We start from the raw sequence: 55427 nt of genomic DNA, 5'->3' as shown, positions 1-55427 counted from the left end.
GAATCGGATGGTTTTTTTTCTTTTTGTCCCGTGACATGAATGGTCTAGCACCTGATTATCTATCTATTAAATTTACTGCTTGTGCTGATCTTTATAATTATTGTCTGAGGTCGACAACATCAGGACTTCTTAATGTACCAAGACCTAATTCTGGTTATTTTAAAAGAACATTTAAATATTCTGGTCTTATTACCTGGAATAATTTACCAAATAATATTAAAGAAATGGATAATTTTGATACATTTAAGGCCAATTACTGTTCAAACTATTTTCTAACTGAACAGAATAAAGATGCACGAAACTAATGTATTTTTTCTTCTTCTATTGAATGCATATGTACTTATTCAATATTTAAGCTGCTATATTTAACTGTATTATGTATTTTATTTTGTATGTATTTTTTTTCTCCGTTTTATTTGTATTAATAGTTTTATAAATATAATAAAAAAAGAGGATGTGGTATGAACTCTCATAAGAGACCATGCAAATGACACAGAAATTAACATATATGGGTCACCGCACAATCTACTATATAACACATGTAAAACAATTCAAACGAGAAATTTACGGCCTAATTTATGTACAAAAAATGAACGAAAAAAAACCCAAAATGTTACGAATCAACACACGACAACTACTGAATTATAGGCTTATGAAAAGCCAATTTATAAACAAGCACTGTATTTTACCTAGTAAATATTTGTCAGATAAAGACTTAGGACTCGTATACATATACGGACTTAACAGTTCACTATTAAAGTTTGTTGTAAATCAATACGCCATTTTTATTATCATTAAATTATATTTATGATAAAATAATTATATCAGTAACTTCTTCAATATTTAAATAATATCTGAAGTATCATATCCAACAATATGTATACCCGAATCAACGAAAACAAATGTCAATTATAAACTACGTTTGCAATTGTGTTTCCTTGTTGATTCATTGTATGTCTTTTAGATGACCAATAGCAAGTATTTCAAGGATATTAAATACAACTTAATTATAGAGCAAATTCAAACGTTTTATTTTTGTTTAAATGACCACAATAACTTCCAAACTTCCAAACTCCCGTTAGCGCCATGTGTCGCATAGGACGCGAATAGAAGCCTTCCATCTGAGTCTGTCTGCTGCTGCTTGTTGTGCTTCTCCCCATGTTCTCCATCCAAACTCTGTTCTTTCCTTATCTATCATTCGTCTGCAAGTTTCTTTTGGTCTTCCTACATTTTTCTTTCCTGGTGGTGTCCATGTCAAGGCGATTCTACAATCATTCCATGGGTCCATCCTCAGAATGTGACCTATCCAACTCCATCTCCTGATCTTAATGGTGTTGGTTATGCTGCACATGTTGGCTTTTTGTAGCAGTTCTGCGTTGGATATCGTAGTTGGCCAAAATATCTTAAAGATTCTACGCAAGTTCCTGGTGTTGAAGGTGTTAAGTCTATCTCCATCTCTCTTGCTTATCTTCCAACATTCTGCCCCATATAGCAACACTGATATTACATTGCTTTTATAAATTTTACTTTTGGTGTTTCTACTGTATTGGTTTGATGTCCATATTTTTCTTAGCTTATAGTATGCTGCTCTTGATTTTTTAATTCTATTCCTTATGTCGGCTGTTGCATTGTCGTTGGTATCTATGACCGATCCAAGGTATGTGAAGCTGTCTACTATCTCTATTTCTTCGTTGTTCAATGTAATAGGCTGGATGTTGTTTGCCTTTACACACATTATTTTACTCTTTTTCTTGTTTATTTCTAAGCCAGTTGATTTAGCTATCTTTTGTATATCATCTGTTTTAGCTTGCAGCTGTGTTCTTGTTGCTGATAGGAGAGCAATATCATCTGCAAAATCAAGATCTTCTAATACCTGTAGTCTTCCCCAGTTGATACCACGCTTTTTCTGTGTTGTTTGCTTCATTGTCCAATCTATAACCAGTTAGAAAAGGAATCCAGACATTACACACCCTTATCTGACTCCTGATTTAATGTGGAACCATTCCGAATGTTTACCCTCATGTTCTACTACACAACTGAAGTGATCATAAAATGCTTGTACCATCCTGATTATTTTACCTGGGATTCCATAGTTTGCCATGATCTTTTTAAGGTTTCTCGATGGATAGTGTCAAATGCTCTTCTGAAGTCGATGAAGTTGATAAATAGGGGGCTGTTCCATTCAATGCATTGTTCTATAATATTTCTAAGGATGAATATTTGGTTGATACAGCCTCGACCTCTTCGGAACCCAGCTTGTTCTTTACGTAGTATGTTGTCAATAGCATCTTTAATTTTGTTGATGATGATTCTGCAGAGGACCTTCCCAGGTACAGATAGTAAGGTTATTCCTCTCCAGATTTCACACTCTTCTTAATTTCCTTTTTTGAGAGTTTGATTATAATTCCCTTTTGCCAGTCTGTTGGTATTTCTTCCCTGTTCCAAATGTTTGTACATAAATGGCAAAAGACGTTTGCTATTGTGCCTACATCAGTTTTCAATAGTTCGGCTTGTATGTTGTCAATACCTGGAGCCTTACCATTATTGAGTACCTTTATACTCTTTATTATCTCTTTTATAGTTGGTGGTTCAATATTCATATCGACACCATCTGAAGGCTGAATATCGGCTAGTACTGGTGGATCTTTCGCATTTAAAATCTCTTCAAAGTGTTCTTTCCATCTCTCTAACTGTTCCTTCTCGTTCGTTATTACATGTCCCTCTTTTGACTTTACAGGTCTGTTCCCTTTCATGCTGCTGTTGGAAATTTTCTTACTCAGCATATATAGCTTGTTCTGCTCTCCTCTATTTGCTGCCTCTTCTGTACTTTTTGCAATATTATCAATATATTTTCTCTTATCCTCTCTGGTACTAAATTTTACCTCCTTGTTCTTATCCTTATAATCTTTCTCAAGCTATTCTTTCTGTCTTTGTGATCTTGTAGCATTGATTTTTTGTTTTATCTGTTTACGTTCTTGTATTTTGTGGATACTGTTGGTAGTAATCCATTCTGGTTGTTTTCTGTCTTTAAATCCCAATGTTTGCTCACCAACCTCACATATTGCTTGTTTAATATCTATCCACTGTTCTTCTATGCCATCTGTTTCTCCCAATACCTGGAATCTGTTCCTTAACTCAAGTTTGAACTCTTGTGCAACTTTTGGTATCTTTAGCTTATCTGTGTCATATCTTTTCTTCTGTCCCTGATTTACTCTCTGTCTACAAAGTTTAAGCTTAACTCTTGATATAAGTAGTTCATGGTCACTACCAACATCAGCACCTCTATATGACCGTACATCTTCCATAGATCCTCTAAACCTTTTGTCAATCGTGATGTGATCAATCTGATTCTTGATGTTTCCGTCTGGTGACGTCCATGTATATTTATGAATATCTTTATGTTTGAATATGCTGGAGCAAATTACAATGTTGTTAGTCTGACAATAATCCCTAAATAGTTCTCCGTTCTCATTGATAACACCATACCCATTCTTCCCCATTATATCTTCATATCCAACATTATCTGATCCTATCTTTGCATTCATGTCACCCATTACAATTATCATATCATGTTTATGAACTTTTGCTGTTACATCGTTCAAGGTTTGGTAGAATTCCTCTTTTACTTCATCAGAAGCGTCATTCGTTGGTGCATAACACTGTATTATGGTCAACTTTATATGTCTAGAAAAAAATCGAGCTGTTATTATTCTTTCATTAATAGGTTGCCATTCCATGAGTGTTTTTTTGTTTGCTTTTGATATAATAAGTGCTACTCCATACTCATGTCTTTCTGTTTGTCCAGAGTATAGCATAGTCTCACCACCTCTGAGGTTGATCTTTCCTGTTCCGGTCCAACGACATTCACTAATACCCAATACATCAATTCCATAGTTGTTCATTTCATTTACTACCTGGTATGTCTTTCCAGGTGCATACATTGTTCTAACATTCCAGCATCCGACCTTGATCTGTTTTCTAGGGTGAACCAAAGGTTCTCTCCTGATGTTTGCTTCCAATTGATTCTGGGTTTGGCCAACATCATTCATTAAACCTTCTAACTGATTTCTGTTTTCTGGTCTCACCTCGGTATTTCCCATCAGAAAAGTCGTTCTTCCATTTCGCGTTTCTGTTACTTTAAAGACCACAATAACGCTTTGTTGTAATAGTATTAGACAAGTAATCAATTTTCCATTTTGTTCAATTCTAACCTACAAAGAGTGTATTTGCATATATATAGAACATGTTCAAAACAACTTTTTAAAAATAAACGACCAAAGTAATTATTTGATTGAACACAATAACACTTGTCCATATCGCGCATTAAGAAGTATTGCAAACAAGTAAACGAGTTTATCCTCGCCACATTCTGTATGTGCGTGTCCAAAGTCAGTAGACTGTAATACAGTGGTTGTCACTTGTTACTGTGTAACATATTTGTTTTTTGTTCATTGTTCTGTTCATAAATTAAGCCGTTTGTTTTTATTTTTTGAATTGTTTTACGCTTGTCAATACAGGGCCCTGAATATAAGTATTATGTTTTCATTAGAAAATTATGTTTCTACATCTCTGTCATTCATGTATACATACTGTATACACACTGTACTAGTATACATATTTTTTAAGGGGCCAGCTGAAGGACACCTACGGGTGCGGGAGTTTCCCACTACATTAAAGACCCATTGGTAGCCTTCGGCTGTTGTCTGCTTTATGGTCGGGTTGTTGTCGCTTTGACACATTCCCCATTTTATTTCTCAATTTTATAGAACGATTAACATGATTTAGACTAGTCCACATAATTTTGCCGTCTGGCAAAGCTATTTAAATTTTTTCTGGGACGCTTTCCTACGACGTCGTAGGAAGGCGTCCCAGACGAAACAAAAAAGCCTTGCCAGACGTCAACATTATTTTGACTAGATTTAGACATGAAAATAAATTATAGTAAACGTAAAATCTATCTGTAAATTCCTATCTAAAACCCAATAAGAAAGATCTTTGAAAGCATAATAAACCAACTGAAATTCTTAGTTTTAGTTTCAGACTGCGCTACAACAAAACGACCGTTCAAATACCCAACGTTAAATACGGTTCACAATCATAACAATTGCTTTTTTTCTTTTTATAAGATAGCAACGTGTGTGCTTTGGGAAGCTTTTTTTTTTTGGCCGCGTGACACACAAGGCATCCAAACAAAAAAAAACAATGTTTAAAAAAAACCAAAACGTCTTATTTTTTGGAACTTACACTAAACTAATTGTTGCGATTGCTCTCCATATGTCTGATTGTGTTCTATATGATCATATAATATTTTTAGAAAGACACAAAACAAGCACCAAAATGATACAGTCACTTACTGGAGTAATCGTGTAGCATGTAGGCTCATCTAGGTACACAGTAAGTGTATTATTAATCTTTTTATAATAGCGTGATTGGTTCTGGCTAGCAAATGTAGAAGGAAGTATGAAGGTATTTATAAAGCGATCTACAATCTTCGTTTAGATGTATACATGAACTGTAATGTAATATTATACGACTGTAACATTATATGTGTGTCATACTCACCTATATAGTATATCGTTTAACTGATGTCCATTGAGTAAAAGGTTTATGTATATATTCAAGTCATGTCTATAGATATATTAACTAAAATTGAGAAAGGAAATGGGGAACGTGTCAAAGCGACAACAACCCGACCATAGAGCAGACAACAGCTGAAGGCCACCAATGGGTCTTCAATGTAGCGAGAATTCCCACATCCGTAGGTGTCCTTCAGCTGGCCCCTACAAATATGTATACTAGTACAGTGATAATGGACGTCATACTAAACTCCGAATTATGTACAAGAAACTACAATTAAAAACCATACAAGACTAACAAAGGCCAGAGGCTCCTGACTTGGGACACGCGCAAAATTGCGGCGGGGTTTAACATGTTTGTGAGATCTCAACCCTCCCCCTATACCTCTAGCCAATGTAGAAAAGTAAACGCATAACAATACGCACATTAAAATTCAGTTCAAGAGAAGTCCGAGTCCGATGTCAAAAGATGTAACAAAAGAAATTAAATAAAATGACAATAATACCTAAATAACAACAGACTACTAGCAGTTGACTGACATGCCAGCTCCAGACCTCAATTAAACTGATTGAAAGATTATGTCTTCATCATATGAGTATCAGGCACAATCCCTCCCGTTAGGGGTTTAGTATCATACTATCATAAGATATATGAGAAGAACATAACCCGTGTCATGCCAATAACTGTTTTTTTTTTAAATAAATGTGTGTAGTTCCGATGCAAAGACCCTATAAGTTAATCAATATTAAAGCCAAAATAAGCAATCTTTAATGACCTGACAACAGTATCGTAACTATATCCCTTCTTAATAAGTCTGTTTAAAGGTTTTGTAAGCTTTTGAGGTGAATACTGACATTTTTGTGCTTTGTAAAGAATATTACCATAAAAGATTAGATATGAAATACCTGAACGTATAAGATGTCTGCATGTTGAGTTATATTTACGAATTATTTCCTTATACCGGTGATAAAATTTAGTAAATGTTTTGACCAGTTTGTGATATCAAAAACCCTGGTGTAATAATTTTTCAGTAATACATAAAATTCTCTCGCTAAAATTTAATACGTTGTTACATACACTAAAAATGGATAATTAACGATAGGAAATGAAAAATCATCTCTTTTATCTTAAATTTTTGTATTAAGCTTCCCGTTAATGATATAGATATCAAGATCGAGGAAAGGGCAGTGGTCATTGTTAGTATAAGCTTTATTTAAAGTAAGTTCAACAGGATACATTTCTTTAGTATACATACTGAAGACGTCATTATTGAGAGCCAATATATCATTGAAATATCTAAAAGTATTGTTAAATTTTTGTATCAAATGTTGTTTCGATGGGTCTTTGTTTATTTTAGTCATAAATTGTAACTCATAACAATACAAAAACAGGTCCGCAATAAGTGGTGCACAGTAAGTCCCCATTGGTAACTCATAACAATAAAAAAAGAGTCTGTATATTATTAAATGTTCACTGACCCATATCAAGAAAATTGAAATCATTTGGATTACGTCCCTTCAAATATTAATATAAAATATACTATGGTACGCCAATACTGACAATATGGCGAATAGTGTTTTTCTTATATCGGCATTATATTGTTTGCGTTATCATTTACTTATAGAATAAATTATTGGTAACATTGAACGCGATCTTATCATAAAATGCAATAAGACAAAAAAAAACAAACTATGTCATATGTACTCTCTGTTATCTTTTCAATTTTGATTGTGTTTTTTTTTTTTGCATTTCAATTCATACATGTCTGTGTCAAACGTTATCATTTAAACATGCTTACAAATGTGTACCTGTTGTACTTTCTACTTTCTGCTAAAACAATAGATTAAAACAATTAAACGATAGTAAATAGACAACAACCACTGGGATAGGCACAAAACAAAAATTGACTGGGTTAAGCATACTTCAGAGTGTTCAACCAACACATACTCTTGTCGAACAGAATGCATTCACTGTAAAAATCAATGCAAAGCAGGGTTTATTCAATAATGTGTTCTACTTCTTCGCCAAATGATCAGATAAGCATATGAAAAGGGGGAGGGCCGTTGATTTTTATAGTATGTCTTTATGTTGTGTTGTTACACTACTGTGCCGAGTTAGGGGACGGTTGAGCGCTCACAACCATATTTAACCCCGCCACACTATGTGTGTGCTTGTCTCAAATCAGGAGCCTGTAGTCAGTGGTAGTTGTTAGTTTATGTCCGTCATATATTTGTTTTTCGTAAACTTTGAATTTGTTATAAATTAAAAGCCGTTAGTTTTCTCAATCGAATTGATTCATAACGAGGACTTTAACAATGACTATGCGGTTTAGATTTTTCTCATTGCGGAGGCCGAACGGTAGCCTGTAGCATTCTTCTACTTAATTTTAACTTGGATGCATAGTTAGTTGTCTCATTGGCAATCAAACCACATTTCCTTATAAATTATAAACATTACTAAATTGCTGAAATATGTGTTTGCATAGAAAAATAAACAATTTATTATCATAGTAATGATAAAACTAGATGATAATTAGATGTGTGTGTAGTTTTAAGGACCACCTTGTCGTCATGTAATTACCAGTAGTAGTTGAGGTGGGCTACGTCTTCTATGAATCATCACTTAACAGTAGTATTTTACAGACATGCATTTCCCCCTGATTCTTAACTAAACAAACATTCTTCGAAAAATGATAGGCTTTCTTTCGCTGAAGTCTTTTTTAGAATTTGCGATCTGTTCACGATGACAGTCACACAGTGCTTGATTTAAATATCAACCATTAATATGATATAAATGTCTAATGCAAAATATCTTATGATGACTTACTTATATATTTGTTTCTTCTAAAGAAAAGACAAAAACATTCTAATCCCAAATTTGATCGAAAGCTATATTCTGGTCATTCTGAATGCAAATTCCCCCCATACCTTATAGAGTTGAATTTTGAACAAAATAATGTGATTGCCGTATTTGCCACAACTTTTTGGAATTTTGGATCCTCAATGCTCTTCCATTTTGTACTTGTTTGGCTTTATAAATATTTTGATATGAGCGTCACTGATGAGTCTTGTGTAGACGAAACGCGTGTCCGGCGTACTAAATAATCCTGGTACCCTTGATAACTATTTTTCATTTGATTAATGTGTTTGAGCTTTCATTTTGTCATTAAATGAAGGTATTTCCGTCCTGAATATTCCCTAGAGTTAGTTTTTTTTTTTGGTATATGAGATTTTCATATATCGTTAACCGATTAAGATATGAAACAAGGTTAAAAATAAAAATAAAAACAGAGAGAATGAAATACACATCAAAAAGTCGGGAGACCAGTTTGTTTGATTGGTTCCTTCTATACACGAATCATCCACCATACGAATCTTCATTCAGTCCACATTGCACAATCTGGAAAACTGGAAAAAGATTCAACTAGTAAAATAGTAAAATGTCAGACATCTATACGGATAAACATATCGTTTGTGAGTTGAGATGTCGACATATTGCATCGGTCACTTTTTTGTGGTGGTGACTGTAAAACGTATTTATTGATGATTTATTATTGTTTCCATTAAAAACGACGTTTCGTCAACTAGCCTTCTTCAGCTTCTTTATTTTCTTCTGAATAAAATGGTAGCCATTTTCCCTGTCACAACCATTAAGATACTACAGGTTTAATTCCTTGGAAACTTTATGACGACACCGTACTTAAACATTGATGTCAAAAATACAAAACTCTGAGGAAAAATCATAACGTAGAGTTCTTATCAAATGACAAAATTAAGGAGCTCAAACACATAAAAAGGAATGGCTACTAAGTGTAATATTCCTGACTTGCGGAATGATTTTTCACAAACATAACATGTATTGTAATCGTTATTCGTTAGAATCAGTAGATGATACTAGTGAAGGCGGCATCAGTATTAGTCGGTTCGTAAACCTACTAATTCTCAGTCAGTGTTAAAACATCCAACTAGTATGGTTCATTATACGTGTCAAAATAAATTAGCTTAAATATGTATTTTTCTTTGTACAATTACAACTTAACATCTAAAGAGTGCATGTATTGTTTCGTTGTGCACTTCATCTCTATAAAACACAAATATTCAACAACCAGGGATAGAAATAATTGTTTCAGTACTGAAAATCTGAGTCATTGAAGAAAACATTTACAATAAGCCATACAATCATTCTTTAGTTTGTAAAAAAAATGGTCTGTCTAAATATCTATTTCTATACATTATAAAACCTGTTTCAATTTGCAATGTAATTTTTACATCACACGTCACAAACTCAACATATTGCGGAATCGATTTATTAAACCCGTTGAATGTGTTCTGAACCAGAATATGCATGAAATATTTGACACTCACCGTACGTTAGCAAACAAACAAACCGTTTGAATGGTTTTATACTAGTTATATTTTGGGACCCTTTATATCTTGGGTTCGGTGTGAGTCAAGGCTCCGTGTTGACGGCGGTACTTTGACTTGTAATGGTTTAATTTTGTAACTTGTGACTTGGATGGTAGTTGTCTCATTGGCACTCATACCTCATCTTCTTATATCTATAAACAAGAATATTACTTTTACATTTTTTTTTAACTTTCTTCAGCATTTTCCCAAGGACACATATCACACACAAAAAAAATAATATAGAGTCAATACTGCAGCCTTAAATCCTGATTCTTCTGAGTAATGACCGCTTTATATATTCGTGAAGTTCAATGTAAAAAATTGAATAATGCATTACAAAAGCAAGTGGTGATACCTTTGTATCTTCGTTTTACACAGTGTACTATATCAAAAGACAATACCATGTTGACATGTATAACAGTGTTACGTAATCTGACATCGGACTCGGACGTCTTTAAAACTGACTTTTACTGTACGTATTGCAGTGTGTGTTTTTTTTGGGGCATTATTCTACATTAACTATATGTATAGGGGGAGTTGATATCTCACAAAGAATGTTTCAAACCCGCCAGATGTTTGCGTTTGACCCAAATCAGGAGCATCTGGCCTTTGTTATTTTTGTTAGTCTTGTATGTTTTTTTCCATTTTGTTAATTTATATTTTTTTATTTAATAGTTAGTGTGACGTTCATTTTCTAGTACGCATTTTTGTAAAGAGGTCAACTGCATGAAACCCGACTCCGGTGCGGGAATGTCTCGCTGTGTTGAAGACCCATTGGTGGCAGCTTTCTGCGCTCTTTGGTTGGGTTGTTGTCTCTTAAACACATTCCAATTTCTATTCTTAATTGTGCTAGACACCATTTATATTTTGTTGAGAAGGTGGTTTAAAAGGCAATAAAACTACACGGTTAAAACTACCAGTGATAATCAAGTCAATTATTTATGTTCAATAAAAAACGTAATATATAATACGTAAGCAGTAGATTGGTCGTAAATATTAATAAGACATGAAATCATAAGCAAAGCCCATACCGCATAATCTGCTATAGAAGGCCCTGAAATGACACATGTAAATTCAGACGAGAAATTAACGGCCTAATATATGTACAATAAAACGAAAAAAAAAATGTTACGAATCAACAAACGACAACCACTGAAATACTGTACAGGTGTCTGAAAAGCCAATTTATAAACAAGCACTGTATTTTAAAGTTTGTGGTAAATCAATACACCATTTTTAATATCATCGTATTACACTCATGATAAAATATGCATGTCAGTAACTTATTCGTATTTACAATTTAAACAATATCTGAAGTATCATATCCAAAAATTTGTATACCCGAATCAATTAAAATAAAGGTCAATTATAATAAACTACGTTCGCGATATTTTTGCTTGTTGATTCATTGGTTGTCTTTTAAATGATCAGTAGCAAGTATTTCAAGGATATTAAATACAACTAAATTATAGAACAAGTTAACATGTTTTATTTTTATTTAAATGTACACAATAACGTTTGGCCGTTTTGAGTGTTGCAAGCAAGTAAACGATTTTCCATTTTGTCGTAGAATATGGCTCTAGGATCTTCAATACCGTTAGACGCGTTCAGTATTTGTTTATATTGTCTTCAATCAGCTGAAATCACAAGAAGGTTGTTTGATTTTGTACATGTTACGTATGCATTTCCGTACCGGTCTGTCGTGATACCATTAGGAGACTTCATTAATTCATTTTTAAAAGACCATATTTCTTCTCCGTTTATGTAAAAACAGTTAACTGTGTTACTAGTTGTGTCAGCATAGTAAAGTTTATCTTCCTTGACAGAGAGATGGAAAACAGTATCTACGTTTAATTCCACTGTTGATATGCGCAAACGATCATCTAACAAATCAACACAAAATATTACTGTTCTCCCAACTGTGTATAAGATATGTGTACTACTATCATCTGACACTCCATAACAAGTTTCATTGAAGGTGATTTTCTTTTCAGTTTGTAGTGTATGCATGTTAAATATACTGACGTCTCTGCTTGTTTCACGGGAGAAGGCAACTCTTTCTGAGTCAATAACTGTCATATATTTGACGTTGTCAGCTTGAGACTGATACCTAACAAAAATTCCGTCTGTGGTGTATATGTCAAATATATCACAATCAGCCCGTTTAAAAATTAACTGTTTATTTGACAAGACAAGCGCGCTTACAAGTTTCGAGCTTTTTGAAACATTAATCTTTACAATATTCTGTATTTTCATATCTTCTATTCGGTTTGAAACCGAGACAGAAACATGAGACTGGATTTTCTTGAGTGTGATTGTTTTAAAAGCTATATGTGTGCGATCATTTTTTACATGACCTATCAATGAAACTTCCGATAAAAAAGATGTGACTGAGTCTGCTATCTGGAGTTCCTTCATAACCACAAAAGGATTCTCTGTAACAGATTTTATTTCTTCAATAGAATTACATAATGCTGTAGAAATTTTACGGATGCCCAAAAACATATGAGTATCGGATGCATAGCCTTCAAAAGCGCTCATTCTCCCTTTCAACTCTTTAACTTTTTGCAGTTTACCCTGGAGTTCTAATGTCCTGCTGCTTATGTTGCTGGATATTTCTTTGTGCTGTAAATCGACAGTTTTGACAAATTCGGCTTCAAGGTTTTTAACTTTTTGAATTATACTCTGAACAAGTTTTGATGCTTCATCTTTCAAATTGATGCATGCGTTCTGATTGTTAATTTTTTCTGTTTCGTGATTATCAATCAACTCTTCGACGTTTCTAACAACGTCTTCGAGATCGATACAGATTGTCTCTTTCGTTACAGATGATTTTACACAATCTGCTGCTTCTGAAATTGGCAACCAGCCAGTACACTGGCAATGTTTGGTTTTTATGCATTCAATACAAACTACATCATCATGTAAATTGCAAAAATATTCCGAAGGTTTGTCATGCTGCTCACATCTTTGAACTTCTGATATATCCAACATAATTCCTTTCAGAGCATCAATGTCTTTTATTGAAATGACGTTGTGATTTCTTGAGGCCTTGAAACTTTTATGCGCTTCAAAACATGTCAGACACAAAGCCTCTGCACACTCTGTGCACCATTTTACTGCTATCGTTGTTTCATGTTTGTAGTCACATGGACCGCAATTTAATGTTTTTTCTGACGCCATCGTGTTGGTAAATCTTCTTCACAGGTGCATAAAACCTCTTAAATAAAAAAAGACACAGTTAATATATAATAAACGACCAGCCAGTTAAACATATGTGATCTCAAAAGAAGTGTATTAGTTTATATTTTATAAATGTGGTTTGATTGCAACTTATACTATTATTCACGAGATACCAAGACGATGTGAACGATAGGGTCATGGTACAGCCGTCCAAAATGAGCTAACACCATATCGCAAATGCAGCTATGAAAAAAAGACATAACACAACATAAAATAAATTATAACGAGAAATATAAGAGACTAGAGATACCACAGGTAAATTGAAACTCGAAAATAAACTGACAACGATATGAAAAAAGACCCAAAGTTAAACAAAACACAACATAGAAATATAAAGGCTGTGCAATAAGTGTCCCTACACACAATGGTATATCGATAGGTCTTTCAAGTATAACAAGAAACCTTAGTTTACATTATTAATAACAATGTTATCAGCAATTAAAGCCAGGCTTCACAGTGATTAGGAAAGTATATATTCTCGGAGTGGCATGAATCATACACGGATACGGAGATCTATTATATTCAATCTAAGTCTATTTCGTCTTTCAATAGTATAGGCACATTTTACTTTTCTACCCTTTACACATGCATTCCCTACTATACACTAATAAAAACATTTAAAAAATTAGTTCAGCTTTCCTTCATTTAGACGAATTACCAACATAGATACAAGTATCTTGTCTAAATTACTATGATTCAAACAAAAGTTTCTCTGAAACGAACATCATCAAGATGATTGATTTCTTGATTGGCTACATATTTGATACATTTCACAAACGTGCTTTTCAATGAAAATCAACATTTTCATTGCATCCAATTGCGCATCTCCTCTTGTCGACTTGTTTCTTTATTCATATGCAGCGTCTTTTGAAAATTTCACGGACGCCAATACAAGCTTGTTGACCGCTATGCAATTCAATGTCTGTTGCACATATGACTACGTTTATATTCCAATTACCTTAACCACAATCCGGTCCTCTTATCCTCGAATGTGACCAACCGAATTGACTTACACTACGTTTGTTCTTTCACCAGCAACACGACGGATGTAACATGTTGAGCAGGATATGTTTACCCTTCCGGACTAGAAGGACTTCCATATTTTTAGAAAGGTCAAGGAGTTCAGGATTATTACAAATAAGTATCACGTATTACATTCGACAATATAGTTTTTTTTTATTTCTATTTGTATCCATATACTGAGTTGAGCATTTTCTACTGATTTTTATAGTGTTGTTTTTTTGGTTACAAGACAGTGAAGTGCACTGACGGAAAAGGAAAAGATCAAATATTTAAGAGTCAAACTATTTATTTTAGTTTCCAAAACAGGGCAAAACATGTCAAAACTGTTCAGTCCGTTGAACATTGGCTTTGACATTTTAAAGTATACATTAAATTCAATCATTTAATTAGCATAATTAGTTCATTGAAAAGTTCACATATATTGAAGATTCTCCGTCTCTCTATATCCCACATTACTTACAATATTGTATATACCCCTTTAAGCTTGTAATAACGGATAATACCGAAACCAGAATGTCTGCTCCATATCTTTCTTTGATGTTGAAGCAAATAAATGACTTCAAACAAAAACATTTTTGCAAACTTCAATAGGGTTTCAATACTTTCTTAAGGAGGCTCGCGGGTATAAGATTTTCAGAAAAAAATTAAAATTTATTTTTCATTACAAATTTTATTAATTACCTTTAGTAGTTCTGACTTTATCATATGGTACAATAATCATTCCAAAAAAAAATAATTCGTGTTGGTTCCAGGTGACTTTTAAAATGTAGATATCATTGACAAAGCTCCAAATTATCTCCCTTTGGTGTAAAAAATGCCATTTTTTTAAAATATCTTTTTCAACTCATCGGTGACCTATATTTTTTTTTTTTCGATTAAGCTGTGCATAAACTAAATAATTGTATATTTTAAGCGATTTCTGTAATTTAGTTCTTTTTTTATTTTTTTCATTTCGATATTACCGCTATTTCTTATATTAGTTCAACAGAAAAAAGGACATTAACAAAAATGCATGCTCCTTTCGAAGGCAGATTGTAAGCTTAAATGAACGGTGACCCCATTTTTTATTACATTTTTCTATTAAGTATAAGATAAAGTTTATTTATGGACAAATATAGCGAAATCCTATATTAAATAAACAAAAATGATATAGACCCGCGAGCCCCTTAAACACCAAACATGAAAATTACCTGATCTTGCACAAACTTTGAATTTATTACTGCATTTCGTTTTAAGTTGCATAATTTTTAAATATTATTTTTAGATATTGACATAAGAGAACGACCTTTTTCTTCTTTCTATTACACACGTTCATTAATAATCCAAGATATGAGGAAAGTTATTTTCAGTATAAGTACATGGCTCTCCTGTTTTCTCGGTCTTGACTTCAAAATAGAAATATAATTGAACGACAAAAAATCGTACGAATAAACACGAAAAGAGTACATATTTTATGTTTTCATCTCTTGCAGTCTTATTTTTTATGCAATGTCAAAGTAAGCTGATTTAAGCGTAGAATTTCATTATTTTTTGTTTCCTACTCCAGACCTATAACTTTTCTCTCTATCAATGTCTATGTACACATTTTAATTTATATCTATTGATTAATAATCTTTTTGGTATGCCGTGCTAACATTGATGGTAAAAAGCAACAACAAACATTCTAAACGTTTTGGTTGATTTACCTCACGGGACAATTAATGAAAAATATGTATAATACTTGTTTTTCTTAAACACAAACACACACAGATTAAAATCGCAACATGTTTTTTTTGAAAAATCTATTCGTAAAAAAGTTTACCGAAAATAGCACAGAGACAAATGTTAGTGATTCAGAAATTGAGCTAATAAACAGGGATAAAACTTCCCACGCACAAATAGAAAATTGTAACTCTTTTAAAAGTACCATTTTGACCTTTTCAATGTTCCATTTCTTTTTAACAAAAACAATTTATAAGCTACGTAATATTTTGAATGGATTATACTACAATTTTCCCATAATAAGTTTTAAAAAGGCAAGCTTTTTAGAAAAGCTATTACTTGTAAGAATACGACGGAAGAAAGATAGTTTGCCTTCTATCTTTTTAAGAAGTGTGCACTGTACAAATTTATAATACGACCGTCAATATATATTTGCTTTATCATACGCACACAATTAATATACATTGTATTGTTTGTTTTGTGTCTATTTAAGATGTTTTACCTTTTCTGTAACTGTTGATTACTTTGGATTACGTCCCTTTAAATGTAAAATACTAAGGTAAGCAAATACTGTCATTCACACATTACACATTTGTAAAAGTATTATTAGTTATTTTTGCTCGTATTCGGAAAATTATTAACACTATTGAAAATAGTTTCATTTATTGAATTTTAAAATATTCCATAATGTAAACTATTATTTATGATATTATCATTGAGCTCTGTGATCTTGTTCTTGTAAAATATAACTTACTAAATTCAAAATGTGGCGCTAAAATTTCTGTAAGAAAGTTTTACATTTTTTTTTTCGTCATTATTAGCCGGTTCCAACACATATTTGGGAATAAAATGATCACTTAATTACGTAAGAAATTATGATATCTCATAACATATTTCGTTAAAATGATTATCTATCATGTGTCGATCAATGGCGACGTGAAATACAACTTTTTTTATTATTATTTAAATACCAATTCCAGTAAATATTTACATTTGATTTCTTATTTAGTTTTGTATTACGTTATTTATGTTTATGATATTTCTCATATTCTGAGTTCTTTACTTTGTACACATTTGTGACTAAGTATGAGTTGTGAAGGTTACAAGTATTTGGCAAAACTTTTAGGAATTTTTGGTCCTCAATGCTCTTCAACTTCGTACTTTATTTGGCCTTTTAAAATATTTGATTCGAGCGTCACTGATGAGTCTTTTTTAAACGAAACGCGCGTCTGGCGTAAACATTATTTTTTTCCTGGTATCTATGATGAGTTTATTTACAACATAAACAAATTATGTTACACGCACTGCATCAGTTACAAACATTGTTTAAAAACGTTTTCCACTATGAATTTACACCCGTCGATGCACAAGGGAACGTTCCATTTTAAGTTCATGTGGCCCCCTTTTTTCCTGCAAATTTTTTTTGGGGGGTAACTGGTATAATAAAACCATCATTGATTCTAAACATGTTCTAAATGATGATCTGTAAGGTCATCGTTTCTAATTAAAAAAAAAAATATTACACCTTTATAATAATTCATACATAAACATCAGTTTAAGATCTGATTAAGATAAATTTCAGAAACAATATAGACGTTTGTAAAACAACCAGCAATACTGCTAAAATAAAGCGAGATGTTAATAATAGAATAGCGCGCACATCAAATATCAGGAACGTGAAACAACAAATAATCTTTTATATATCACGCAAATACAACAACACTAATTAAACATACTGAATCATTTTAAATCGAATTCCCATATGGGAGACAAAAATAAAATGTACAAAGAGAAAAATAATTATTCAATTGCAAATTATTCAAAACAAAGTTACAATATCAGCTTCATTATGAAACTTTGTCAATGAGGCAACTATTCAGTAAAAATCAATCAGACTAAATCAGAATATCTTTAGCAAATTTTCTAACTTCATTTAGGCCCAGACTGTCCAAGTCAACCTGGCACACATCTATTAGTTAGAAGTATTTATTTCATACAAGGCCGGTTCCTGGCACTATTGCACGCTTATTCCATAACGGTTTACAATTTAAAATTAAACCAGGTTGAATCCACAATTGCTACATAAGAAAATATATGTATCAAGTAAGGAAAAAGACAGTTTTCCCACGTAACTTTTACAGAGCTGTTTTTGCGTGAGGACCGCACCCTGCAAACATGAAACACATGAAGTAAAACTCCCATTGACATCAGTATCACATATTATTTACCTACTAGTTCTGAGTTAGGGTTAAAAAATCTAACTAGTATGGTTCATTTTACGTGTCAAAATAAATTAGCTGAAAAATGTTTTTGTCTTTGTACAATCACAAATAAAAACAAAAGGGAGTGCATGTTTTGTTTCCTTGGGTGCTTTAATTTATATAAATACCACAAATATTCAACAATCAGTTAAGACCTTGCAAGAAGTTACACATTTTCAAAACAATATAATGTTTGGTTTTCCTTGTATAAAACATAGGTCAAATACAGACCACTTTTGAGATTGTGATTCATTGATTGTACTTTAAAAAAAATCAATGCATATATGTCATATCGAAATAAGAAGACGAGGTATGATTGCCATTGCGATAACACTCCACAAGAGACCAAATAACATAGAAGCTTACAACTACAGGTCTACGTACAGCATTCAACAATGAACAAAACCCTTACCGCATTGTCAGCTATTTAAGGCCACGATATCAAAATGTAACACAATTCAAACGTTAAACCTAAAGGCCTGATTCAAGTACAATTTCTTGTAATGAAAAACGAATATACTATACAGTAACAAACAACAAACACTTAATTTCAGGCTCCTGACCTTGGATATGCCCATACTGAATGTGGCTTGGCTAAATATAAACATGTTTACTGGAGACAAAACCCTTCCCCTAAACTGTAACAGTGGTGTAACAGTACACCAACAGAATAAACTATAAAAATCAATTGAAAGAGGATTAATTCATCAGATGAATAGAAAGCACACACAAACCCTACCAAAAAAATGTATTGTCCTACTCCACATGGTCCACACAACTTAAATATTCAACACAATTGTTTATTTAATTGCGCACAAAAACACTTGTCCATCACGAGTATTGCAAACAAGTAAAAGATTTTCACTTTTGTCGTAGAATATGGCTTTAGGATCTTTAAGTCCGTTGGACGCGTTCAGAATTTCTTTGAAGTGTTTTCCGTCAGCTGAAATCAAAACAACGTTGTTTGATTTTCCACATGCAACGTATACATTTCCATACTGGTCTGTCAGTGGGAAACTCCATGACTTCATTTTTAAAAGACCATATCACTTCCATGTTTTGTTTGCAACAGTAAACTGTGTAATTACTATGGTCAATATAGTAAATTTTATCTCTATTGACAGAGAGAAAGACAACACTGCTTACGTTCACACTAACTGATGATATATGCACAAGATCGTCTGACAAATCAACAGAAAATATTTCTGTTCGTCCAATTATATACAATCTTCTGTCATCATATGACATACCGTAACAGTCCTCATCGAAAGTGATCTTCTGTTCAGTTTTCTGTGTATTGATGTTAAAAATACTAACTACTTTGCTTGATCCATTTGAGAACGCAAGTCTGTTCGAGTCAACGATCGCCATATATCTGACAATGTCATGTAAAGACTGATATCTGACAAACTCTCCATCTGAGCTGTATATTTCTAGGTTTTTACATTGGTTCCAATTGAAAATTAATTGTTTATTTGGCAAAATAACTGCACTCCAAATTTCCAAGCTCTTTGATTTATGTTTTGAAACATTAATCTTTACTATTTTCTGTATTTCTATGTCTTCTATTGATTTTGAAACCGTCACAGAAACATGAGACTGAACCTTTTGAAGTTTTGTTGGTTGAAATAATATATGTTTGTGATCATTTTGTACATGACCTATCACGGAAACTGTCGACAAAAAAGACTCTACTGGGTCTGCTATCTTGAGTTCCTTCAGAACCACAATAGGATCATCTGTTACATATTTTATTTCTTTAATAGAATCACTTAGTTCTGTAGAAATTTTACGAATGCCCAAAAACATTTGAGTATCTGACGCATAGCCTTCAAAAGCATTCATTCTGTCTTTCAGATCTTTAACCTTTTGCAGTTTATCCTTGAGTTCTATTGCCCTGCTGCCTATATTGCTAGATAATCTCTGGTGCTGTACGTCGACAGTTTTGACAAATTCTGCTTCAAGGTCTTCTACCTTCTGAATTATCCTTCGAACAACTTTCGTTGCTTCATCTTTTAATGATTTGCATGCATTCTGATTGTTAATTCTTTCTTTTTCGTGATTTTCAATCAATTCCTCCACGTTTCCAATCATGTCCTCGAGATCTTGTTTGATTGTCTCTTTTGCAACAGATGATTTCACCCCACCCGCTGCTTCTGAAGTTGTCAACCAGCCAGTGCACTGACTATGTTTGGTCTGGATACATTTGATACAAACTACCTCGTCATGTAAAGGGCAAAAATATTCGAAAGGTTTGTCATGCTGGTCACATCTTTGAACCTCTGATAAATTTGATATAATTCCTTGCAAGGCTTTGTGGTCTTCTATCCCAATCACATTATGATTTCGTGAGATCTTTAACCCATTATGCACACCAAAGCATGATAAACACAGAGCCTCTGTGCAATCTATACACCATTTTACAGCTGGCGTTGTGTCATGTTGGTAGTCGCAAGGACTGCAACTAAATGCTCTTTCAGTGGCCATTTTGTCGAAAGACAATCTTCATAAGTACGTTCAACTTCTAAAACAGAAAGAGGTACCAAGCTAAACATGTTGTACGCCAGACGTTTGTTTTGTCTACAAACGAATCATCAGTGATGCTCGAATAAAAAAGGTTGACAGGCCAAGTAAAGAACGAAGTTAAAGAGAGTTCAGGGCGAAACACTTTTAATTTAATAGTTTTTCAAATAGTTATAAAATATGATACCTGTTTAAGATATCTTTTTTTTAATAATATTGATTTTCTTCTTTAATTTAATTTCAAAGAATAAGTCAAGTATTTATAATTTTGATGAGCTATTTGTTATATATAGTCCTTCATCATCATTTAAATTTTGCTAATGTGCTTTGTCTATATGCCTGTTTGAGCTTCTGTTTTACAAGTTGTTTTATTCATAGTTTTTAAAACTATAACACAATATTGACTGTTGTACCCCTATTGTTGACAATTTGACCTGTTATGTCTTTTTTGGTTTTGTTCACATATCGTTCATAATATAAGGGAATATAAGGCGATTGCGAGAGGTTTAGCTAGCTTTAAAACCAGGTTCTATCCGTCATTTCAACATATATATAAGAAAATATTTGTACTAAGATAGAAACTTTCGGTGTTGCCATTTGATTATTGAATTTCCCTTTCAGTTTAGTATTCTTTTCATATAAAATATTTTATAAACAAGGATATATATGTACTAAGAATATGACAGTTGTTTTCGATTCGTTTTTATGTGTTTGAGCTTTGATTTTAGGATTTGCTAACGGAATTTTCCTTGGATTAAGGTAGTTTTATTATTTTACTTTTTGCATTTTACCTATTTCAAACTAACGCTCGTTTATGGTCAATAACAAGCACAGACTTCAACAGATAAAAAATAGAATAAAAAAACATTTATCATGTTTATGGATGTTTTTCGACTAACCAACGAGTTTTACAAATTCCAAGCATTTATTTCCCTTTAAATGTGTGTTAACGAACAACTGATTACCCTGACTTAAATTACCATAACAAAGCTGTCAAACACGTTTTTTTTTATATCCAATCACTCTAGGTGGCACGGTAGTATTTGCATTCCAGAATTTAGGTTGCTCTTTTGTGTACCCTACTTAGGTAAATGTATCTAAACAGTGTGATTGGACAAAAAATACAGTATCATCTGAAAATACTTTCCCAAACTTAGGGATGAATCAGGTGTAGAAAAATATGAAATAATTTTACATACAGATGAAAATGAATTTTTGAAAAAAAAATTGTATTTTGTATTCACTGCACCGTAAAAGACCTAAAAGTACTAGTGGCCTTAGGTTTTTAAAAATAGCAAAAAAAGTAAACGGTCATGATACATATTCAAATTCATTTCTGAATAGTAAAATGAAAGTACTTCAGTTAACTGTGAATGTAGATTTTTTTGCAGTGTTAGAAAGTGGTGAAAATTCTAAAAAGGCTATCATTATCCCTTATTGGCAAGGAAATACTACCGTGCCACCTTAAGGGGGATATACATTTTTACACTAAATCAACAAAGGAACTCTTTTTACCTATGCAATTTGTAAGTTGATCAATAAAAGGTTGATTAAGGGCAATTATGATAAAAGCAAGCCTTAAATTTCACCCCTGAGAGTAAAAAGTGCTGATTCAGCAAATTTTGCCTGATCTGTAGGTATAATGTAAAAATTTACCTAGAAAGTAGAACTTCACTATTTTTATGTAACTTGCAATACATTTTTAATTACAAATGCTCGCTTTAACTTTTCGCAGTGTCTGACACATGTGCAACCACTGAAATTTGAGACGCGACATTCTTCGGTTGCATGTACATCCTATTATTTTCCCCGAAATAAATAAATTGCATAATTTCTTATTTTTGTCAACAAAAGTACAGCTATATGTACTAGTTTTCTTTTGGTTTAATTTGTAGTTCTGATGTAACATGACACCAGTAGGAACTTTTGGGGAACCAGTAAGTGGTTAAGGGGTCCTTACTTATTCATTTAGCTCTCTTATTGGTCTGAAATAGAGATAGAAATAGGGGTTTCTATACATTGACTAGACATTATTTTTGACAAAGAATGTATTTATGATGTTATATCAGCAAGATTAAATGGTTTATTCATTTTACATGCAGATACCGTTAATTGTTAAGATTTTCTAATAGTGAAAAGCACAATAAAGGCAAATTGATTATGTAAGGGGACATAATTTAACTTAATGCATACATGAGAAATAGACAAACAGTCAACTTAGAGATGTATTCTAGTACATGTATTGTCAAACAGATTTTGGAATAATAGTTAACTGCAATCTAAAGACTCTCGTTGTATTGCTCTCATAATCTGGAAATGTTTAAAGTAATATAAGGCATGCTGTAAAATGTGAATGGACTATTAAATCAGTTTTCATGATTTGTTGCTTCAACTGTTTCTTTCAGTCAGATTAACCATAAACAGAGTTGGCAATCCAACAATTCCTCCTGAATCACCATGTTTGACTTCTGTGTTGATTTGAAACATCATTTATTTGGGTTTTGTTCACACCTTAAGTAAAAATGGTAAGATGAAAAAATGAAAATCTGACAGATGGGGTAGGGATGTTATGTTTCATTTTTTTTGGTAACAAATGAGTGCAGACTAGTATTCTTTATTGTAATATGTTCAAAAGTAAGAAGTCTATGCATCATAGGTGTCATGACTGGTTTCAAGTTTGTTATGTCTTGGTTAAGGGGGATATATATTTTTACACTAAATCAATAAAGGAACTTTTTTTACCTATGCTATTTGTAAGTTTATCAATAAAAAGTTGATTAAGGGCAACTATGATAAAAGCAAGCCTTAAATTCCACCCCTGAGAGTAAAATGTGCTGATTCAGCAAATTTTGCCTGATCTGTAGGTAATAATGTAAAAATTTACCTAGAAAGTAGAACTTCACTATTTTTATGTAACTTGCAATACATTTTTAATTATAAATGCTCAATTTAACTTTTCGCAGTGTCTGACACATGTGCAACCACTGAAATTTGAGACGCGACATTCTTCGTTTGCATGTACATCCTATTATTTTCACCGAAATAAATAAATTGCATAATTTCTTATTTTTTTCAACACAAGTACAGCTATACTAGTTTTTTTAGGTTTAATTTGTAGTTCTGATGTAACATGACACCAGTAGGAACTTTTGGGGAACCAGTAAGTGGTTAAGGGGTTCTTACTTATTCATTTAGCTCTCATATTGGTCTGAAATAGAGATAGAAATAGGGGTTTCTATACATTGACTAGACATTATTTTTGACAAAGAATGTATTTATGATGTTATATCAGCAAGATTAAATGGTTTATTCATTTTACATGCAAATACCATTAATTGTTAAAGGGAAAATTCACGATTTTTTACTTATGGTTTAAATATGTTCATTATGACATAATATATATATTCACAAAGTTTTATCGCTATATGTGCAGTAATAAAGGAGAAATTCAATAATTAATGAAAAAATATTAACTACTTCCTGTAGGTCGTAACGTTTTCTCCTGGGTTTTCCATGCCGGGATTTAAATACAATCATTAAAAGTCTTGGTTTTTAACTATATTTAAATGTATACGTAAGCGCGCCGATGACTAATGATATATCTATAATAACCATCCGATAATAAGAAAATAAAACGCACAGACGTGCAGTTGTACATATTCATGAGATAATTTTTCTATATTTCCCTAAATAATTCGATTTATTTTTGTAGACAGCACAAGAAATTTTTATTATTATTATTTTGCTTTAATATATGCTTTTTCATACTGATAAAGTGAATAAATTGAAGTATATAACTTTAAACTGTTACGACAATATATAGGGTTACGCTTATTGACCTTTTACTATCTACGTTATTACTAGGTTGATGCTATGTGTGTATTATTCTCCAACAATACTTGTGAAGGTAAAATGTTATTTGCAGATTGGTAATTAGCTTGGCCTCTAGGGCCCTCCGTGCCAGGTGCGACTGTCTATTCGGATCAGTGGATTATAAGACAGGAGGTCGCGTTTAACACACAAATTTAAAATACATTTTCAAGGTGTTGACAAATACAAGTGAATCGCCGTGGAATTATTTAATTATATTTGATGATATTATTTTATTTGAATTCAAATAAGTAACTAAACTAAAAAATGAACCGGTTAAAGTATGGAAATTAAATTTAGTTTTCGGAATAAAATGATATACACTCTTATGATTTATTTATGTTTTGTAAAAAGGGAAAATAGAACTAGTTTTACAAAAGCAATTTAATTGTCTTATAAAGGCAAAAAATGTACGAGAACACTTAAATTTAGACATTTGAAAGCCATGATCAAAGAAAGGTGTACCTGTATTACATTTTTACTTCTAGCGTTTGGCATAAGATTTTAGCTGAGACTATTATAACACAGTCTCAGATTTAAGTGAGGTCGTAAGGGTTAATCTTATGAAAAATAATTATCTGATATCATTTGGATTATGGAAGGAGCTATACTATAAAAATACATAAATTTATTACCAATACACTCGAGATCAAAGGTTGTTGATTTTGCTGTTCAAGTTAACTTTTACTCACATATTTTTATATTTTGATTTGAGCGTGCTAGTTTTTATATGACAGTTTTTTCAGTTCTCTTATCTCGTTAGACGAAAGCAAACCTGCACAGTAAATTCTGCATTTGTATAGTCCGAAGTTTGATATTCTTATTTCACATGTAAAATGAATGAACAGTTATTAAAATAAACGGCATTCATTTCAAAATATACCACTGTTTTCTATGGTGAAAATGAAGTCACATATGTGAGGATAAAAACTAGACGAATTACTTATATGAAATAACAAGACTAAAAATTATATATTAAAACGGAAGAATAGGTGCTGAAATATAAATAAAAGTAAAATTGAAATTAGATAACAGTGGGATAATCTATATACGTATTCTTTCAATCACTCTTAAAAAAATTGTTAGATTTTATACACAGGCCGTATATCACGGACAGTTTTATATTGGTATGGTATATTTTATAAATTTTACCTGTCCACACCTGGTTCACTCGCGATCACGCATGTGATTCATTGACCTTGTTCATTGTGTATTAAATTAAACAAGCCTGCCATAAGTCGACCGTTAGAATACCCGAATATGTCACATTTACAATACCCCGGTAATTACCTGTATTAAGCCATGCTGATTACAAGAAGACAAGTTTTTGAACGTGGGTCAAGTTAGGTAAAAACCCAAAATAAGCTAAAAATATACGTTAGAAAATAAAGCATTTAAAAAAACTTTTACATAGGAGATAAATCTCAGTTTATAATAAGTATCTCCGGACTTTTTTTCACTTTATTGAGACTACTTTAACATTATTATAGCATAGTTCATACAATACTTGATACTGTATCGGGGTGCCAAAAAATGTAAATTTATTGACCAGCTAAAACCATTGTACGATATTATGTCATTTACAGATTTTTAACCTGACCTCAGCATTGTACGTTGAATATTTAACCCTCTTAAAAAAATAAGATGTTTTTTAAAGTATTTTTTAAATTATTCCAATCAATCTTAGTGAAGCATTACTTGATTTGATGATCTTGAAAACTATGTAGACTTATTCAGCTTCCATTACTTGGTCGGGTAGAAACTCCATCAGCTTGATAAGTCATATTAACACTGATTAACGGACATGTCATGCCGTGTACTAGGACTTTGTGGTAAATAGATATCCGTGGTCATTAGTTTTCAAGATGGCGTCTTGCCGAGAATTTAAAGTCGATTTAAAAAAATCGAATAACTCAATTATCTAGACAAATAAAGCGTTAATATTTTGAGAATATGCTTATTTATTTAGGATGAACATAATATCAAATTTTTATTTTTTTGCGAATTTTCCCTTTAAGATTTTTTGTAACAAATGAGTGCAGACTAGTATTCTTTATTGTAATATGTTCCAAAGTAAGAAGTCTAGGCATCATAGGTGTCATGACTGGTTTCAAGTTTGTTATGTCTTGGTTAAGGGGATATATATTTTTACACTAAATCAATAAAGGAACTTTTTTTACCTATGCTATTTGTAAGTTTCTCAATAAAAAGTTGATTAAGGGCAACTATGATAAAAGCAAGTTTTAAATTCCACCCCTGAGAGTAAAAAGTGCTGATTCAGCAAATTTTGCCTGATCTGTAGGTAATAATGTAAAAATTTACCTAGAAAGTAGAACTTCACTATTTTTATGTAACTTGCAATACATTTTTAATTACAAATGCTCGCTTTAACTTTTCGCAGTGTCTGACACATGTGCAACCACTGAAATTTGAGACGCGACATTCTTCGTTTGCATGTACATCCTACAATTTTCACCGAAATAAATAAATTGCATAATTTCTTATTTTTTTCAACACAAGTACAGCTATACTAGTTTTTTTATGTTTAATTTGTAGTTCTGATGTAACATGACACCAGTAGGAACTTTTGGGGAACCAGTAAGTGGTTAAGGGGTTCTTACTTATTCATTTAGCTCTCATATTGGTCTGAAATAGAGATAGAAATAGGGGTTTCTATACATTGACTAGACATTATTTTTGACAAAGAATGTATTTATGATGTTATATCAGCAAGATTAAATGGTTTATTCATTTTACATGCAAATACCATTAATTGTTAAGATTTTTTGTAACAAATGAGTGCAGACTAGTATTCTTTATTGTAATATGTTCCAAAGTAAGAAGTCTATGCATCATAGATGTCATGACTGGTTTCAAGTTTGTTATGTCTTGGTTAAGGGGATATATATTTTTAAACTAAATCAATGAAGGACTTTTTTTACCTATGCTATTTGTAAGTTTATCAATAAAAAGTTGATTAAGGGCAACTATGATAAAAGCAAGCCTTAAATTCCACCCCTTAGAGTAAAAAGTGCTGATTCAGCAAATTTTGCCTGATCTGTAAGTAATAATGTAAAAATTTTCCTACACTACCAACAATTTGACTAGCGTTCACATGTACATTAAATGCCGCTATAAAAACAGTACTTTTAGGAAACATTACTAAACAGTACATTAAATGCCGCTATATAAACAGTACTATTAGGAAACATCACTAAACAGTACATTAAATGCCGCTATATAAACAGTACTTTTAGGAAACATTACTAAACAGTACATCAAATGCCGCTATATAAACAGTACTTTTAGGAAACATCACTCTTCAGTACATAAATTTTTATATCATTTTCAGTAATGTTGAGAAAAAGTTGTTTACAGTACTGAAAATTTCAGTCATTTATCAGTACTGAAAATTTCAGCCATTTTTCAGTACTGAAAATTTCAGCCATTTTTCAGTACTGAAAATTTCAGTCATTTTTCAGTACTGAAAATTTCAGTCATTTTTCAGTACTAAAAATTTTTGTCATCTTTAAGTACTTCTACACATACAATATAAGGTCAATGTCAGAAAAATATAAAATGTTTTTATACTGCAACTAGTTGTGTTTATTTTATATAAAATATTGTAACAAAGCTCTATTGTGTACGATGTCAATTTCATCATAGCACACTTTCTCCACAATCAGGGGTCCATGAAGGGATGAAAATAAGTCTTTCGTTTGTGTTACGATTTGAATAGCTATCAATTTATTAATTTATGCTGCAGTATAAAAGCAATATTAGGTCAATGACAGAAAAATATAAACTTTTTTTGTGCTTTGCGCAAAACTGGGGAAGGGCTCGGTAGAACCTCGTCCTTCCCCAGTTTCTTAGCCTCATACAAAAAATATGTATGAGACTGCGAAACTGGGATAGGGCAAGATTTAAATGCGCCCTTCCTTTCCCCAGTTTTATTCAGAATACTAAAAAGTTTATATCTTTATGACATTGACCTAATATTGCTTTTTTCTTACTGCAACCTAAATTCAAATTGATTTTTAAATCGTAACTGTTATATATTATTAGCATGAATATCAAACTGTGTGTATCCCTTAATGAACCCCTGATTGCGGAGAAAGTATTGCATGATGAAATTGACATTGCATAAAATATAGAAATCAACGACAACGGAAGCCCACAATGAACGGTGTTTTAATCTTTTGCTGACGACAACTTCCAAATCTACATAGGACCAGGATTTTTTAAGGTAAAAAGTTACGAAATATATCAATGTAGTTCACATTTCATTTGGTTAGTTTGGTGATCACGAAATCAAATAACGTGTTCAAACTTGGGGCATTTTAGTTTGCAGAACATGTCCGTCCTGGGACAACTCGGACCGTCTAAAAAAGACAGCTAGGACCATCTATAATGACAACTCAGACAAAGACAAAAGGAACATGTTTACTAAGTTTCAAGTTGATTGGACTTCAACTTCATTAAAAACTACCTCGATCACAAACGTTTATCTGAAGTGGGACAGACAGATAAAGGAGTGCACGCACAGACCAGAAAACATAATGCCCATAATTGAGGCATAAAAAATTGTAAAGTAACAACTTTAGAAAATTATGTATCAAGTATATTGCAGCAAAATAGGCAAGAAAGGGCTAAAGAGAAAAACAGTATCAGCGAATACACTGGTTGACAGAAAATTAGACTTTGAAATAAATAAATAAATAAAAGATTTAAGGAAAAATAACGAGTCTGATGAGAAATATCTAAATTGATACTTCTTTTTTATTCCAATTTTGAGTATATATAAAATTATAACGTAAGCATAAAATTTGCCTCAATGTAATTACTGCCCTGTAATAAAAGTGAGGTATGTGTATCTGACACAATATAGCTCAAGTTAAATGAAACCTTTTTTCAGACATTTCAAGTATATTTTAAATAATATTAATAATTTTATTATATGAACTTTTCGGAAGTGTTTCACGACTTTTTTTGGGGAAAAAATGAATTTTATGAAGAACCTGTTGCCAACTTATACTTTCGAATAGACAGGCAGAGTTTATTTTCAATGCATTGTAAGTCAGGTTATGTATTTTGAAACTACCACAGAACAAACCATTTATTTTTGTGATTATCAAGCCCCCCCCCCCCCCCCGAATATTAAACAGTTGCCTCCTTAGAAGGACACTATATGGACAACAAGCTGGATAAATAATAAAACACACGGACAATAACAGTAAGGGTACGACCTTTTGTTATTCTAAGGATGGGAATGGGGCAGCACGATTTTTTGCGGATTTTTTTAATTATTTTTAAAGTCTTAACTTGTCGCTAAGCATGCCTATTGATTCCAGCTCTTACCAGGCCACCATATTTACATTCAAAGACCTCCTGGCACCTCCCCCTTTTAACTCCAAAAATTAATTGATTTTCTACTTATTAAACACGAGTTTAAATTGATTGATTGTTAGTTGTTTGCTTTTAATGTCAAGCGACTAATATTTCATATATAGTTAAGACAGGACGCGAAATTTAAAGTCATGTACGAAAAATGTATACAATATCATAACAAGTAAGGAGATGTGGTATGACTGCCAATTTGGCAACTATCAACTGGAGATCAATGAAGTAGTATTATCAATTATAACCAACCGTGCGGCCTTTGACAAAAAATGACAAATACCCATACTGTATATCAGTTATAAAAGGCCACGACAAAAAAAAATGTGAAACAATTAAGACGAAATAAACTAACGGCCTAAGGGACGACATCAAAAGTTCAATGAAGTATAACTAGAGGCTCTTAAGAGCCTGTGTTGCGCACCTTGGTTTATGAGTGTATTAAACAAAAGAAAACGATGGATTCATGACAAAATTGTTTTTTGGTGATTGTGATCTGTTCGTAGATCATACTTTACTCATCATTCTTGCTACATACAATTTTCTCTATATGTAAGGAACTTGGCCCTTTAGTTACAGAGGAACACATTTTGTTAAAACTTACCCAAATTTACAAAATTAATGAAAATTGTTAAAAATTGACTATAAAGGGCAATAACTCCTAAAGGGGTCAATTGACCATTTCGGTCATGTTGAATTATATGTAGATCTTAATTTGCTGAACATTAATGGTATTTGCAGTTTATCTCTATATATAATAGCATTCAAGGAAATAACCAAAAACGGCTAAATTTTAGAGCAGATATATAAAAATATACTTTAATAATGAGTTTGGCTCAGTTTGGTTGAATTTGGTCCAGTAGTTTCAGAGGAGAAGATTTTTGTAAAAAAATTTACGAAAAATTGGTAAAAAAATGACTATTAAGTGCAATAACTCCTTAAGGGATCAACTTACCATTTCAATCATGTTGATTTTTTTGTAGATCTTACTTTGGTGAACATAATGGCTGTTTACAGTTGATCTCTATCTATAATAATTTTCAAGATAATAACAGAAAACGGACAAAATTTCCTTAAAATTACCAATTCAGGGACAGTAACTCAACAACCCATTGTCCGATTCATCTGAAAATTTCAGGGCAGATAGATCTTGACCTAGTTAACAATTTTACCCCTTGTCAGATTTATTCAATGCTTTGGTTTCAGAGTGATAAGCAAAAATATACATTTAACCCCTATGTTCTATTTTTAGCCATGGAGGCCATCTTGGTTAGTTTGGTTAGTTTGGCGGGTCACCGGACACAATTTTTAAACTAGATACCCCAATGATGGTTGTGGCTAAGTTTTGTAAAATTTGGCCCAGTAGTTTCAAAGGAGAAAATTTGTTTATAAGTTAACGACGACGGACGCTCAAAATTCGGATTTGTGGACATATTTTTCCTGTCGACAGGAATACATAACTTTTTTGTATTAAAAGATAAACAAATAAACATTATCTGTTTTATGTTAAACCATTTGTAAATTCTGTTTTATATATAAAATGTTCTTTAAATGTGTGCAATTTGTTGGTTTTTTTTCTTCAAATAATCCATATTTTTTTAACGAAAGTTTACTTTTGAACACTATTTTTATTTGTTTTTTTAAACTGAAAAAAGTTTTAAATGTCTGAATATCTATATTATTTCTTTTTATTAAACATAATTTGGCTAATTTATAAACTCTGCACTTTCCCTCTTTTTTGCCAAATTGAGTCCTGTTACCATGAAATGGTAAACATATGGGGCTAAGGGAAGTAATATTTTTTTGTTAAGCTCTTGTGGCTCTATTCAACTAATAAAGTTTAATTCTGCGGTCACACTAGGCAACGATAGCACTACGATCTGTGAAAAAATGCAAATGTTGACGATCGTAGCGCGATCTTGAAGATCACAGTGAGGTCGTATCACGGTCGTGGCGAGGTCTTCAAGTTCGTGATGAGCGTATACAACTTTGAACATGTTCAAAGCAATCGTGGTGGAATCAGGTATTAGTGAGTTCGCACTAAGGTCGTGGTAAGATCGCAAAGGTCGCTGTATCATTATAGCGAGATCGTAGTGAAAGCGTGATTCTATTCGAAGGGACCAGTACCATAGTGTGGAAACGGAACTGTACGGTTTTCTTATAATTTGGTCATTCGGGAGACTGTCAAAAGGGGCCCCGACATTTGCAAAATAACAAGTTGCTTGAAGAAAATTGGATGAACTCTTATGTTACTATATATAGCTATGTAACGTTTCTGCTTCAGGTTTTGGTAGCTTAAATATTCTCATAAAGAACCAATAAAATAATAAGAAAGCTATGTGCATCCAAACGTTTTCCTTAGAATGATGGAGCTCCATGATGTGTGAAATGATCAAATTTGCCACACAACAGGGATCAAAAATGTATAAAAAAAACGACGAAAAATGTCTTAAAAAACATCGAAAAATCAATGTTTGCTACCTGAATTTCCACATGTACCTTTTCTGATATATAGTCGTACCTGTCTGAAAGTTTTGAAGTCATTGTTCCAGTAGAAATCCAAATATATTCATTTTCTCCATGTCGGATATTTTTATTGACTGTACAATCGCTTGCAAGTTTACTGTACAATCACTCTGAGCCTTCCTGAACAATATCAATGAGAAGAACATAAACCGTGTACTATCTCTTCTGCCACATTCATGATTAGTTTATGTTTTCCATGATACTTCTGTCATATAAATATTTATTAAAACTACTGTAATCCAATGCTGCAACACATGTCTGGAATGATTTTCTCTCCTTTTTCTGTTACAATTTAATATCAGTTATTTATTTTGTATTGTTATCAATTTTTTATACCTAAATTACACACTCAAAAGTTGAGTCTGACTGAGCGGATCCGGCATGAGGGGAGAGGGAGTGTTGGTGATTGAACCCCCATTCAAGTTTTTCGATTTTATTTTTATTTTGTGGAATTTAAGGGTGTTCCGTGGTTTGGATCCCGCACCTGATCTGATATCGTCATTGATAGTATTGAATGATGATCCGATCATTCAACTGATTTTTTTTATAGTTTGGTCTTGTGTTGTGATAGGTTTTTTTTTTTTTTTAGAAATTGAGCGCACACAGACTCTGTATGTACCTGTTTTAAGTCAAAAGCCCGTAGTTCAGTGTTTGTCGTTTTTTCGTGTATGTCATATATGTTTTTCGTAAATTGTTTTATTATGAATTAGGCCGTCAGTTTGTGTATTAATTCTTATTTTTCATGTCGGAACCTGTTATTGCCGACTATAATTGCTTAAATCGATTTATTTTTTTAACTTTGAAAATCCTATCACATCTCCTTCTTTTTATATTGAAGAAATAAATAATTATAGTTTGATAAAATGTTGTTCTCACTAAAAAAAAACTTTTTCGTTAATTTGTTGGATTCTATAGTTGGGAATATTGAAAAGTTCCCGATATAAAAAAATCATGTTGTTTCCTCTGTCTTTCAGATAACAAGGCCTCTCCAATCCTTGATAACAGTTAATTTTACTTGAGCTTTTTCTTCCAGTAGTTATAGCTTGTAGTAAAAAGAAATCTCATTGGAAATTATACCACATCTTCTTATTTTAATATCGTGTTTATTGACATATAATACGTGTCTTTTCTTGGATCCGTGGTTAGCTACCATCATTTCACATTCGAATTCCTTTATCAAGTTGCAATATCCCGATCCTATGATGAAAAATTCTTTTTTTTATTGTTCAAATATGTATTTATTTATTTTTAAATTGCTGGTCAAAAACATATTAAGTAAAATTCGAAATATGCTAATTACCCTTGCAGAGCATCTAGTCACCTTTTTTTTATATATAAATATTTATTTTGTACGAGGATAATTTCATTTTTATTTTAGATTAGATTCTTAACATATTTTGTACTGTCCTTTTCTTTTCGTCTTGTATACTTATTCAGTGGTTGTTTGTTTATGTGTTCAATTTGTTTTTCGTTCATTTTTTGTACATGAGTTAGCCGTTAGTTTTCTCGTTTTACATTGTTATTTCGGGGCCTTTAAAGTTTTATAGCTGACTATGCGGTATGGACTTTGCTCATATTTGACGGCCGTGCGATGACCTATTGTTGGTAATTTCTGTCATTTTGGTCTCTTGTGGAGAGTTGTCTATTTGGCAATCATACCACATCTTCTTGTTTTATATCTATTGTATACATTTTGTTTTTGTCTCTGATATAGTCACCTTAAAAGGGTTCCTTGATAGGATCTTAATTGTTAAAATGACTGGTTTTGTGCTTATTTTCATTTCAAATACCATATATGAATATAATAGGACAGACAAGGAATATGGAACGCCATAGCTGTGTCACAGTGGAAAAATGGACAAAAATTTATTTTGATGCTTTTTGGACATTTTGTTAAAGATTTTGTAAAACCAGTGATTTTGTTATATTTGCAATATTTCACTATGGATTTTGATATTTTTATTGTGCAAGATTTAGGTCAAGTTTAGAAGATTAAGCTAATATAATTTCATGTTTTAATTTGTTTTTTTTTAAATGGCGACATTTTACTTCAAAATGATCTATTATTCCTGAGACTACTATAACACGTGTTATAGTAGTCTCAGATTATTCGTATTTGACAAGCCAAGGCTTTAATCCCATAAATAAGTCTGTATGTTCTATAATTGTTAATTATTATCTACATGTATGCGTTAATTTTTCTGTTATCCCTTATTTGAATTTTCTCACTCATTTAGAGAAATATTTGTCAAGTACAAGTAGTTTTGGTTTGTTATATAAACTATGTTGTTATTTTGATGTGGCAAAATGGATTTAGTATTACACTGAGCAGTCCCAACTCTACTTCCATGATGAACTTATTAAATTATACATTGCGCTAACCAGAGTCGTCTTTTGTTACAAGAGCTAGTCCCAGAGTCAGAGTCCGTACTGTTTATTGTGTGTGTGTGGTTCCAGACCAACACATTTCCCAGTCACAGATACACCCAGAATCTATTCGTGATAGCTGTCTTTCGTTGTTCATATTTAGTATATGCTGTGAAAGTTTAATTATTTTCAGCGTTTTTTCTCGATTATGAGTGCCCTTTTTATTATGTTCACATGGTTCAGTAGTATAACAATTATGTTGAGCAATAACATCATAATGATCAGTAGAATAATCATTATATTGTGCAGATCTGGTATTATATTCAGCACTTTAATCAATATACTTTTGTCTTTATATTCAGTACTTTTGAAAATATCTTCTGTCAACATATTATTATATTATGTAGATTTCTCATTATGTTGATTACAGAAACCGAAATATTCAGTGGTCAAACACACTTTTTATACGCCCGCCGTCTTTAGACGGGACGTATTATGGTATACCGTTGTCCGTCCGTCTGTCCGTCCGTCGTCCACACTTCGGACAATAACTCAAAAACGCTTTCACCAATTTCCATGAAACTTAAGTGAATTGTTTATATCTATTGACGTAAGCTCCCTTTCGTTTTTTTTAATTTCAAATTTTAAGTTTTGGATTTATTGGGCTTTATTTAAAAAAAAGGGGATCCGTTGTCCACACTTCGGACAATAACTCAAAAACGCTTTCACCAATGTCCATGAAACTTTGGTGAATTGTTTATATCTATTGATGTAAGCAAGCTCCCTTTCAATTTTTATAAATTTCAGATTTTAAGTTTTGGATTTATGGGGCTTTATTCATAAAAAAGGGGGATTTTTAACACTTCGGACAATAACTCAAAAAGGCTTTCACCAATGTCCATGAGACTTTGGTGAATTGTTTATATATATTGATGTAAGCTCCCTTTCAATTTTTATAAATTTAAGATTTTACATTTCCGTGTTATGAATTTTTATTCTTAAAAATGGGGGGATTTTCCAATTTTTGGACAATAACTAACACTTTTAAAAACAAGTTTAAAGAGCAACGGGCGTATCATGCGCTAAAGCGCAGCACTTTATTATCAGTACTGTTATCATTATGTTGAGTGAAATAAATATTATGTTCTGTAGACTGATCATTATGTTCAGTAAAATAAATATTATGTTCAGTTCAAACAACTTTATGATCAGTGGTCAAAATGTTTTATGTTTGGTTCAAAAAATATTATACTAGGTGGTTAATCAATTACTTTCAGTGCTTTTTTTCATTATGTGGTGGTGGTAGACTTCCGAAAATAACCGAAAACATGTATATTTTTTTCGGGTTTATTTTCATACTGGCAACATGTCGTCTGCTATACAACGTGCTCTTGTAGAACTTAATCTACAAATCTTTCAAATTAAAATTTTTAAAGATGATAGGATAGAAGATGACTCTTTTCAGCACCTTACTGGTCAAGACTTGATCAGACTAGGTGTTGAAACTATTGGTGATAGAATAAAGATTGAGGGAAGCAATGAGGATGACTGTGACTTTGACACAAACATTAGCAACTATAGGTCATCATAATGCCCCCAATAATTAGAAAAAGCCCCCGCATAGTCAGCTATAAAAGAGGGGGAATGATACCAGAGGGAGTGTCCCCGAAATGCTGTGTGGTAGACAGTGTTATTAATTAATTATTAGCGCCCTTGGTAAAACTTCAAATTTCATAATTAATGTATTTCATTGTTAAATAATGTACATGAAGCATATAAGTATATATTTGTTAATTGCATAGCTTTTGCTATTTGAATTCGTTGGTTAAAGATATTTATTTATATTGTAAAGTTTAATATTTGCATCGTCGCAAAATCTTTGGTTACCCTCTTTGTATATGTTCCGGACCATATGAGTATTTGGACCATACGTCATGACCATATGCGTATACTCATATGGTCCGACCATATGCGTATGGTCCGACCGTACGCGTATGGTCGGACCATATGAGTATAATACTCGTTTGGTTATTAACGGGCCGGACCATATGAGTATTTGGACCATATAGGTATATTTATTTTTCCAAATTACATTATAAACGTTTCAATAATACAAGAACTTTATCTAAAAAAAACAGTGATGGTTTAAAACATGACAATTTTTTAATTTTATAATAAAAAAAACTACGTAAAAATTTAATATTGATGCCATAGTTAGTTTTCATCGCTAGTTACATTAGTGCATGTAGGCTTGGATGACATTCACTTCCACACGGTATCATAGCTTTTTTTCATTTGCAAGTTTTGTGCACGATCTTTTTCATTTACACATTTTGTTTGCGAGTGAAAAACAAGCCTCTTTTGCAGCTGCGTACAGTGATACCGAGGTCTTTGGCAATTCTGATGTCTACAGTGTTTTTAAGAAGCTCTAGATCTCAAATATCGTAAAATGGTTGACTGCAATACACCATCTTCACAACACAACTTAAATAAACTAATAGTATGCTACTTTCCAGTGACTTCTTATGTAACAGTTCATTAAGAAATTTTTGGAATTTAATTTTTTAGTCGACATATTGCCATTTACTCGTAATAACAAATCGGTTATGACCATCGATAATGACCATCGGTATAAAATGTGTTTACTTTAAATTTGACAATTAAGTAAAATTAACAATGTGAAACTTCTTATTTTTATTTAGCTTATCTTTTTATTATAATATAACGATAAAATTACCTATATGATAGCGTCTTTTGAATGAACGGTCATACCATATGAAGAGTTTAGAAGTATTACAAGTAAACTGTAACAGAGTGTTAATTACCCCGACCATACGCGTATGGTCGGACCATATGAGTATATACCCATATGGTCATGACCATACGCGTATGGTCCAAATACTCATATGGTCCGGAACATATACATTCAGTGAGAAAGTTATATATTTTATAGATCATACAGACACCAAAATAGGAAATTGATAATTCTTGTCTATCCTTTTATTGATGCGTTTTGTTATTTGATTTAGCCACGTGATTATGGATGTTCCGAATTGAGTTTTCTCTTATACCCCAGTCCCACTAAGCCACGATCGCACTACGATCTGTGGAAAAAATGCAAATTATGATGATCGTGTAGGTCGCAGTAAGGTCGTACCACGGTTGTGGTGAGATCTTCAAGATCGTGAAGAGCGTGGCCATCTTTAAACATGTTCAAAACAATCGTGGTGCGGTCGTGGCGAAATTAGGTCGTGTTAGAAGCGTAGTGGAAGCGCATTAACAGATTAAGATCGTATAAGATCGCAAAGGTCGCTGTACAATCGTTGCGAGAGCGTAGCGAAAGCCGTGTTTCTATTCGGAGAGATTGCGCTACGATCTCACAGCGACGTTATCACGACCTTAAGTTCAGTATTTTTGTGATTTTACTCTCTACTCTGTTACCGGCCACAAAAGAGCTCATCAACCAGAGAATTAAGTTAATAAACACAAAGCTGTAATAAATTCCAGTAATTTTAAGTTTTGGAAGCTCTTTGGTATTGTATTAGGTACTTTAAATGAAAAGAAAAGTTACAAGTAACATGTCAAATTGATATTAGTTTAAACGAGTAAACACTAGGGACTATATTCGTGAACAACGAAGCGAAGAAGAACAGACAATTGTGGTCTCGGTCGTATATTGGTATGACGTTGCCGTCGTCGTCGTCGTCGTCGTCGTCCGAAAACATTTGGTGTTTTCGCACTTTAACTTAAGTATAAGTAAAAAGAAACATGTGAAATTTAAACAAAAGGTTTATGACCATAAAAGCAAGGTTGGGATTGATTTTGGGAGTTCTGGCTTTAAAGGCATAAAACTTTGCTCAGTGCTCGGAGCACAAAAATCATGCTCGAAACATGAAATCCAGCAATTTGATTGGTTGATTTTCGCGTCCAAGTACAAAAATCATGCTCGAAAGTTTTATGACCGTGAGGCCAGGTCCCAACAGTTTAGGAATTAGGGACAAAAAGGGCCCAAAATAGCATTTTACTTGGTTTTCGCACAAGAACTTTCAGTAAACAGAATTCTATTAAAGGAGTAGGTACGGTAAGACTCCTTTTTGGCCCCAAAATATAGCAGTTTTACAAAATTGTGATAATGTAATCGTTAAGCCATTTTTTTGAAAGTAGAATGATTCTGGTACATAAATATGGGCTGTGTTTGACAATACAATGCACATATATCGGGTACTAGCATCATAAAGTCACGCTAAATTACTGAAATCTTCACAATTTCAGCATTTTAGACAAATTTTAGACGGTTTCTGTCTAAAATCATCTTCGCTAGCCAAGGGTTACGAGAGAGCGGGAGTGGTTCGTAACCCTTGGCTAGCGAAGATGGTCTAAAATGAAAGTGGCCGCATTCGTGTTCATCCATAATATTGAAATGTAAGTTGTATTTGATGATAATACATACTATATATAAAGGTTGAGGATGAACACGGATGCGGCCACTTTCATTTTTGACCAAAACCATCTGAAAAGTGACGATTTTTGGCGAATTTGATAGATTTTTCATGTTTAAGCTTGAATCAGAGCGTTTTTAATGACTTACTCAGTTGAAATCTTTCACAAAAACTAATTGAATCAATTGAAATAGACACTTAAGTGTTTAAAAAGTGTCTAAAATATTTCGTCAGATGAACTTGAAAATTGAGGCCAAAATCGGCCCTTACCGGACCTACGTCTTTTAACATAAGGTTTATGACCACAAAAAGAAGGTTGGGATTAAGTTTGAGAGTTTTGGTCCCAACCGTTTAGGAATTAGGGGCCAAAAACGGTCCAAAACAAACATTTTTCTTAGTTTTTGCACAATATCTTTAGTATAAGAAAATAGAAATCTATGAAATTTTCACACAAGGTTTATGACGACAAAAGGAAGGTTGGGATTGATTTTGGGAGTTTTTGTTTTCGTATAAAGCTGCGCCCTGCGGAGCATCTGGTTCTTTAGTGGCACAAAAGCGTGGAATTCATTATCCAGTGAAATAAAAAAATTATACTATAGGTGTTTTTTATACGACCTCAAACATTTTTTTGGATTGTATAATGGTATGATGTCGTTGTCGTCTGCGTCGTCCGAAGCCCAATTGGTTTCCGGACAGTTTCTTTAGTTTAACAAAATAGATCTTAATGATTTTTTTTTCTAAAGGGTCAATACCACAAAAGGAAGGTTGGGATCGATTTTGGGGATGGTTGTCCAACCGTTTTGGAATAAGAAGCCCAAAACAAGGATTTTTCTAGTAAGGATAATAACTTGTGTATAAGTATTTCATTTGCTCTGAAATTGTACCACAATGTTTAAACCCACAAGTAGAAGGTTTGGATTCGTTTACGGGGTTATGGGTCAAAAGTTTAGGAATAAAGGGCCAAAAAGGGACCAAAAGCCAGCATTTTTCTAGATTCAAGACAATAAATTGTGTGTAATTGTATTGACTTCTCTAAAATTGTACCACAATGTTCCACATAACAAAGGGGAGGCTAGGATTAAGTTTTGGAATAATTGTCCAAAATATGTAGGAATTAGAGGGGCCAAAAAAGGGCCAAAAAGAAGCATGTTTCTAGTTTCCAAACAAAAATTGTTTAGGTGAATGAATCTCTCTGAAATCGTAATACAAGGTTCCATACTACAAGGGAAATGATGGGATTGAGTTGAAGGGTTATTGCTTAAAAAGGGGGTTTCAATAAGTTTTTTTTAGGGGGGGTTAAATTTTTTAAGGGATTCCTTTTTTTCAAAAAATTTCGAAATTCGAATTTTGAAAAGTTTCAAGAAGAAGCCTTCAATTGCACAGTATTGTATAGTAGATTTGTTAGATCTCTGGCCACATTTATTTTGTGACAAAAACCTTAATTATGACAAAAATTCGATCACAATCCAAATTCAGACAGTATGAAGCTTCAATATTGTGACAAAATTTTCTCCAACCGTTCAGGGTTGCACCACTGCGGTCGTATACAGATGTGCCCTGCGGAGCACCTGGTTGTTGTTGTAATTATAGTTTGTTTATTTAGATCTATTGTTTACATTTGTATATAAGTAAATTATTCATTTATGTAGTTGATATTTTATGTAGAGCTTATTGAAATTTGGTTTAATCCTAACGAGTTTTATTATATTATTATTATAACTCGGGGTGAGGGTCCAGCCTCCCTTTTTGGGAAAAAAATCCTGCTTCCTTTTAAAGGGAATCACCGAAGCTTGACTGGAGCGAGGCCCCTCTTAGGCAGTCAGCGGGGCCCCACTCATGAAAATTACTGAATCCGCAACTGGATGTTGCCATCAAAACTGTGTCACTTAAAATAATTTGTCTCCGGGTATATTGTTATGCAATCTGTAACTTTACTACAATGGTTCTTTTATGGTTGCCATGGTAATGGTTGTTTTGTTTTAAGGGGACAATAATTTGATGGGGTTTTTTTTTGGGGGGGGGGAGTTGACGAATAGATCTAATCATTTTGATCTGTTGCTACGCAAGTTTATATTTTACTACAGCAAAGCTTCATTTTTAGGCAGTTAAGCTGCCTTATGCGAGCACTCTGGATTTGTGTGCTACCCAATAAATGCTGAAATACGTGCCATTGTTATAATTTAGCTGGCTACTATATTATTTGTAACTTATTGGACAGTTTTTTTATACTTTTCATTCTGAATTACAAAAAATATGACCAGAAAAACCTTAAATGATCGTCGATTTTCCCAAAAGTTTTGAAGTTACACATAGGAAGTAGAGCACATTTTGAGGTGTGCCTTGATTGGCAGAAACTCGTTTACAGATTACAGATTACAGATTAGGAATCCTTATGTAGTTTATTATCCTCTGAGCTTTTGGCTAAGATGTCAAAGAACAAATGTATGAAATATCTAATCGCCGAAAATCTCTAAAGACAAGTAGTTAAGATTTCCCAAATTGCAAAAGTCGTAGGAATATTGTTTGTCGACAATACGTAGTCAACTACGTATATAAGTTCAACTGTTGGCGGCAATTTTGAATTTAAAAGAAGACGAAATTTTCGTATCTTTTCAATTTGGACGCAGGGTTTTAAATTAGCGGTGGTCCAAGGTCTGTGACCTTCCACTTTTGCAGTCGGACTTTCTACTTTGTTACTAGCTACGCACGGCATGCCCGACGGACCTTGAAATAATATAAAAAAATAACTTTGCAAACATTTTTACCAAAGTTTCCTAATAAACGATCTCAAACTTATATTCATCATTACTATTCATGACAGCCATGTTCAATTTGTTCTACCACTAGCTTTATACATAAAATCGCCGATAAATAATGTGTAAATCCGAGTAAAATCGTATCTCACTATCTATCAAAAACAACATTGAAACCAAAATGGCTGCCACGAGATTACAATATCGGATCCGATTCCGGAAGCGGATGAGGGTAATCCCGGATTTGGCTACTAAAAAAATCCAGACAGGTTACAAAATACATCTATGCATCTATGCATGTTAATAAATATAAACACTAGAATTAAAAACCAAAAGACTTAAATGAAAAAGAAAGAAAAAGCAGAAAATATTTTGTACACCAATTTTAATGTGAAAATCCAATACATTATGATAGCTGGGAACAGTTTATCTAACAATATATATGTTCCTGGTAACAGTATAATTTTTTTTCATCAGTGATAAATGTTGGTAATGCATGTTAAATGTTTTTCAAGTTGAACATATTACTGCAATTTCAAGGGGTATTTTTTCCTTCTCAATTTTGATAGGTCAGTTAAAATAGCTGGAAGTTTCTTATATAAAAAAAAAGATGTGGTATGATTGCCAATGAGACAACTATCCACAAGAGACAAAAATGACCAAAACTTGGTAAAGGACAAGATCCCCACCCCTAAACCATATATATATATTCATGTATGGGACAATATAACAAATCATATGAAATATAGGTGGAGTTCGTGGGGCCACTCTGTTTGAGAATATATAATGGTCGAGATCCACAATCTTAAACAATATATATATTTATGTATGGGACAATATTACAAATCAAATGAATTATAAGGGGGTCCCTATGGTCACTGTACCCCCTCCTGTTTGAGAACTTGGAAACATTCGAGATCATCACCCCTTTACCATATATACTCATGTATAAGACTATATAACAAATCAAATGAAATATAGGGGAAGTCCCTGTTGTCACCCTACCCCTCATGTTGAAGAACTTTGAAACAGTTGGGATCCCCAACTCTAAATTAAATGAAATATAGGGAGAGTCCCTGCAGTCACCTGATTGAGAAATTGGAAAGAGTCGAGATCCCAACCTTTAAATTAAACCATATATATTCATGTATGAGCACTAATCAAATGAAATATAGGGAGGGTCCTTAAGGTCACCCTACCCACTCCTGTTTGATAACTTAGAAACATTCATTCATTCATATCTTTATTTCCTTTATCCCCACCCCTCAACCATATATATTCATGTATTGGACAATTTAACAAATCGAATGAAATATAGGGGAAGTCACTGGGGTCCCCCACCCCTCCTGTTGGAAAACTTGATAACGGCCGAGATCCCCACCCATAAACCATATAATTATATTCATATATGGGACAATATAAAAAATCAAATGAAAAATAGGGGTAGTCCCTAGGGTCACCCCACACCCTCTTGTGTGTGTTTTTAAAACTTGCAAAAGATTGAGATACCAACGCCTAAACCATATTCATTCCTGTTTGTCATTTCAGAAAAGATTGAATGACATACAAGGTCAATCTCATATGTGACACATATGCATATCACTTTGCTAGACCCTAACACCTGTCATTTTATTCCAAACTTAGACATCGTTGATTTGGAGTGAAGGTGGGAGTCGTTTACATTTACTATGGACAGGTCAGTCAGACCTCACCATTGATCCCTGTAGTAGTAAACATTTGTCTGATTTGTGTCTCATAACTTTTGTACTGTACAACACAAACTCAGTTTGCTTTCCAGGGAAGCAAGTCCATTCATACTTTTACAAGCTCGTACTAAAGTCATCTTGAACTACTAACAGTCAACTAATACGAACAATTACGATCAACTAGAAGAACTGCAATCATTGCAAATTTGTACCACTGCTGACTCATGAAAGACTCATGACCACGAATGGTCATGTGCGTTGCTATTGAAAACCTTAATAAAATATGAATTATTTGCCTTAATAATTAATTCATTAAATGAACATAAATGTACAATTATATATGAATGTTTAATGTTTGTTCTTTTAAATCTTTAAAAAATGTTGAAGCAACATTGCCACAGTTTTCGTAATTATGTTTGCCTTGGTTTTTGGTTAACTGCCTACAGTGCTTACAGCGCTTTGATTACTTTTTTATACGCCCGTCAAAATTTTGACGGGACGTATTATGTTATACAAATGTCCGGTGTCCGTCCGTCTGTCCGTCTGTCCGGCGTAAACATGTCGCGCCGTAACTTGAGAACGACTTATCCAAATTTCACGAAACTTATTGTAGTTGTTTCTTATGATAGTCAACTGATCTGTATACTTTTCGGTCAAAATAAGATTAAAACTTTTTGAGTTGCGGCACTTTGTAACTAAAACAGGGGGGTGTTTTTTTCACATGTCGCACTGTATATCAAAAACAATTTTTGATTATTGCTTAAAACTTTACACACTTCTTAGTTATATTAATTTTAAGATCTGTATACTTTTTGGTGATGATTCAAAATTTCATTTTTGAGTTAATTAGTATTTGTAAAAAAGGGGAGGGGATTTTTACATGTCGCGACGTATCTCAAAAACGATTTATGATTATTGCTTAAAACTTTACACACTTTTTTTGTTATATTAATCTTAAGATCTGTATACTTTTTGGTGATGATTTAAAATATTGTTTTTCAGTTATTTAGTATTTTGTAAAAAAGGGGGAGGGTATTTTTACATGTCACGCCGTATCTCAAAATCAATTTATGATTGTTGCTTAAAACTTTACACACTTCTTTGTTATATTGATCTCAAGATCTGTATACTTTTTGGTGATGATTTAAAATTTCATTTTTCAGTTATTTAGTATTTTGTAAAAAAGAGGGAGGGTATTTTTACATGCATGTCACGCCGTATCTCAAAATCAATTTATGATTATTGCTTAAACTTTACATACTTCTTTGTAACATTAATCCTAAGATCTGTATACTTTTTGGTTTTAATTCAAAATTTTATTTTATATTATTTCATATTTGTTTTAGCCCACTTTGCTATATTCATAAATTTGTATCCGTTATCATTGTCCGTTAACTTATCTAGAATTGTAAAAACTGGTTTCCTCTGCATACTAATGAGCTTAATTATTTTACCAAACTAGGGAACAAGAAATCTTCATAGGGATACATAGATTGAACATTTTCTAAATGAATCCACAGAACTCTGTGTCTCACCTGCAGTTGCTGCTGTTAGTGTAAAAGTGTGATGTTGACTATAAAAGTAAGTATATTTATCAGTAAAATACAGAATTGAAAAAATTATGTATGTGCATGCATCATACTCCATCCATGAACTATGGATAATAAAAACAATGTTATAGCAATGACTAAAAAATATTCATAGATCTAATTTTAAGGGTTAACTTATTATAGCTCTTCATCTTTTATATACGCTTTGGATTTTAAATATTTTGGCCACGAGCATCACTGAAGAGACAAGTGTTGTCGAAATGCGCATCTGGTGCAGAAAAATTGGTACCGTTAATGTTATTATTAAATTTTTGTCGAGCCTGCAACCTTTGTTGCAGAAAGCTCGACATAGGGATAGTGATCCGGCGGCGGCGGCGGCTACGGCGGCGGCGTTAGCTAACTTCTTAAAAGCTTTATATTTTAGAAGGTAGAAGACCTGGATGCTTCACAAATTGTATATAGATGCCTCATGTTACGAACTTTTGGTCAGTAACATGTCCAATGTCCTTGACCTCATTTTCATGGTTCAGTGACCACTTGAAAAAAAAGTTAATATTTTTTGTAATGTTAAATTCTCTCTTATTATAACTAATTGGATAACTATATTTGGTATGTGCATACCTTGCAAGTTCTTCATGCCCGTCAGACAGTTTTCACCTGACCTCGACCTCATTTCATGGATCAGTGAACAAGGTTAAGTTTTGGAGGTCAAGTCCATATCTCAGATACTATAATCAATAGGGCTAGTATATTCGATGTATGGAAGGACTGCAAGGTGTACATGTCCAACTGGTCGATGTCATCTGACCTTGACCTCATTTTCATGGTTCAGTGGTTATAGTTAGATTTTTGTGTTTTGATCTGTTTTTCTCATAATTTATGCAATAGATCTTCTATATTTGTTGTATGGAATGATTGTAAGGTGTACATGTCTAGCGAGCAGATGTCATCTGACCTTGACCTCATTTTCATGTTTCAGTGGTCAAAGTTAAGTTTTTGAGTTTTGGCCTTTTTATCTAATACTATATGCCATAGGTCAACTATATTTAGTGTATGGAAATATTTTATGATCTATATGTCAGTCGTGCAGGTTTAATTTGACCTTGAACTCATTTTCATGGTTCATTGCTCAGTGTTAAGTTTTTGTGTTTTGGTCTGTTTTTCTTAAACTATAAGCTATAGGTCAACTATATTTGTTGTATGGAAGCATAGCTGTACATGTCTGCCTGGCATGGTTCATCTGACCTTGACCTCATTTTCATGGTTCATTGGTCTTTTTTTAGTTATCTTGGTTAATGTTAAGTTTATGTGACAGTCTTTAATAAAGCTTTATACTTAGGACTATCAACATAATATCAATGATAAGTAAAAAAGGCGAGATATTTCAGCGTGTGCACTCTTGTTTATCTTGTTCTAGTTTATCATGGAGACTGCAATGATAAATTATAAATCACAAAAAATCCTTAATCTCACCATTGCACGTGTCAGAAATGCTAAATATATGGACTCATCTTAAAATTCCTGAATAATAACCCTGATTGGTAAGGTTACCGTAGTATTTGATGATTATTTAAGAAAATTGTACCCTGAATTTTATTTTTAGATTTCAGCAACAGAATGAAGAATTCCAAGAGTCTAATACGGTTTATTAAACAGGATTTTATCATTGAATCAACATCCTACAAGAATATAACATACAAATAAGTAATTATGTGCAGGGAAGAACATTTAAACAAAACTGTAAGAGACATACAGTGGTGGTGTATTTTTAAAGAGACCGAAAGAACCTATAATAACTTGCCATGAGTGGATATTTTCAAAACCAGAAGCTCGTTCATAATAATATACAATTTAAATTAAAATTATTGTATGAACATTACAGATAAAGTCCCAAAAGAGAAAATTTAGTTTTAAATGAAACATTTAAGTACAAAACATTGAAATAGGCCTTTCCATGTTGTGTGACATGTAGAAATTTTATGCTTTCACCATTCATGTAGCTCCATGTAGAGGAATGGGTCCCTGTCCCCCTCCCCCCCCCCCCAAAAAAAAAACGCATTCGTATCCGACAGCAATCAATCGATAAAAAACACCAAACAAAAATCAAAAGGAAAACATACCATCGACACTTGATACATGTAGCATGCTCTGCATTGTGAATGAAAACTAAATCAACAAAGATTTTTTTTATGTTTTTTTGGACATGAGACAAGCAATGAGAAGGTCCCTACCTTGGTACAGGCGTTTGAATAAATTATTTTTAGAATATTAAGTTGATAAATGGATTAGAAAAATATCTTTCGTTCTGTCTTTTGCAAGTAAGACCCTTTTCCCTGAGTAATTTGTTTCAAAGTTGATCAACAAATACAACTAAAATCCAGGATGCGAGTCATCGATGTACATGACTTTGCTTGTCTTTTTGCTTTATTGTCATGCCTGTGACATGCGAAAGATACAGATAACAATCCTACGGCGTTAGCTATTTGTATTGAGCTTGATATTTTATATGGTAATTGACTTTAACTGGAGGCTTCATACCTTGTGGCTTATACATGTATAACGAAAGTCTGTATTATGTCTGTTGGCCTTGACCTCATTTTCATTGTCAAGCAACTGCTTGAAAACAAATTTCTATTTTTATTATGTTATTTTCCCACTTACCCATTAATGAACTACCGAATTGGACTATTTAACGGATTTGTAATAACATGAGCAACAGGATGGGTGCTACATTTATATGTGGAACAGGATCAGCATACCCTTCAGGAGCACCCGAGATCAAACCTTTTGTGGGATTCGTGTTGCTTAGTCATTAGTTTTCTATGTGTCTTGTGAACTATTATTTGTCTAATTTGCACAGGTCATTAGTAAATGTTAAATTTAGTTTTTTTGTCTATTTCTTTTAGCAATACTAGTATATAAAACTAGATATAGTGTATGAAATGATTTTATGATGTAAATGTCTTGTCTAGCAGGGGTCATCTGACGAGTCACCTTGACTTTATTTTTTCATGGTTCATTGGTCAATATGTAATTTTCATTGTTTTGGCTGTTTCTTGTATGAGATAAGCAATAGAAAAACTATATTACGCGTGTATAATGATTGTCAGCTATACATGTCTTTCTGACTTAAATTGGTTTATCTCACAATGACTTCATTTTCATGGATCTTTGACAATGTGTGATGTATGTGACACCTGTACTAAAACTCTAACCTTGGTCTATCAGCATAAAATAATTCGTGAATATAAAAGCACGCGAAACGTTTCAGCTTGAGCATTCTCGTTGCATCTTATAAGTTGTATTTGTCTGAGACATTATTGGTTAGAGCTTACAGGACTGACTTTAATTGTTGAGGACCAAGAAAGGAGTAGGTCCGATAAGGATAGATTTTGGCCTCAAATTTCAGGTTCATCAGACGAAAGATCTTGACCACTTTTTAAACACTTAAGTGTCTATTTCATTTGAATCAATTAGTTTTTGTGACAATTTTTAACTTATTTAGTCATAAAAATCGATCCGATTCAAGCTCAAATATGAAAAATCTACCAAATATGCCAAAAAATGTCAATTTTCAGACGGTTTTTGTCAAAAATGAAAGTGGCCGCATCCGTGTTCATCCTCAACCTTTATATATGTTATGTATTATCATAAAATACAACTTACATTTCAATATTAAGGATGAACACGAATGCGGCCACTTTTCGTTTTAGACGAAAACCGTCTAAAATTTAACTAAAATGCTAGAATTGTGACGATTTCAGTATTTTAGCATGACTTAATGGTGCTATAACCCGATATATGTGCATTGTATTGTCAAAAACAGCCCATATTCATATAGCAGAAGCAGTCTACTGTCCAATAAATAACTAAACGGTTACATTTTTACAATTTTGTAAAACTGCTATATTTTTGGGCCAAAAAGGGGTCTTACTGAACCTACTCCTTTGATCAACAAGAAAGAAATAAAGATAGGTTGTATAAAACATGCTCACGACCAAAAAAAGTCATATTTACTTTCTATAATATTATCTACAATATGTTCAGTTACTGTTAAATTCTTGTGAAGACTCGATTCGTGTTCATTTCCAATTAAAAAAAAATCATGTGATAGATCGATTCACTTTGGGTTCATAGGTAGAAAATTTGTCTGTAGTTTAGATCTTTTACACTAACCGTGATTTTGAAAGTGCTTTAGGTCAAGGACAAAAAAAATCATTTTTTTGCACTTGAACACTCCTTTACTTGTAACGTAAAAGATGAAGAAAATCTAATAAGACTCCAATTAGTAATAGACTGAAATATCTTTTGTAGAAGTGTTACTGTTTTGTGGAGATTTAACTAACATTTCTTTTCATATTTAGAATTATGTATTTTAATTGGATTCTGCCTTACTACCCTAAAAATTAGTCCAGCTTTTCATTCAAAATCTACTGCTGTCAAAATTCTTATGCTATATTAAAACCACACAAAGAACAATACGAAGCAAAGTTCTATTTTCTTGCCGTTGAATAGAAAATATCAGTGTTGGTAAAAATAAGGAATGTTGTTATAATTTTCAATGATACAACTATAATAATTCACCAAAGTTTTAGGTAGATATACGCAATTGTAGTCGACTGTACGGCCTTCATAGAGTGAGTAAAGGTCGCTATAAAAGGTTTAAACATGTGAAATATGAATATGAAACAATTCATATCAGAATATTAACTGCCTAATGTACATGTATAACAAAACAATTTACAAACAACAAATATTACTGAAATGAACCAACCACAACCACTAGACTACAGGTTCCTGGCTTGATCCAACTTGAAGGTTAATGTTATAAAAATATCTTGAAACGTGTGCTTATTCTTTTAAATTACTTTTAAATTTTTACTGATAACAAACTGTCATGGTATCAACAGAATCTTTTCTATCTATAAGAGAAACGTGAACTATATTAAAGACGTCATTGCATTTCAAGTGCTACAAGAAAGTATGAAAGAGCAACAGTTTTAATATAGACGACTGCATATATATAATCTACATATTTAGTTCTATTATTAAAACAAGGAGATGTGGTATGCCTCCCAACGAACAACAACAGAACAAGGATACTATATAAATAACCATAATGTTCAACGTCAGACGTCGACAAAATCGGTTTAACCCACCATATTTATATGCACCTCTGTCCCAAGTCGGACGAAGTCATGTTATAGATATGTCTTTGTGTAGTTATACATATAGTTTGATGAACGATATTCTGACATTGTGCTTTACATCTAGATGACATCTATTTTTTTTCTCTCGGACCTATTCAGAACTTCTTGTATGGTGCTGACTGCTTAATATTGAAAAACTGTATTGGTGACCCCTGTCTGATAGTTTTGTATTTGTTGCTAATGTGATTGAATTTGACTGTTTTTATGACAGCTCCTTTTCCGCCTTTCACATAAAACATCAATGAAAACATCATTGCGCATGGAAAGCTGTAAAAGTCATCTTGATAACTAGCGAAACTAATCGTCAGGAAAAAAAACCCGCACTGGTTTACGCCAAAACATTGAATAACATCAGTTATGACATACAACAAATAACAACAATCAAAAATGAGAAGTCGTGGCTTGAAACAGGCACATAACGAATGTGGTCATAAAGTTCATCAAAAGAATCCTCTTTAATGTATTAATGTGTTGAAATGAAAGATTAAATATAGCCATGGAGTTTTAAAATAATATTCTTGTTTTTATCCCAAACCAACTTATGATATTTGTTGATGATTAATTTTTATTGATTGTTGATTGCTTTATGTCCAGTGGCAAATATTTCACGATGGTTCTGGACGAGAACAAGTTAACAATAAATACAACAGGTACTAGTAGGTCTTTTAATAATAGAGGCCCATCCCGATGATGATCAGGGGGAATTTCGACTTCCACTGGAAAATAAAGGTATATAAGTAAGGGACAAAAATTTTGCCATGCAACAAGAAGAGTTGTTGCAAGGGTTCTTAACAGAGATCTTGTCACTCTATTTACTCGAGACATTGGATTAAACCTCGATATATGCATTCTGACAGGACGTAGCTGCAAATTTGATACAACTTTCACAGCCAGACGGACGCCCCACTTTAACAAGCTTTTTACTGCCGATCGGAACAGGACCAAGTGAGCATATTTCTATTCCCAACTCACCCTTGGGGCTTATGATATTTGTGATAGGGCCCCTTGTGATAGCATAACCGAGTTTTTTTTATTAGGTCTTGAATTTGACTACAACTTTCTGTACTTAAAAATGATTGAATTTTCAGTACTGTAAAATAATTAAATTTTCAGTACTGAAAAATGACTGAAATTTTCAGTACTGAAAAATGACTGAAATTTTCAGTACTGAAAATGACTGAAATTTTCAATACTGAAAATGACTGAAATTTTCAGTACTGAAAATGACTGAAATTTTCAGTACTGAAAAATGACTGAAATTTTCAGTACTGAAAAATGACTGAAATTTTCAGTACTGAAAAATGGCTGAAATTTTCAGTACTGAAAAATGGCTGAAATTTTCAGTACTGAAAAATGGCTGAAATTTTCAGTACTGAAAAATGGCTGAAATTTTCAGTACTGAAAAATGGCTGAAATTTTCAGTACTGATAAATGACTGAAATTTTCAGTACTGTAAACAACTTTTTCTCAACATTACTGAAAATGATATAAAAATTTAAGTACTGAATAGTGATGTTTCCTAAAAGTACTGTTTATATAGCGGCATTTGATGTACTGTTTAGTAATGTTTCCTAAAAGTACTGTTTATATAGCGGCATTTAATGTACTGTTTAGTGATGTTTCCTAATAGTACTGTTTATATAGCGGCATTTAATGTACTGTTTAGTAATGTTTCCTAAAAGTACTGTTTAGTAAGTGGTTAAGGGGTTCTTACTTATTCATTTAGCTCTCATATTGGTCTGAAATAGAGATAGAAATAGGGGTTTCTATACATTGACTAGACATTATTTTTGACAAAGAATGTATTTATGATGTTATATCAGCAAGATTAAATGGTTTATTCATTTTACATGCAAATACCATTAATTGTTAAGATTTTTTGTAACAAATGAGTGCAGACTAGTATTCTTTATTGTAATATGTTCCAAAGTAAGAAGTCTATGCATCATAGGTGTCATGACTGGTTTCAAGTTTGTTATGTCTTGGTTAAGGTGGCGCGGTAGTATTTGCATTCCAGAATTTAAGTTGCTCTTTTGTGTACCCTACTTAGGTATACTAAATGTATCTAAACAGTGTGATTGGACAAAAAATACAGTATCAACTGAACATACTTTCCCAAACTGAGGGATGAATCAGGTGTAGAAAAATATGAAATAATTTTACATACAGATGAAAATGAATTTTTGAAAAAAAAATTTGAATTTTGTATTCACTGCACCGTAAAAGACCTAAAAGTACTAGTGGCCTTAGGTTTTTAAAAATAGCAAAAAAGTAAACGGTCATGATACATATTCAAATTCATTTCTGAATAGTAAAATGAAAGTACTTCAGTTAACTGTGAATGTAGATTTTTTTTTGCAGTGTTAGAAAGTGGTGAAAATTCTAAAAAGGCTATCATTATCCCTTATGGGCTAGGAAATACTACAGTGCCAACTCTAGCTTCAAACAGTATTCAGTTGTATGAATTACTACGAAAGTTGATATGAGCTTGTGGTTTTGTGTTTTATAAATACATGTATATTGGGTACGTATCTCACTACAAGGAAGTAAAATGGTAATAATCTGATGTTTTGATTGTGAAGTGTGTAGTGTACATTTAAGTTACAACGGTATAAAGAATTATAATAGAAACTCGTCTCATACTTACACAAAACAAACTATCGTACATGATAAAGTAACAGTTATGATATTACATTTTCTGTTTATTCTTTCTGTCCTTTGAACCTTTATCAAATTATTTGGATTAGGTCCCTTCAATCGGTAAAATAAAACTACGGTACACAAATACTGTCATTATTACAAATAGTTTCCATAATCCCCAAAACAAAGTCGAATGAGGAAACTATAGATGTTTGTATATCCATTCCAACTTGAATGTCGAAATCAATACAATAAAATGAACGTTAGAAGTTGAATGAAAATAAAAAATACTAAATGGCCAAGGAGTTGATTGAATTCGCTTCAAATTAACATTTTAACAGTGTTTTGTTTTGTTGACATATGTTACACTCTATGATTGACAGTCAGATAACACATATTAAAATTGGAACTGGACAAGTATGTATCTATTTATATAAATATATTGTATAGTATACACACTAGATGGGTTGACACAAAAGAAAAAGAAACGTTGGCTAAAACACTAGGACAAGATGCAGCCTGATCGATATCAAATTTAAACTCTGAATTTTGGGTCTTGAAAGTATATATAGTTGATTTTTTTTTACTGGTATGTAAATCAAAATATATTATACAAGTCATGTCAATTCAGTTTGTTAAATGGATATGTTTGTTGAAGGATTTTTTTTTTAACTACCAAATATTGAACAACACCAAATTTTGTATGCTAATAATGAAATTAACCCCATTAAAAAATCGTGTCATTGAAAAAGTGAAATCTAATTAATATGCAATATGCTGTTATTATCAAAATATGGCAACTAAGACATATTGGAGGGGCTGGACAGGGGGCAAGTTTCTCCCTGCCCCCGCCGCTCTTTTCCCTTCTCCCGCCCCTTTTTCCCTTTTCCCTTGGTTTTCTCTCTCCCCTACCTTTTCTGACATACATTTCATTAAAATTCATAAAATATATTCAGGAAGAGATTTAGCTTAGAAGATTAGTAATGCCATATATTAAAGTAACAAGTATCTCTCCTTTAACATTTAGAACTTTCTCGTGTAAATATTTCATCAATATCCATCCAGTTGTTCAGGAGGAGATGCTCTTAAAAGAGATAGAAAGATTGAATGCAATATACCTGCTACGTGATCAGACGCATACAAATTCCCATCTCGGAGGGACATTGCAAAACAACCTCGCATAATTTCGATTTTTGACAAATTTTAATCGGGAATAGTCCTGTCAAAGACGACAGTAAAAATCGTGATTGTGTGACCCCAGCTTAACTCTGATGCCCTCGTTTCCCGATGATTAAAAAAAAATCCACTATAGAAACGCAGGATAATGTGTGAAAAACCGGGCAATTTTAGTGACACTATTAGTGCAATTTCGTAAGAAACCAATTCGTTTTAAAATGGTTGCCGAAAAACGCTGATTGCAAAATAGAAAAATAAGATTTTTTTGGAAAATAATACGGGAAATAATTTATCGAAAATACATAATGTATATAGTACAAGCAGTCGTTGAAAATCAGGCAGAAATAAGAATAATAAAATTGTCCTTGAATTTAGTTAATTTGGAGCACTTTTCCCTATATGTTTCCACTGAGACACTTATAACATAGTAATCTCAGGTTTCCAGTGTAACCAGTTTTAGAATATTTTTTGATAGTACAGAAAATATGGTTCCGGAAGCTTGTAAAAAAAGACTGTCAATACTGTAATCGTAAAAGCGCAGTTTACACAGGAGGGGCAGCAACATCGGAATGAGGAAAAAGTAAAAAATTAAGGCTTGTCATTTTGGGATGTCAACACTTAATGGGCACCCATTGGGATGAAATAAAATTAGATCATTCAAACCCCGTTTTATACTTTTTCTTTCAATTCTTTATTTCAAAAATTATTTCTTGAAATTTACAGTCACATGATTGATTAAATAAAACCCAGTGGCCAACAACAAATGAATAATCGGAATTTTGATGAAGATAAACACAGAAAATCGCTCCGAACGCCAAAAATAAAATAAAGAGATATATGTTTGTTTGCCTATGTTTCTTCTAATGAATAAGAAACAAACTGAAAACACTGACATTTTAATATAGTTTTGGTTCATGTTAATTTACGCTTGGTTGTACAGGGATTGGCGTGTTTTGTTGTTCAGTTGGACATAATGTATTGTACAGTTGAGAATTTCCAACTATATTCCACTATGAGTTGCTTATTCAAAAATAAATGTTGTCACCAAATGCTTTGTAA

The 55427-nt window shown here is 32.7% G+C and overlaps 4 protein-coding genes and 1 long non-coding RNA gene across 5 annotated transcripts; 1 reads left to right on the top strand and 4 right to left on the bottom strand.

Moving 5' to 3' along the window:
* Positions 1 to 2345: 2345 nt before the first annotated feature.
* On the bottom strand, positions 2346 to 2753 carry LOC139526313 (uncharacterized). The gene has a single exon (XM_071321445.1). The coding sequence runs from the start codon at positions 2751 to 2753 to the stop codon at positions 2346 to 2348; it is 408 nt and encodes a 135-aa protein (XP_071177546.1).
* Positions 2754 to 2915: 162 nt separating this feature from the next.
* On the bottom strand, positions 2916 to 4100 carry LOC139526312 (craniofacial development protein 2-like). Its single transcript, XM_071321444.1, has one exon. The coding sequence runs from the start codon at positions 4098 to 4100 to the stop codon at positions 2916 to 2918; it is 1185 nt and encodes a 394-aa protein (XP_071177545.1).
* Positions 4101 to 11612: 7512 nt separating this feature from the next.
* LOC139526311 (uncharacterized) lies at positions 11613 to 13166 on the bottom strand. The gene has a single exon (XM_071321442.1). It carries the CDS (start codon positions 13164 to 13166, stop codon positions 11613 to 11615), a length of 1554 nt encoding a protein of 517 aa, XP_071177543.1.
* A 4028-nt stretch (positions 13167 to 17194) lies between these two features.
* LOC139527402 (uncharacterized) lies at positions 17195 to 53311 on the bottom strand. The gene is made up of 2 exons (XM_071322813.1): positions 53200 to 53311; positions 17195 to 20735 (listed from the first exon to the last, which is right to left on the bottom strand). Exon 2 carries the CDS (start codon positions 20696 to 20698, stop codon positions 19151 to 19153), a length of 1548 nt encoding a protein of 515 aa, XP_071178914.1. The 5' UTR covers positions 20699 to 20735; positions 53200 to 53311; the 3' UTR covers positions 17195 to 19150.
* LOC139526044 (uncharacterized) lies at positions 28671 to 47608 on the top strand. Its single transcript, XR_011665102.1, has 3 exons — positions 28671 to 28850; positions 45255 to 45373; positions 46946 to 47608. It is a non-coding gene; the product is annotated as an uncharacterized lncRNA (long non-coding RNA).
* Positions 53312 to 55427: the final 2116 nt, after the last annotated feature.

The sequence above is a fragment of the Mytilus edulis genome, chromosome 6 (genome assembly GCF_963676685.1).
Source record: "Mytilus edulis chromosome 6, xbMytEdul2.2, whole genome shotgun sequence".
Taxonomy (NCBI): Eukaryota; Metazoa; Mollusca; class Bivalvia; order Mytilida; family Mytilidae; genus Mytilus; species Mytilus edulis.
Note: the sequence above shows the minus strand (reverse complement) of the source record. Positions and strands in the feature narration are given on the sequence as shown.

Excerpts from the sequence above, each read along its gene's own strand:
- LOC139526313 (XM_071321445.1), bottom strand. The coding sequence starts at position 2,753 with ATGAAAGGGAACAGACCTGTAAAGTCAAAAGAGGGACATGTAATAACG.
- LOC139526312 (XM_071321444.1), bottom strand. The coding sequence starts at position 4,100 with ATGGGAAATACCGAGGTGAGACCAGAAAACAGAAATCAGTTAGAAGGT.
- LOC139526311 (XM_071321442.1), bottom strand. The coding sequence starts at position 13,166 with ATGGCGTCAGAAAAAACATTAAATTGCGGTCCATGTGACTACAAACAT.
- LOC139527402 (XM_071322813.1), bottom strand. The coding sequence starts at position 20,698 with ATGGCCACTGAAAGAGCATTTAGTTGCAGTCCTTGCGACTACCAACAT.